The 72,089-nt window shown below is 42.9% G+C and overlaps 1 protein-coding gene across 1 annotated transcript; it reads left to right on the top strand.

The window, feature by feature from the left end:
- The first annotated feature begins 16,601 nt into the window (after positions 1-16,601).
- Positions 16,602-51,177, top strand: LOC142652240 (uncharacterized). Its single transcript, XM_075827872.1, has 4 exons — positions 16,602-16,978; positions 43,758-43,884; positions 49,123-49,224; positions 49,664-51,177. Exons 1-4 carry the CDS (start codon positions 16,955-16,957, stop codon positions 50,875-50,877), a joined length of 1,467 nt encoding a protein of 488 aa, XP_075683987.1. The 5' UTR covers positions 16,602-16,954; the 3' UTR covers positions 50,878-51,177.
- Positions 51,178-72,089: the final 20,912 nt, after the last annotated feature.

Genomic DNA, 72,089 nt, shown 5'->3' with positions numbered 1-72,089 from the left:
ACTTTTCTCTAAAATCGGCTATTTATGTTAGGCTAGCTTTGACATGGAGGTTACCCGCAGGATCAATATAATGACAACAGGCGGGGCCCACAATCTGGCACATTCCTCCTTGAGAGGCAGTTAAGTAACTAAGTACTATGGTGTGTTGGTTAGTTACTACAATAACATATTATCTCAATTGTCCTTGAGTACGTCATTAAGGGTGTCCGCCAGTGGCAACACCATCAAGAGCGGGAGAAGTAGCGTCATTTTTTACTTCCTGATTTACAATCTTTTTGCAGTGGCTGGCGTGGATACAGGTTTCTTTGCCTTTGAGCTTGACTGAAGTTGCAGTGACCAGTTGTACTTGGTACGGTTCGGTATATCTAAAGCCTTCCTAGTGTGTCTTTTCAAGACTACCCAATCACCAGGCAGCAGTTCATGGGTACTTTCTAAGGAATTGGGGTCCCCAGTAGAAGAATACACTTGTTTATGCAAAGTTAAATGCCTGTGTAGTTGGATAACATAGGCTGTTAGTCCATGAAACTGTTGTTCCAACTGTTGTGGGAAGTAGAAACCCGTCTTTGAGACTGACCCAAACAGTACTTCATAGAGGCTGAGTTTTAATGGCCCCCTAGGACTAGTTCTTACAGAGTACAATGCCAAGGGTAGGCATTCAGTCCATGGCAAACCGTGTTCCATTTAGTCTTTCTACCTTACCACTACATTGGGGGTGAAATGGTGTATGGAATGCCTGTGTGATGCCGAGGCTAGTAGGCATATGTACTAGTAGTTCTCCTGTGAAGTGGGTTCCTCTGTCACTTTCAATGACTTCAGGGACCCAATATTGGTATACTACACTGAGTATTTTCTTAGCAGTGTTATTAGCTGTGGCTTTGGTTACTGGCCATGCTTCAGGCCAGTTTCAAAATAAGTCAGTACATACGAGAATATATTCATATACACCTACCTTGGGTAGCTGTATGTAGTCCATCTGCAGTTGCTGGAAGGTGTAATCAAGGAGAGGCGTGTGCTTACTTACTTTTTGTCAATTTACCTGGGCTGTGTCTGGCGCATGTCAGGCAACCCTCTTCATGTCGAGCAGCTGCGTTCTGAAATCCAGGGGCAAACCAGTGTTGTAACACTGTGCTACTCATGGCTCCTTTTGAGTTGTGGACTGGGGAATGCACTAGGGCGCACATCATTGGAAAAAGACTACGTGATAAGCACATTTTACCCTATACACGACAAAGCACTCCTTCGCCTCTGACAGCTCCGGCCTCCTGCACAATTTCTGCTCAGGGGCCGGCGCTTGGGTCTGGAAAGCACACAGCCATTCCTCTGTGACTGGGCCCACTTCTTGGACTGCCAACACAGGGAGGGTTGCAGCTGCTTTTGCTGCTTGGTCAGCCCGTGCATCCCCTTTTGCTTCAGGGGTGTCTAGTCTTGTGAGTGCTTGCACTTTGGTTATGGCTACCTCTGTAGATAATGCTAGAGCCTCAAGTAGTTGTTGTACTGCATCAGCATTTTTAATTGGTTTGCCTGCTGAAGTCAGAAAGACTCTTGCTGGCCATATTGTGCCATAATCATGGGCGACTCCAAAGGCGTACCTTGAGTCTATATAGACATTCACCCTTTTACCTGTGCCAAACATACATGTTTCTGCGAGTGCCATGAGTTTTGCTTCTTAGGCACAGCTACTGGAGGGCAGTGACATTTGCAGCACTGTCTTACCTTCCTGGACTACTGCATACCCGGTGGCGAAATGTCGTGTCTGCTCATTCCAGTACCAAGATTCGTCTACAAAATACTGAACATCATAGTTAGTCAAAGGTACATCAGTGACACCTGGTAACTCCTTGGGCTTTGAGTTGCATTAAACTGTGACAATCAGGCTTATGTTCCATATCAAAAAAGTCATTGTAATTTGCAAGTTCATACATTTAAGGGTCTGGCATCTCCCCTTCCCCTTCTTTTCATATAACCATAGGCATCAGAGTAGCAGGATTGAGCGTAGTACATATTTTCAGAGTGATGGAGGGATTTAGCAAGGCAAGTTCAAGTTTGGTGATATGAAAAATGGTCAATTGCTTGGTCTTAATATTGTGAATTACTTCGGCAACTGCGTGCGGGACATGAAGCACTAAATCACATTGTAAAATGTCTGCATTTTTGTCAAGGAGGAGGGCAGCTGATGTGATAGTTCTGAGGCAAGAGGCAGCACCTTGTGCAATAGGATCAAGGATAGCAGAGTAATATGCGATGGGGCGCATACGACCACCTTGATCTTGTGTGAGTATACCTGAGGCGTTACCACTTTGTTCGTGACAATAGAAGTGGAATGGCTTAAGGTAGCCAGGGATGCCCAGAGCTGGGGCTGAGATCAAAGACCGCTTGAGTGTGTAAAATGCATCTAGAGTGTCAGGCGAGAGTTGAAAGGGGTCAGTTTGTAGGCAATCATACAGGGGCTGCATTGATATGGGCCCATTTTTAATCCATGGTCTACAATAACCCACTAATCCCAGGAAGGCTTTGAGAGAATGATGGTTGTGTCGGCCAAGGTGTTCTTGGATAGCAGTAAGCCTGGAGGGAGTGAGGTGCAATACACCAGCAGAGAGGCAATGACCAAGGAAAACGACAATGGGCTTACAAAGTTGTAATTTGTTCCTGGACACTTTGCAACCTATATGGGACAGATACAACAATAATGAGACTGTTTCCTGAACGCATACGTCAACCGAGACACAACACAAAAGCAAATCATCAACATATTGCAATAGACAAGAGGTGGAGTGTTTGGGGAACCACTTATCCAACAGCTCTTTCATTGTACGGGTGAAAATATCTGGGGAATTTGCTGCACCCTGGGGAAGCACCATCCAGGCATATTGTTTGCCTTTGTGTGTGAAGGCAAAATATTGGTAACAAGCTGGAGACAGAGGGATAGAGAAAAATGCATTAGCCAGGTATATCACTGTGAAAGTATGTTGTTCTATTTCACTTGAGAGAGAGCAGCATTTTACATTTCTTCTAATATTGTCACACACTGCAATCAGCCGCTGCCCCCCCCCCCCACCTTTCACAACCCCCTTCTTTTGTATAACTATGAGCCTTAGCAAGCCAAAATGCTAAAAGGAAACTAAGACTGCTGTATATATAACTCTAAAACCTGACTTTACACAGCTAACTTTAATTATTTAAACCTCATGAATGCGCTTTATTTCGTTTGCACTCGGGAACTTCCGATTTATTCCCGAGTGCTTGGTGTGACTACAAGTCAGCAGCTGCTACTGCGCATGCGCAGCAGTAGCACTGTCAACATCCCCGCCTGCACTCGGAAACTGGCAACTGTTCCCGAGTGCTTCTGCTAAACTTGCATTTCAGCAAGACTGTATGTACCCGGGAACCGGCGACTGTTCCCAAGTGCTTATTCTAAACTTGTATTTCAGAGTGCGCTTTTGCGCATCCGCAGTAGCATCGCTGTAGAAGGCTGTATGCACCCGGGAACCGGCTGTTGTTCCCGAATGATTCTAATTTACTATTTCAGCATCTGCTACAAGCACTAGTACTAGTACTAGAACAGTCGCCGGTTCCCGGGTACATACAGTCTTGCTGAAATGCAAGTTTAGCAGAAGCACTCGGGAACAGTTGCCAGTTCCCGAGTGCAGGCGGGGATTTGGACAGCGCTACTGGTGCACATGCGCAGTAGAAGCTACAGGCTTGTAGTCACACCAAGCACTCGGGAATAATCGGAAGTTCCCGAGTGCAAACTACATAAAGTACGTTCATGAGAACATTGAAAGCGTCCACAAAGCCATACTAAAGTAGGGATGTGTCTTTTCCTGACCATAGCCAGAGGAATGGGTTATGGTTGGATCCAAGGGCAACCAGTAACACAACAAAACTTCTGACAGAGGTATGGTAATAATATATCTTTATAACAGTACATTTTAAAAAATAACATGTAATTGCACAAATGTATATCTGCCATTTACGGACGCAATTAACTGTATTTTAGTTCGTGGGAAAACCCCTTTAAGTTCAGTGTTCTAGGACTTTTTACACACCCTAAAATAATTTAGAGTTCAATTAGTTCAGTTCTCAATATGGATTGAGAAAAACACCTCACATCAAACATTACACATTCTCATTTGCTCCAGTGTGCTTCTCAGACTTGTTTGCAACACACACACACACACACACACAGTATACATGTCTACATCATACTTCTCGTCATAATCCACATAACTCACTGCAATGTGCCTAGCTGTATCAGTCTTCATCATCACGAGTACAGTCACTTTTGTCAAAATCTTTGCCTGTATACACATACTATTCATATCAACATTCATTGACACACTCTTCTATTGTTCTGCTTTTCCTATCAGTTACGCCTCATTCACACGACAGGGTCCGAGTGTTGGCCGATAAAATCGGCCGTTTTGGGCCGTTTTTCCCGGCCGGTTTGCATCCGTTTTGCATCCGTTGCAGAGTTTGTAATATGTTATTGCTGCGAATGAGGAATAATCTTTACAGCTTGCAGTGAGAAATTTCTAAATAAGGAGGAACAAAAAGTTAGGCAGCTTAATTATGCAACTTAGTTTGCAAAATCTTTTACCTTTGTAATGAATAGATTTTTAGACGAGAATAAAATTGATTCTAGTTCATAAGAACAAGATTAGAATGACAAAGCACAGGCTTCCATCTCACAGAGAATAGAAGAAAATAAACCATCCATGACATACCCAACTTTTTCTCATATTAAATTAGAGAGGTGTGGCTACTTCATAAAACACTTTTTGAGTCTACAGCATTTTGGGATATCTACATATATTATGATTAGAAACCTCAAACAATATAAAAAATAGGGCTATCCCCAATCTCAGTATTTCCCGTCAGGGTTTGGGTCCCATCGGTGCATTGACAATTCATCTTCTGTCTTCACTGACTGTCGATCTAAGGGTCAGTTCACACGTTGCGTAAATACTGCGGTTTTTCTGCAACGGATTTAGTTGCAGAAAATCCGCAGCAAATACAGTAGCGGCAAAGTGGATGAGATAAATCAAATCTCATCCACATGCTGCATAAATACTGGGCAGAAAAACCGCTCAGAAATTGACTTGTGGTTCTAGCAGGCCAGCTAAGCGGTGCAGTTTTCTGCAGCGGACATTCTGGATGTAAAACTGCACCACAGTTTGGTGCGCTTTTTCACCCGGAATTTCCTGCAGCACACAGGGCGGACATGCTGCGTGCTATTACGCAGCATATCCGCCCCATGTGAACTCAGCCTTAGGTTAACCCACACAGTTGTGGAGTCGGACTCCACGATAGTGTCAAATTGTACGATGTAAGTAAAGGTTATTACCCACCTCCTGGTCACTTACTTATCTTCTGACTGGTTCACTCAGGTCTTTGGCCTTTACTTCACCTTGACAATTGCTGATGTCAGCAGGACTTGGTTTGGTCCTTCTCATCTTTAAGACACCGTCTCTTGTTTATATACGTCACCGGGCTGTACACATTACCTCATGCTGTTAGCCCGGGGTGAGTTCCCTCATAGGCGGATTAGTGGAGTTTTATTATGCCTGCCACAAACCCTCAAAATACTCTTCCTCCGGCAAGTTGCTTGTCTGCACGGCTGCTTACAATTGTGACACTGCCTTCAGTTCATGACAGCACGTTGTATTCAGGCTAAGGCTGTGACTGCCACATCTCAGGGATGGAGTTCATCATTTTAAAGTCTTTGATTTAAGTTTGTTGGCACATGCTGGGGACCCAACCTTTATCAATTGTTAAAATAAATGCTTATCTGGTGACAACATCATCTGCATACTCTATAAAAGTTGTTCTAAATACATACAATAACAATGACAGGCCCTTAAACTAAGTCAAATAAGTGCCTTCATATAAGAAAAACCTCTCTGTCCCACTGGACAGGGCACCTAGAAAATGTGTAGCTATTGGGTACATTTTATTTCACACTTGGTGTTCCACTTTTCAGTGGGATTTGTACCTTGATCGGAGCGGATTACAGATACTATACGTTTTATCTCACAATTGTCTCAAACCAATTTTTTTCTTACCTACTCTGAGATTTAAATTAAAACCCTTATATATATATACCTAATATGTTAGGAAGCTAAAAACAACTTGTATTACCTGGGAAGGCCTCTCAAGGTCTCTCCGTGGGTGGCAGGCATGCTGATAAGGTTGGTACGGTCTGCCAGGACTGTTCTATAGGCAAATCAAACAGCTCTAACAGAATTTACCAGCAATAGCTGTAAATTAGATCTTACCAAATTTATCCTTGCAATCTTGGAGGCATATGAGAGGCCACATACTGTAAGGTCCGTGTTCACTTACCACAAACTCCTTCCATCCAGTCGACGCCCTTCTGTCAAGAGATGTCTGCACATACGGCCGTCCTGCTCCACAGTGACCACCAGGGTGCGCTCACGAGCTCAGTCCAGACTTGAGAAGCCAGAGTGCATGCATGTTGGTAGTTGAGCTGATTGCTTCAGAGCACCCTGGGCTATAAGAAGGTCCCAGCCCCATCCTCCCACGCCTGAGCTTTGTTGTGTATTCCTAGTCTGTCTATGTGATGGCCTCCTAGTGTGTTACCTGTTCCTAGCATTCCATACCATCCTGGTCGAGCACTGTGCTGTGCCAAAGTCGTGTCGTGCTGTATCCACGTCTGACGTGCTTCACCTCGCCTGACGTCTGCCTGCTGTCTAGTCCCAGCCGAGCCTGCCCTGCTGCTGTCTGAGCTGCCATAGGTACCTATACGAACTATAGACTTTCATCTGTGCCCTGTTAGCCAGCTGCCTTACCGCCAAGGTGGTACGGCCCAGTGGGTCCACAGACCCTTCGTGACACATACCATTAATACAAGTGTCATCAAGAGTGCCCTGGATGCTACCGGTTTACCTTCTTTTATCTGTCCACATTCCATTAGAATCTGGTTTTCCCGCCGTCTGCTCCCAGTTGGACACTTCCTGCGAAAAACAATCTTTTTGCCGAATAATCATTAATTGATCTTAATCAGGTAATTCAATTAAATAAATACATGAACAATTACATTTTTATGTTAAACATTCACATTGAGCAGTGCACCAAACATAATATATGCAAACTAATTTTTCTTCTTTTTATATATATATATATATATATATATATATATATATATATATATATATATATATATATATATATATATATATATATATACACTGCCGTTCAAAAGTTTAGGGTCACTTAGAAATTTCCTTATTTTTGAAAGAAAAGCACAGTTTTTTTTCAATGAAGATAACATTAAATTAATCAGAAATACACTCTATACATTGTTAATGTGCTAAATGACTATTCTAGCTGCAAACGTCTGGTTTTTAATGCAATATCTACATAGGTGTATAGAGGCCCATTTCCAGCAACCATCACTCCAGTGTTCTAATGGTACACTGTGTTTGCTAACTGTGTTAGAAGGCTAATGGATGATTAGAAAACACTTGAAAACCCTTGTGCAATTATGTTAGCACCGCTGTAAACAGTTTTGCTGTTTAGAGGAGATATAAAACTGACCTTCCTTTGAGCTAGTTGAGAATCTGGAGCATTACATTTGTGGGCTCGATTAAACTCTCAAAATGGCTAGAAAAAGAGAGCTTTCATGTGAAACTCGACAGTCTATTCTTGTTCTTAGAAATGAAGGCTATTCAATGCGAGAAATTGCCAAGAAACTGAAGATTTCCTACAGCGGTGTGTACTACTCCCTTCAGAGGACAGCACAAACAGGCCTAACCAGAGTGGAAAGAGAAGTGGGAGGCCCCGCTGCACAACTGAGCAACGAGACAAGTACATTAGAGTCTCTAGTTTGAGAAATAGACGCCTCATAGGTCCTCAACTGGCAGCTTCATTAAATAGTACCCGCAAAACGCCAGTGTCAACGTCTACAGTGAATAGGCGACTCCGGGATGCTGGCCTTCAGGGCAGAGTGGCAAAGAAAAAGCCATATCTGAGACTGGCTAATAAAAGGAAAAGATTAATATGGGCAAAAGCACACAGACATTGGACAGAGGAAGATTGGAAAAAAGTGTTATAGACAGACAAATCGAAGTTTGGATCACACAGAAGAACATTTGTGAGACGCAGAACTGAAAAGATGCTGGAAGAGCGCCTGACGCCATCTGTCAAGCATGGTGGAGGTCATGTGATGGTCTGGGGTTTGCTGTGGTGCTGGTAAAGTGGGAGATTTGTACAAGGTAAAAGGGATTTTGAATAAAGAAGGTTCTCACTCCATTTTGCAACGCCATGCCATACCCTGTGGACAGCGCTTGATTGGAGCCAATTTCATCCTACAACAGGACAATGACCCAAAGCACACCTCCAAATTATGCAAGAACTATTTAGGGAAGAAGCCGGCAGCTGGTATTCTATCTGTAATGGAGTGGCCAGCGCAGTCACCAGATCTCAACCCCATAGAGCTGTTGTGGGAGCAGCTTGACCGTATGGTACGCAGGAAGTGCCCATCAAGCCAATCCAACTTGTGGGAGGGCCTTCTGGAAGCATGTGGTGAAATTTTTCCCGATTACCTCAGCAAATTAACAGCTAGAATGCCAAAGGTCTGCAATGCTGTAATTTCTGCAAATGGAGCATTCTTTGACGAAAGCAAAGTTTAAAGGAGAAAATTATTATTTCTAACCTTGTCAATGTCTTGACTATATTTTCTAGTCATTTTGCAACTCATTTGATAAATATAAGTGTGAGTTTTCATGGAAAACACAAAATTGTCTGGGTGACCCCAAACTTTTGAACGGTAGTGTATATGTGACATGGGTTTTTAATGTAAATCCGTAATGTAGAAATACTTAATCATATACAGTATGTGCAAGACAGGATACGACGCACAAGGTAAATCATGTATAAACTACTCTCACCTTCTCATTCATCTCAAGGAGCAGAGCTGGAGGTGCTCGCTGAGGCTGTAACCTGGCAGAAGGTAAGACGGCCGACATTTACACTGACTCTAGGTACGCTTTTGGCATTGCACACAATTATGGGCCCATTGGTAGTAGTTACTTTATTGGATCATTGGGTAAGCCAATTGAGAGAGCAAGAGATGACAGAACTGACAACAAGAGTATGTGCAGCCAGGTGTCAGTAAATTGGCTTGTCCCTGGATACAATAATGCCACCGCTAGGTTTGTAGCAGCCTGCATGATATGCGGACGGCATGACATAGGTAAAACAGCAAAGGTACCTGTGAAAAGTCCATCCCGGCCAGATTACCCGTCCCAGCGACTGCAGAACATACAACTTCCCTGAGGTAGAAGTGTATGACAATGTGCTCGTGTGTGTAGACCTGTTCTCAGGGTGGCCTGAAGCCCGGCCGGTATCTTCCCCACTGCAGAACTTGTGTAGTGACAAGGGAACAGTGTTATCCCAAGTATTGAACTGGTGTTTGTACAATGAGATGTCAGCAGTTCTCTAGATGTTGTCCCAAAGTTAGTTTGTTTAATAACGATATTCAGAAATATGTTGTGGGAATATTAAATACTGAGGTTAAGTTTTATGTAAAGTTCTGGACCAGCCTCAGCAATGGACTATTGGAGGCATGCGTCAGTATTATGTTTGTGTAGATGATAACTTCTTGGTGCAAGTAGATTCCCATTTGAAAATATTTTTGTTGTGAAAGGAAAATTTTAGAGCAGAGAATTCTGTGCAGTGTATATGTGTATGTATAGCTATATATAAAGAAGAAAAATTATTTTCCATGTATCACTTCTAGTTATTGCTCAATGTGAACGTTTAATGTAAAGATGTTATTTGTTAATGTTTTTCTTCAAATTAATTATCTGATTAATTATGTGATGAAAAAGATTGTTCTCCACAGGAAGAGTCCAACTGGGAGCGGAAGGCGTAAGAACCAGATTCTAACAGAATGTGGAAGGATAAAGGAAGGTAAAGCGGTAGCACCCAAGGCACTCTTGATGGCACTTGCATTGATGGTGTATGATCTCGCATATGCCCCAAGACTGCAAGGATCGATTTGGTAAGATCTAATTGGTATGTCCCAGGCTTTACAGCTGATGCTGGTAAATTCTAATCCTCCAACAGAGCAATCAATTTCTAGAAATTAAAAATATAGTGAATAGATACTTACCTATTCTCATGGAGGATGATAGCCTGCGATCCATTTTGGCAGGAGGATGCAGAATAGTGGCCAGAAAGGCGCCTTCCTTGGGCAGTCTTCTTTCTCCGTCCTTTTTTACATCAAATGAAACAAAAACAACGTGGTTAGAAACCAAGGGCTTCTACAAGTGCGGCCAACATCCCTGCAAGGTATGCTCCTATGCCTACCCCACTAAAACCTTCTGCAACTCCACACAATCAGACACATTTACCATCAACAATTATATCAATTGCAACACCGAATCCGTTATATACGTAATTGAGTGTACAGAATGCCAATTGAAATATGTAGGCTGCACCAACCGGAAATTAAAAACCAGGATTCTAGATCATCTCAGTTATGTGAGAAATCCGAACATCATTAATATTTCGAATGCGTCAAAACACTTCATATATCACCATAACAGAACAACCAAAAGCCTACGATGTTATGCTATAGAAAAAATTCACCCCTCCAAAAGAGGAGGTGATCTAAAACACAAAACTCATCTAAGGGAGGCTTTCTGGATCTACAGATTGAAAACAAGGTCCCCAGATGGCCTCAATCTGAGAAAGGAACTGATGTTCCAATACTAATCAATAGCCATGTAAAGACAACCATCATATCCTCTTATACACTAATGAAGATATACATTTATTTAGTGATCAAAGGTGTTATATCCATCTTCGATGTCCTTCACTATAGCCTCTCCAAGTTTTTAACACTTTATTTTGGTGCATGCATAACATATGCTATTTGACATGCATACAATCCCATACATTACTCATTTAGCCCTTTCTTTCCTTTCCTTTGCACTTCCCTGTATCCAGACTTTCAATCCATAATAGTGTAACTGAATATACAGATATATCTTAAAATAACTGGAATCTGGCATATATTACCTCCGGTGTTGATCAGCTATGATGATTTTATAGCCTCAACAATACTCAATAAATATTGTGCCCGAACTCAAAACCCACTTGACAAGCTATTGAACGACTCTTCACATACTTACGAGTCGGGAAGTTCGGGTGATGCATTTTTCGGAGCAGGACACATCTGGTCTCGGCATTTCCATTGGCTGTCTTGCATTCTGGGTGTCATCCGAGGCCTGGAACGCAAACAAAACATCAAACCGGAACTAACTACGATTATTAAACAATATATTCCTACTGCAAAAAACTTTATGGCCAGTAAGAAACGAATATTCTAAAAAATGATGTCCGATACTTACTTCCAATCAGATGCAATATTCACCAGATACGGCACACAAGTTTTCATCCCTCGAGCATCATTTTCACTTCCAGTTTGCGTTCCAGATGACGCTCCAAGCCCTGGAACGCAATCAAGTCTCAGCTGTCTCACCGGAATTCGTATAAATCTGCCAGCGCGCTCAGTTTAAATTACACTACAGCCATGACTAAGGACGCTAGAGTCGTCCGAAACGCGTAGGCTCTATCCCCGGATTGACATCACCTACCTTGCACACCAGGACTCCATCCTTGTGGATCTTTTTAACCAAAGAACATTAAACTTGGAATTAGCTTCCATTTTACTACAATCCAGCGCTGGATCCAACCTTCCTGTTATCTTTGCTGGTAAATTCTGTTAGAGCTGTTTGATTTGCCTACAGAACAGTCCCGGCAGACCGGTGCCAACCTTATCATACCCGCCTCCCACAAAGAGAACAGACCTTGAGAGGCCTTCCCATGTAAAACGAACCAGAGTAGGGGGAGAAAAATTGGTTTGAGACACTTGTCAGATAAACATGTGAAATCCGTGTATATTTCTGTGAGTAGGAGATGTTCCAGGTAATCAGCTGAAAATAGGATATAAATCCTGCTGAAAAGTGTAACACCAAGTGCAAATACAATGTACCCAGTAATTACACATCTTCTAGGTGCCCTGTCCAGTGGAACAGAGAAGTTTTTCTTATATAAAGGTGTTTGATGTGGTTTAAGGACCTGACATTATTGCATATCCTTAGACAACTTTTATAGTGTATGCAGATGATGTTATCACCAGATTAGTATTTATCTTAACAATTGACAAGGGTTGGGTCCCCGGCAAGTGCCAGTAAATATAAACTAAAAACTTTTAATATGATGAACTCCATCACTGAGATGCGGCAGGCGCAGCCTGAGCCAGTACAACGCGTTTATCATGAACTGACGGCAGTGTCACAATTCTAAGCAGCCGCCCAGACAAGTAACTTGCCAGAGGAAGAGGACAGATGCAGAGGGTTTGTGGTAGTCACAATAAAACTGAGGAAAATAGGGAAAGTTAGGACCATTCCGAAACCTTGGAAGTCCAGATACAAAGGGGGGTTACTCATAAGGAGTAGCTCGTCTCAAGCTGGTGAAGAAATCCAAAACCCCTACCCGCCTGGTTCGAGTGGTCAGTAGTAGGTTGCTAGGCAAGACTCAGGGATAGAGTGATAGGAGTAATAATATTTTTAGGGGGGACTGTCAGGGATCATTAGCCTGTATATTGCTTGCAAAAACATTATTACTTTATATAAACTAAATATCTGTATATTTCACAAAGAACTTGAATGTAACAATATGGAGTCTGCATAAGGAACACGCCTAAGGAAGACACCGCCCCTGGAATGCAAGAGGAGTGTACAGATGAACTCACAGCTGAATGGAGCCAATAGGGCTTAAGCACGTCCCACATTTCTAGGGAAGAAACTTGTAAACTCTTTGTTCAATAAAGTTTAATTGTACTTCCTACTTCACTGATGGAGGATGTCTACCACCATTTCTGTCTGGTATATCTCTTCCATGCATGCCCTCAGTTTCCAACTTACAGAGGTGGTTATTCGGTGTGAAATAACAGGGAAAAGGAAGTAACCCTGTCAGTTGTAACCTGTCATCTACAGCATAATTTTGCGGGATTACGCTTTGCTCTGCTGTAACTACCACAGAAAGAGTAACGAAGTGCAGAGATTGTGAATAGACATCCCGTGGAATGTCTATTCACTGTCTAAACACTTCAGTATCGTTAATGTGTTAGTATAAGACAGCACATAGCGATCTAAAAGGATCCCTATGCGCTGACTAAATGAATGGAGAGGAGTGCAATCTAAAATTGCTCATAACTTGCTAAAAAATGATTGTTTTTCAAAATAAAAACCACTGCTGTTATCTACATTACAGCGCCGATCACATTATGTAGGGGGATAGGGCACTTATAATCTGGTGACAGAGACGCTTTAAAGGGAATGTGTTGCCAGAAAAACATGTTTTTTTTTTTTTAATTAAACATTTAGTGTGTGGGTGATTAAACATTGTTCAAATTTTTTTTATTTTTTTCACGAGTCAGGAAATATTATAAATTTATTCTAATTTATAATATTTCCCATTTCTGGTCACTAGATGGAGCTATTCCCAAAATTGCAGCATTGCAAAATTGGGTAAAAAGCCCTCGCTCTAGTGAGCTCTCAGCATCCCCCCCTCCTTTATCCTGGCTAGTGCCGGGATAAACGAGGGGTTTGAACGGTGTAACCTCCTACACTGTGTGTCGCCATTTTTTGAGCTAACACACAGTGTAGTAGGTTTACATACAGTAGTAAACACACACAAACACGAACATACATTGAAATCTCTTACCTGCTCCTGCCGCCGCAGCTCCCTCCGGCCCGTCCGCTCCGTCTGCTGCCGCTGGTCCAAGTGCACAAGTCCGGAAGCCGCGACCGGAAGTAGTAATATTACTGTCCGGCCGCGACTTCCGGTCCACAGGAAAATGGCGCCGGACAGCGCCAATTTCAAATTGGACTGTGTGGGAGCGGCGCATGCGCAGTTCCCACACAGACGCCGTACACACAAGTGAATGGGACGGGAGCCGTTCGCAGTCCCTATGGGACTGTGACTGCCGTATTCCATGTCTGTATGTGTCGTTAATCGACACATACAGAAATGGAACAAAAAATGGCAGCCCCCATAGGGAAGAAAAAGTGTAAAAATAAGAAAAAGTAAAACACAAACACACAAATAAATATAAACGTTTTTAATAAAGCACTAACATCTTTAACATATAAAAAAATAATTTGTGATGACACTGTTCCTTTAAGTACAGCAGTTTATATAGCTAATATGACTTATGTGTGAAATGTGCACCAGGGGACCGAGAGAATTAGCATACAATAGTATATGTTTGTATTCCACAATGTGGTCAAGATAAGGTTGGCCTATATACAATGGTACATGTTTACATAATGTGGTAAAGATAAGGTTATTTGAACAGATGGAATTCCTGTCTCTCCGTCTGTTAAAGGAACAGTGTCACAACAAATTTTTTTTTCATGTCAGTTTAATGTTAGTGTTTTATTAAAAACGGTTTTATTTATTTGTGTGTTTGTGTGTTACTTTTTTCTATTTTTTCACTTTTTCTTCCCTATGGGGGCTGCCATTTTTTTTTCCATTTCTGTATGTGTCGATTAACGACACATACAGACATGGAATACGGCAGCCACAGTCCCATAGGGACTGCGAACGGGGCCCGTCCCATCCACTTCTGTGTACGCCGTCTGTGTAAGAACTGCGCATGCGCCGCTCCCACACAGTCCAATTTGAAATGCGCGCCGTCCGGCGCCATTTTCCTGTGGACCGGAAGTCGCGGCCGGACAGTAAGATTACTACCTCCGGTCGCGGCTTCCGGACTTGTGCACTTGGACCAGCGGCAGCAGACGGAGTGGACAGGCCGGAGGGAGCCGCGGCGGCAGGAGCAGGTAAGAGATTTCTATGTATGTTCGTGTTTGTGTGTGTTTACTACTGTATGTAAACCTACTACATTGTGTGTTAGCTCAAAAAATGGCGACACACAGTGTAGGAGGTTACACCGTTCAATCCCCTCGTTTCTCCCGGCACTAGCCAGGATAAAGGAGGGGGGGATTCTCAGAGCTCACTAGAGCGAGTGCTTTTTTCCCAATTTTGCAGCAAAAAGCAATGTGGTTGCTTTACCACATGCAATGCTGCAATTTTGGGAATAGCTCCATCTAGTGACCAGCAATGGGAAATATTATAAATTAGAATCTAATTTATAATATTTCCTGACTCGTGAAAAAAATAAAAAAATTTTTTAACAATGTTTAATCACCTACACACTAAATGTTTAATTAAAAAAAACAAAACATGTTTTGCTGGCAACACATTCCCTTTAACTCACACAATAGAATCAATAAATTGTTAGCAGCTATTAACCTAGAAAATATGTTACCCTTATTTCTCCTCTTGTAAGATCTAACTTCACCCCCTTAATGGGGACCCCATTACCCAAGAGTCCCCCGTCTGTCAGGTTTAGCTTTACCCCGTATACTCTGTACGGGAGCCTCATTATTTCTCCAGGGTCCCCAGTACTGGCAGATCCAGCCTCACCCCCTTTTATACTCTGTATGGAAGCCTTATTATTCCTCCAGGATCGGTCCCATGGGTTTTTCCCTCATCCTCTGTAAAGGATCCCCCATTATACTTTCAGGGTCCCCTCTACGGTCATTTCCAGCTTCACCCATCTCATCCTCTTTGACGGTCTCATTATTCTGGGGTCTCCCCCATCAGGTTCCCCTCATCCTCTGTAGCAGTCTCATTATTTTGGGGTCCCCCTCCTGACAAGTTCCCCCTCATCCTCTGGGGTCTCCCTCCTGTCAGGTTCCCCCTCATCCTCTGTAACAGTCTCATTATTCGGGGGTCTCCCCTCCTGTCAGGTCCCCCCCCCATCTGTGGCAGTCTCATATTCACCCTCTGTAGCAGTCTCATTATTCTGGGGTCCCCAACCTGTCATGTTTTCACTCGTCCTCTGTGGCAGTCTCATTATTTTGGGGTCCCCCTCCTGACAAGTTCCCCCTCATCCTCTGGGGTCTCCCCTCCTGTCAGGTCCCCCCCATCTGTGGCAGTCTCATGTTCGCCCTCCGTAGCAGTCTCATTATTATGGGGTCTCCCCTCCTGTCAGGCTCCCCCTCATCCTCTGTAGCAGTCTCATTATTCTGGGGTCTCCCACTCCGGTCAGGTTCCCCTCATCCTTTGTAGCAGTCTCATTATTATGGGGTCTCCCCTCCTGTCAGGTCCCCCTCATCCTCTGTAGCAGTCTCATGTTCCCCCTCTTCCTCTGTAGCAGTTTCATGTCCCCCCCTCATCCCCAGGGGCAGTCTCGTTATTCCGGGGTCCTGTGCTGTCAGGTTTCCCCTCATCTGTGGCAGTTTCATGTCCCCCATCATCCTCTGTAGCAGTCTCATTATTCCGGGGTCCTGTGCTGTCAGGTTTCCCCCTCATCCTCTGTGGCAGTCTCATGATCCCCCACATCCTCTGTAGCAGTTTTAATGTCCCCCCTCATCCTCAGTGGCAGTCTCGTTATTCCGGGGTCCTGTGCTGTCAGGTTTCCCCCTCATCCTCTGTGGCAGTTTCATGTCCCCCCTCATCCTCAGTGGCAGTCTCGTTATTCCGGGGTCCTGTGCTGTCAGGTTTCCCCCTCATCCTCTGTGGCAGTTTCATGTCCCCCCTCATCCTCTGTGGCAGTCTCATTATTTCGGGGTCCTGTGCTGTCAGGTTTCCCCCTCATCCTCTGTGGCAGTTTCATGTCCCCCCTCATCCTTTCTGGCAGTCTCACTACTTCTTCCGTGTCTGGAGCGTCTTCACTCGGTGGGCGGGGCTACACCCAAACAGCTCTCTGGGCCACAAGTTTTCGCTCATGCGCACTAGGGATCGCACTTTACGGTCAGCGTTGTGAGTTTCGGCCACGCGCGGTGTGACTGTGTTTTGTCCGTCATCTTCCGGTGTCTCCAGTTGTCAGGACCCCGAGTGCTCTGTCAGAGCCATGGCCGGGACTCCTCTTATCCAGGTGAGTGAATGACCTGATTCGCAGAGCTCGCACTCTAATGAGCCGCTGTCTGCAATACCACGTGACTCACTAAGCGATACAATCAATGTGGCTGATTCTATGACAGTGCTTATTCTCTGACCACATCCTACATCCGATAAATCCCATATATAATGTGTACAGCACCTGAAGCACCCGGTATGGAATGTATGCAGCACATGTGAACCCCGATATGAGGGTCATCACTAGTTTTACAGTCCGCTGACATGCGTCTGCCATCAGATGAAGCGCCGAGCCGCAAGTAGCGGAAACGCTGCGGAAATTCCAGCCGGATAAGTTAACCTGCTGCGGAATGAGATTCCATACAGAACGTCAATTTGCGCACGTCTTTTCTGCGGGTTATCACCACAGCGTGCGGAAGAGAGGTGTTTATATCTCATCCACTTTACGGCTATGTTCACACAGAGTTTTTAGACAAGTTTTTTACGCAGAAACCGCGCCGCAAAACTCAACAAAAACGGCTCGAAAATGCCTCCCATTGATTTCAATGGGAGGCGGAGGCGTCTTTCTCCCGCAAGCGGTAAAACCGGCTCGCGGGAGGAAGAAGGGACATGCTCTATCTTCGGGCGTTTACGCCTCTGACCTCCTATTGACATCAATAGGAGGCAGAGAAAGAGCGGCCGCGGGCGAAAAACGCAGCGACAATGGACACGCATGGAGAGGAAAATCTGCCAATTCCAAACGGAATTTTAAAGAGACTCTGTCACCACATTATAAGTGCCCTGTCTCCTATATAAGGAGATGGGCGCTATAATATAGGTGACAGTAATGCTTTTTATTTAATAAAACGATCTATTTTCACAACGTTAGGAGCGATTTTGGTTTATGCTAATGAGCTTTCTTAATGCCCAAGTGGGCGTATTTTTACTTTCGACCAAGTGGGCGTTGTACAGAGGAGTGCATGACGCTGACCAATCGGCACCATGCACTCCTCTCCATTCATTTACACTGCACTAGCGATATAGATATATCACTATGTGCAGCCTCATACACAAGCCCTAACATTACTACAGTGTCCTGATAATGAATACACATGAAATCCAGCCTGGACGTCATGTGTACTCACAATCCTGACACTTCTGACTCTTTTTTTTGTGAGATTCCGGCAAGTGAAACCAAATCTCGTTTAGCTCCGTAATCTCGCGAGATTTCATTTCCGTTGCTGGAATCTCACAGAAAAGAGTCAGAAGTGTCAGGATTGTGAGTACACATGACGTCCAGGCTGGATTTCATGTGTATTCATTATCAGGACACTGTAGTAATGTTAGGGCTTGTGTATGAGGCTGCACATAGTGATATATCTATATCGCTAGTGCAGTGTAAATGAATGGAGAGGAGTGCATGATGCTGATTGGTCAGCATCATACACTCCTCTATACCACGCCCACTTGGGCATTAAGAAAGCTCATTAGCATAAACTAAAATCGCTCCTAACGTTGTGAAAATAGATCGTTTTATTAAATAAAAAGCATTACTGTCACCTACATTACAGCGCCGATCTCCTTATATAGGAGACAGGGCACTTATAATGTGGTGACAGAGCCTATTTAAGGCAGAATTTCCGCCTGCAAAAAACTCTGTGTAAACCCGGCATACTGCTAATGTAAACGCTGCGCTAATTAGGGTCGCTATTTCCACCGGATTTACGGTACGTGTGGCCTCAACCTAGAGATGTGTGATTTTGCAACTATTTACATCAAGATATATTAGTTTTTTTAGTGGGAAGATCAGACCCCTGAAATCAATTAGACCCCAGACCCGTAGACTAATTCAGACCCCAGACCGGAACACTAAGCTAATACAGACTCCAGACCGGAACACTAAACTAATACAGACCCCAGGCCAGACCCCTAATCTAATACAGACCCCTAAACTAATACAGACCCCAGGCCAGACCCCTAAACTAATACAGACCCCAGGCCAGACCCCTAAACTAATACAGACCCCAGGCCAGACCCCTAAACTAATACAGACCCCAGGCCAGACCCCTAAACTAATACAGACCCCAGGCCAGACCCCTAAACTAATACAGACCCCAGGCCAGACCCCTAAACTAATACAGACCCCAGGCCAGACCCCTAAACTAATACAGACCCCAGGCCAGACCCCTAAACTAATACAGACCCCAGGCCAGACCCCTAAACTAATACAGACCCCAGGCCAGACCCCTAAACTAATACAGACCCCAGGCCAGTCCCCTAAACTAATACAGACACCAGACCCCTAAACTAATACAGACCCCAGACCAGACCCCTGAACTAATACAGACCCCAGACCAGACCCCTAAACTAATACAGACCTCAGACCAAACCCTTAAACTAATACAGACCTCAGACCAGACCCTTAAACTAATACAGACCTCAGACCAGACCCCTAAACTAATAGACCCCAGACCAGACCCCTACACTAATACAGACCCCAGACCAGACCCCTACACTAATACAGACCCCAGACCAGACCCCTACACTAATACAGACCCCAGGCCAGACCCCTAAACTAATACAGACCCCAGGCCAGTCCCCTAAACTAATACAGACCCCAGGCCAGTCCCCTAAACTAATACAGACCCCAGGCCAGTCCCCTAAACTAATACAGACACCAGACCCCTAAACTAATACAGACCCCAGACCAGACCCCTGAACTAATACAGACCCCAGACCCCTAAACTAATACAGACCTCAGACCAGACCCTTAAACTAATACAGACCCCTAAACTAATGCAGACCCCAGACCAGACCCCTAAACTAATACAGACCCCAGACCAGACCCCTAAACTAATGCAGACCCCAGACCAGACCCCTAAACTAATGCAGACCCCAGACCAGACCCCTAAACTAATGCAGACCCCAGACCAGACCCCTAAACTAATGCAGACCCAGGACCCCTAAACTAATGCAGACCCCAGACCAGACCCCTAAACTAATGCAGACCCCTGACCCCTAAACTAATCCAGACCCCTAAACTAATACAGACCTCAGACCAGACCCTTAACCCCTTCCCGCCGGATCACGTATATATACGTCATTAAAATCGGTGGCTTACCGCATTTTCACGTAAATATACGTCATGGAGATGAAGCTGGCTCAGGAGCTGAGCCAGCGACATCACCACCGGGTGACAGCTGTATGTTACAGCTGGCACCCTAAGGTATCGGCCAGGACCGGAGCTAGCCTCCGATCGGACCGATTAACCCCTCACATGCTGCGTTCAATAGAGATCGCAGCATGTGAGGAGTTTATAGCCACCGGCACCCCAGCAACGTGATCGCTGGGTTGCCGGTGGCTGCAAAGGCGATCGGAGGGCTAATGCTTACCTCCCGATCAGCCTGTAACGGAATCCTCTTATGCCCCGTCGTCGGCGGGGCCCAGGAGGCTTCCGGTAACATCGGCAAGATGGCGCCGGCTCAGCTTCCGGCTCAGAAGCTGAGCCGGCGTCATCAGCAGTGGGTGTCCGCTGTATGTTACAGCGGACACCCCGATCTATCGCCAGGAACCGGAGCTAGCTCCGATTCCTGGCATTAACCCCTTCGATGCAGCGATCCATTGTGATCGCTGCATCCTAGAGGTTTGTAGAAAATCGGCAGCCTTGCCATGCGATGGCAAGGCTGGCGACTGCTACCATGGCAACAGGAGCCCTAACAATGGACTCCTGTCTGCCATTACGTAAGCTGATTAGGCCCCGCCCAGAGGCGGAGCCTGATCGGCTTGCTGTCAGTGAACAACTGACAGTTCCAATACATTGCACTACATAGGTAGTGCAATGTATTAGAACATCAAACAAATAGTTGGACATTCAAGTCCCCTAGTGGGACTAAAGAAAAGTGTAAAAAAAAGTGTAAAAAAAGTAAAAATAAAAGTTGGAAAACATACAATAAAAGTTTCAAATAATAACACAAAACACAATCGCCCTTTTTCCCTTATAAGTCATTTATTATTGAAAAAAATAATAAAGCCATACATATTTGGTATCGCTGCGACCGTAACGACCTGAACTATAAAATTATTATGTTATTTATCCAGCGCAGTGAACGCCGTAAAAAAAAACCTCAAAAACACTGCCATAATTACTGTTTTTTTGGTCACTGTCTTCCAAAAATTGAAATAAAAAGTGATCAAAAAGTCGCATGTATCCAAAAATGGTACCGATAAAATCTATACCTCACCTCGCAAAAAAAAACAAGCCCTCACACAGCTCCATCGATGAGAAAATGTAAAAGTTATGGCTCTCACAACTTGGCGACAGAAAAAATACATTCTCTTTCCAAAAGTAATTTTATTGTGCAAAAAGTTATAAAAAAGTTCTATAAATTTGGTATCGCCGGAATCGTACTGACCCGCAGAATAAAGGTAACATGTAGTTTATAACGTACGGTGAACGGTGTATATAAAAAAAAAAGTGGCACAAGCTAGGCATGACATTTGACACTGAATTGGCATATCTAGGGAAACTATTTAATTTGTACCTTCCGCAGCGCAATCATTTATGGAAAAGATACGTGGGGTGAAAATGTTCACTACACCTCTTAATAAATGCCTTGAGGGGTGCAGTTTCCAAAATGGGGTCACTTCTCAGGGGTTTCTTTTATTATTTCACATCAAAGCCTCTGCAATTGTGAACCAATACTTTATAAGTCGCCAAATTAGGCCTCAATTTTACATGGTACTCTTTCACTCCTGAGCCCTGTCGAATGTCCAGGCAAAAGATTAGGGCCACATGTAGGGTGATTCTAAAACAGGGAAACACCGCATAATAATTGAGAGCTGTCTTGTTATGGTGGCACAAGCTGGGCACCACATATTGGCGTATCTAAGGAAAAATTCCCATTTTCATTCTCCCACATCGTGTGCACACGAATTTCTGCAAAACACCTGTGGGGTTAACATGCTCACTACACCCCTAGGTGAATACCTTGAGGGTGTTGTTTCCAAAATGGGGTCACTTCTGGGGGGGATCCACTGTTTTGGTCCCACATGGACTTTGCAAATGCAACATAGCGACCAGAAACCAAATGCAGCAAAATCTGTACACCAAAAGCAAATGGCGCTCCTTCCCTTCTGAGCCCTGCCGTGTGCCCAAACAGCATTTTACGACCACGTGTGGGGTATTGCCGTACTCCAGAGAAGTTGCTTTACAAGCGTTGGGGTTCTTTTTTTCCTTTATTTGTTGAGAAAATTAAAAATTTGGAGCTAAAGCTACGTCTTATTGAAGAAAAAGGATTTTTTTTATTTTCACTGCCCAATTCTAATAAAATCTATGAAACACCTGTGGGGGCAAAATGCTCACTACACCCCTAGATGGATTCCTCAAGGGGTGTAGTTTTCTCAATGGAGTCACTTTTTTGGTGTTTTCACTGTTTTGGTCCCTCAGGGGCTTTGCAAATGCGACATGGCCGCCGCAAACCATTCCTGCTAAATTTGAGCTCCAAAAGCCAAATGGCGCTCTTTCCCTTCTAAGCTCCGCCGTGTGTCCAAACATCCGTTTATTACCACATGTGAGGTATTGTTTTACTCGGGAGAAATTGCTTTACAAATGTTGTGGTGCTTTTTCTCCTTTAGTCCTCGTGGAAATTAGAAAAAATTAGCTAAACCTACATAATCTTTGAAAGAATGACGATTTTTATTTTCACGGCCTACTTCCAATAATTTCTGCAAAAAACCTGCGGGGTCAAAATGCTCACTATACCCCTAGATAATTTCCTCAAGGGGTGTAGTTTCCAAAATGGGGTCACTTTTGGTGGATTTCCACTGTTTTGGCACCGAAAGAGCCCTTGAAACCTGACATGGAGCCTAAAATATTTTCTAATAAAAAGGAGGCCCAAAATCCACTGGGTGCTCCTTTGCTTCTGAGGCCGGTGCTTCAGTCCATTACCACACTAGGGCCACATGTGGGATATTTCTAAAAACTGCAGAATCTGGGCAATAAATATTGAGTTGCATTTCTCTGGTAAAAACTTCTGTGTTACAAAAAAAATAGAATAAAAATGAATTTCTGCAAAAAAAAATGAAATTTGAAAATTTCACCTCTACGTTGCTTTAATTCCTGTGAAACGTTTAAAGGGTTAAGAAACTTTCTAAATGCTGTTTTGAATACTTTGAGGGGTGAAGATTTTAAAATGGGGTGACTTTTTGGCGGTTTCTAATATATAAGGCCCTAAAAGCCGCTTCACAACTGAACTGGCCCCTGTAAAAATAGCCTTTTGAAATTTTCTTGAAAATGTGAGAAATTGCTGCTAAAGTTCTAAGCCTTGTGATGTCATAGAACAATAAAAGGATGTTCAAAAAACGATGCCAATCTAAAGTAGACATATGGGGGATGTTAATTAGCAACAATTTTGTGTGGTATAACTGCCTGTCTTACAAGCAGATACATTTACATTTAGAAAAATGCAAATTTTTGCAATTTTTCACCAAATTTTGGTGTTTTTCACTGGTAAATATTGAATTTATCGACCACATTTTTCCACTATCATAAAGTCCAATGTGTCACGAGAAAACAATCTCAGAATCACTTTGATAGGTAAAAGCGTTCCGGAGTTATTACCACATAAAGTGAAATATGTCAGATTTGAAAAAATGGGTCTGGTCCTGAAGGCCAAAATGAGCTTGGTCCTGAAGGGGTTAAACTAAGGGCAGATTCAGACGAACGTTGCGTTTTTGCGCGCGCAAACAACGCAGCATTTTGCGCGCGCAAAAACCATTTGACAGCTGCGTGTGTCATCCGTGTATGATGCGCGGCTGCGTGATTTTCGCGCAGCCGCCATCATAGAGATGAGGCTAGTCGACGCCCGTCACTGTCCAAGGTGCTGGAAGAGCTAACTGATCGGCAGTAACTCTTTCAGCACCCTCGACAGTGAATGCCGATCACAATATACAGCAACCTGTTAAAAAAAAAAAGAAAAAGTTCGTACTTACCGAGAACTTCTCTCCCGGCCATTGCCTTGGTGACGCGTCCTTGGTGACGCGCCTCTCGACATCTGGCCCCACCTCCCTGGATGATGCGGCAGTCCATGTGACCGCTGCAGCCTGTGCTTGGCCTGTGATTGGCTGGAGCTGTCACTTGGACTGAATTGTCATCCCGGGAGGTCAGACTGGAGGAAGAAGCCGGGAGTTATCGGTAAGTCAGAACTTCGTTTTTTTTACAGGTTCGTGTTTATTGGGATCGGTAGTCACTGTCCATGGTGCTGAAACAGTTTAACTCTTTCAGCACCCTGGACAGTGACTATCTCCTGACGTCGCGTACCGGAATTTTTTTTGCCGGGTTCGGCCAAAACGAGTTCGGCCGAACCCGGTGAAGTTCGGTTCGGTTGTCCGGGTTCACTCATCTCAAAGACACTCCATTTGGATGTTTGGAAACAGAAAAGCACGTGGTGCTTTTCTGTTTACATTCATCCTTTTGACAGCTGGTGCGCTGTTTCAGTCGGTTCGCACGGAAGTGCTTCCGTGCGACCTGCGTGGTTTTCACGCACCCATTGACTTCAATGGGTGCGTGATGCGCAAAATACGCGGAGATATTGAGCATGTCGCGCTTTTTGCGCAGCTGACAAACGCTGCGCAAAAAGCACAGACTGTCTGTACTGCCCCATAGACTTGTATTGGTCCTTGCGTGGCGCGTGAAAACCACACGGCCCGCACGGACCGAATACACGTTCGTGTGAATCCCCCCTAATACAGACCCCAGACCAGACCCCTAAACTAATACAGACCCCAGACCAGACCCCTAAACTAATGCAGACCCCAGACCAGACCCCTAAACTAATGTAGACCCCTAAACTAATGCAGACTCCAGACCCCTAAACTAATCCAGACCCCTAAACTAATGCAGACCCCAGACCAGACCCCTAAACTAATACAGACCTCAGACCAGACCCTTAAACTAATACAGACCCCAGACCAGACCCCTAAACTAATACAGACCCCATCGTCCTGACACTGGCCGGCATCACAACCTTGTGTGTTGGGCCCTGGTGGTGGTTTCTTTCCTGATGGCAGCGCTGCATTACTCTAATTCATCTATGACGGCAGGTCTACGGGGTCCGGACAGCTGGTGTCCTCTACCCTATAGTTTTATTTTAATCCAATATATAATATACACAGCACCTCTGGAATCCAGTAAAGACTATGGGTGAAATTTATTAAAACTGGTGTTTCATATGCCAGTCTTAAGGGTGTGTTCACACGGCTTATTTTCGGCCGTTTTTCGGGCAGAAAAATTGGAAGCAAAAAAGCCTCCAAACATCTGCCCATTGATTTCAATGGGAAATACAGCATTCTGTTCCAACGGGCCGTTTCTTTTACGCGGCCGTTTTTAAAAACGTCCGCGCAAAAAAACGCCTGTGAGAGAGAAGTGCATGTCACTTCTTGTGCCGTTTTTCACTGACTGAAAACGGCCATACAAGGCGCCGCTAAAAAAACAGCTGAAAATCAGGAGCTGGTTTCCCTGAAAACGGCTCCATATATTCAGACTTTTTTTTATTAAGCGTGAACATAGCCTATGAGAAGTTGGAGTGAACTACGACACCTGTATTACTTGTGTTGCAATGACCGTGGCCATTGGACATAAAATAAAAATGAACACATACCTCAGCACTCCTCTTCTCCCCCCCCCTCACGCTGTTCATATAAGGTCCTGATGCCGAGCAGTGTCAGTCCCTTATATGCGACGCAGCATTTCAATGTCATCAGTTCTGCATCACATACAGCGTCCTGACGCTTCACCGCGTCGTGCCGAGGGGAGAAGTGAGTATAATTATTATTTTTTTTTATGTCCAATGGGGGCGGGGGGTAGTCTAATCGGGAAGGGGCGAAGTTGGGGCCCAGCCGGGCCTCTACCGTTCTATGCCCTATAGAGTGAAATCTACGCTAGTTAGGAGCTGGCATAGATTTTTACTATAATTTACGATAGATTTTTGGCGTAAATTTTAATAAATTTGTTGAGCCTCACTGATCAAGCCCCCTTTTCCTGAGGCCACATCCCCTTCCCACAAAAGTGGTGAGGGTGGAGGAAAAGACCAAACGTTGCAATTTGCACCTCCCATTTGCATCTTTTTTGTACACCTGAAAACTGCCGTAGAAATCCTGATAAGTTACCGCCTATATATACTATATACATAGATTACAATATTACATACTGATAGTTGCGCTCATAGGTATATCAATTATCAAGTATATGTATACGTAATTCAATATACGGCCGAAGAATAACCCAGACTGGCAGTACTTAGTGTATCGTGCAGATTCTGCAAAACCATGGGCTACAATTTTATAGCTTCATCATTTCAGTTAAAAAATACATCAGATAATAACAGTAGGATACATGCTTCACTTTTACATAAAGTAAGGCTTTACTGCTTAATTATGTCTAGAATGTCACATGATGTTATCTGTCGGAGTAGTCTGGGTTTGGGGGAGCTAAAGGTACTCTGAGAATCCAGCCGCAGAGTCCAAATCATGATAATGATGCATCGGAGAGAAGACACAAACAAATACAGAAGTTCATCAGTATCACACATGTGGCATTCTCTGGTGCTTGGGGCCTTGTGAGGTTGAAAACCAATAGAAATCATGTATGATTCAGTTCTAGCCCAGTTATAGAGGTAGATTGTAACTAGGGCGGACGCGCATCTGATAGGATAAAGACTTTATTTGCTGAATCGACATCTCTAAAGGGCCTTTTACACCTGCCGATATTGGGCCGGTGCAGCGAGCGCCTTTCAAGGAGACATTGTTGATCGGCTTGCTCCTGTCGCACGGAGTCATGTATGGGGACAAGCTGTTGTTACTCCGATCGCTCGTCCGCATACATTATTGTGTCGGCAGCGCGTCTTCATGTTTACACCAAGATGTGCTGCCGACAACCAGAATATTTCACTTTTTTAAAACGATACGACCGGCAGATGATCCAGCGTTTGCGTGTTCATCTGCTGATCGCTGCCCTTTTTACACAGGGCAATTATCGGCAAAGAGCGTCATGTGAACGCTTCTCTGCAGGATAATCGCCCAGTGTAAGGCTCTATTCACACGACCGGGTCCGAGTGTCGGCTGTTTTGCATCCGTTCAGTTTCCATTCTGGGCAGTGTTTCTGTTTTGAATGTCCTGTGTAAACAGGGAGGCTCGCTGCCGACACGATGATAATGTACAGGAACGAGCGATCGGATTAACGACCGCTCGTCCCCATCCATAGCTCCGTGTGACAGGAGCAAATGAGCGCCGATCAACCATGTCCCTATTGTTGGCTGGTGTAAAAGGCCCTTTAGTTAATTTTTCTCCTGAAATGTTGCAAAGAAAAGATAAGGATTTCAGTCTCATTAAAAATAACAAAACCTCATCATCTTTGGGTCGGAAAAACTTCAATCTGTGATTAAATGTTCCAAGAACACAAATTGAGACTTTCAAGGTCTAACAGGTTTTCACAAAATCATTGACTCTCAATACTACAGAATTTTCTACTGAATGGTAAATGATTAAAAAATATTTATCATTCAATCATCACAGGCATTGGGGCTTGACAGGGGTACTTCTACACAAGCTGGGGTTTGGTGCCTGTTGACGTAATCATGGCCAAAATATACTGAAGTTTACAGGAAACTTATCTAAATCCAAATAATAGGTTATATTGATGTATCGGAGAGAAGGAAGAGACACAAGACACTGCTGGTATGCTCAAATATTCTTCTCTGGTTTATTGCCAAAATCTCATCACAATAATATCTTTCAAAAGGGGAATAGGCTTGAGGTTATCCAATCCCAGACAAGAAAGACTTTTTAAATGTAAACCTATGATTCTCATGAAACTCTTCTTCTTCAGGTCCAAATTAATTCTTATCTTTGTTTCACTTGCGATGAAAGAGCCTTCTCATACTGTTTATAGTTACAAGGCCGTTACACATTTCTTGTAATCAGACTCCGATAAGAAACAGAGACATAACTGAAAAACATACGAGGTCCACATAAATATACTGTCTTAAAGCAACAGATGACTAAGGGCGGGTTCACACATGGCGGAATTGCACTTAAATTCCGCTGCGGACACTCCGCAGCGTTAATCCGCAGCGGAGCCGTTTCTACATTGACTTTCACTTTAATTTAGCAGTGTTCGTTTACACGATGCGTACAATTCCGCTGCGGAGCATAGGCTGCGGAGCGGAATTTGGTGTCCGCAGCATGCTCTGTCTGTTGCGGAGCAGTGGCGGACTCATGGCGGAATTTCTCCATTGACTTCAATGGAGATTCAAAGTTCCGCAATGAAGTCCGCAGCTGTCATGCACATGTCATGTGTGCTGCGGATGCGTCTTGCTTTTTTTACTTGACATTTCTTCATTCTGGCTGGACCTATGTATTTCTAGGTCTACAGCCAGACTGAGGAAGTCAATGGGGCTCCCGTAATGACGGGAGCGTTGCTAGGAGACGTCAGTAAATAGTCACTGTCCAGGGTGCTGAAAGAGTTAAGCGATCGGCAGTAACTGTTTCTGCACCCGGGACAGTGACTACCGATCCCAATATACATGTATCTGTAAAAAAAAATGAAGTTCGTACTTACCGAGAACTCCCTGTTTCTGTCTCCAGTCCGGCCTCCCAGGATGACGTTTCAGTGTAAGTGACGGCTGCAGCCAATCACAGGCCAAGCACAGGCTGCAGCGGTCACATGGACTGGCGCGTCATCCAGGGAGGTCGGGCTGGATGCCGAAGGAGGGACGCGTCATAAAGACAACGGGCGGTAAGTATGAATTTCTTTTACTTTCACTAGGGAAAGTGCTGTCCCTTCTCTCTATCCTGCACTGATAGGGAGAAGGGAAGCACTTTTCCCGCAGTCCGCAGCAGCTAGTCCGCATCAATTTTCTGCACATTTTGTGCAGATCCGCAGCCGTAATCCGCAACCCGGATTAGGTGCGGCATCGATGCGGACAGTTGCGGAGGAATTCCGCCATGTGTGGTCATGCCCTAATAATCATTAACCCCTTAAGGACCGAGCCATTTTTCTACTTTCGTTTTTCACTTCCCGCCTTCCAATAGGCATAACTTTTTTTTTTTTTTTTCTGTCAATAGAGTGGTGTGAGGGCTTATTTTTGGCGGGAGGCGTTGTCGTTTCTACTGGCACCATTTAAAGTACCATATAACGTACTGGCAAACTGAAAAAAAAATCTTTGCGGGCTGAAATTGGAAAAAACAGCGATTTCCACATAGTTCTGTTTTTAGTTTTTACGGCTTTCACGTGTGGTAAAAATGACAACTTAACTTTATTCTGCGGCTCAATACGATTACAGCAAATTTGTATGGTCTTTTTTTATATTTTGTTACTTTAAAAAAAAAAAAAAACCTTGTTAAAAAAATGTGTTTTGTTTCATCACATCCTGAGAGCCAGAATTTTGTATTTTTCTGTGGATTGAGCGATGTGATGGCTTATTTTTTGCGGGATGAGCTGCAGTTTTTATTGGCAGCATTTTTTTGGTACATATGATTTTTGATCACTTTTTTTATTTAAAATTTTTTTACCGCTAAAGTGACCAAAATACAAAGATTTTGATATTTTTTATTTCAGTGTTCAACGTGCGACTCAAATAATGGTATATTGTAATAGTTCAGACTTTTACGAATGCAGCGATACCAATTTTGTTTATTTTTTACATTACTTTAGAGAAAATGGGAAAAGTTTTTTTTTAACTTTTTTTCTTATTTTTTTCACTACTAATAACTTTGTTAAACTTGTTTTTTACACATTTCATAAGTCCTCCTAGGGGGCTTGAACCAGCGATCGTTAGATCCTTATTGATGTATTGCAGTATATTGTCATTTTCACAGGCTTCTGTTAAGTCGTGCTAGAGACTTAACAGAGGCAGACAAAAGATAGACATGGGGGCCTTCATTAGGCCCCTGGGCTGCCATGACAACTAATGGCACCCCCCGATCACAGTATGGGGGTGCTGATGAGCTGTCAGAGGGGGCCGCCCCCTCTTTTCAACGCTTCAGATGCTGCGGTTTGTGATTGACCACAGAATTTGAGAGGTTAAACAGCCAGGAACAGCGCGATCGCTGTTCCCGGCCGTTAGTCCCGGGTGTCAGCTGTAAAGCACAGCTGACACCCGCAGGGTATCAGCTGTAAAGCACAGCTGACACCCGCAGGGTATGGAGTTCGCTATCAGCCCGTGAGCGCCCTCCATACTTCCCTATGACACCTATCATGTATATGTACGTGATAATGCGTCAGGGGGTTGAATATATTCTTTCCACAAGATGGATATAAGATATACATGATGGAGTTTACACAAAATGGAATTTCTTAAATACATTTTGGTCACTTTCACATTTCCCACTTTTACCTGCTCTGCGTTTGGTACCTCGTACACTCCTGGTTTGACTCTGCTCGTTCACTACTCTTGTTGCTCACAGTGTTGCCCCATTTCCCTTAGCTTCTGTGTACCTTTGTCTGTCGTGCACTTATTGAGCGTAGGGACCGTCGCCCAGTTGTACGCCGTCGCCTAGGACGGGCCGTGCAAGTAGGCAGGGACTGAGTGGCGGGTAGATTAGGGCTCACCTGAGTGTCTCCCTACCCCGTCATTACAGTAATTTAATACAGAGAATGTAAGCAAATAGACCATCCTTCACAACCCACCCTTTTTCTCATATTAAATTACAGAAATTATATATTATGATTATAAATCTCAAACAATGTATCAATAGAGCTACAACTAATATAATGCCATCACCAATCTCCGGTTTGGCTTTGGGTCCCACCAGTGCTTTAACAAATCCTGTACATTTTCATCCTCTTCTGTCTTTTGTTCTTCACTGACTATCGCCCTTAGGGTAACCCACACAATTGTGGAGTCAGACGGTATGGTGGTGTCCAGTGTAGGGATGTCACGATACCAGAATTTGGACTTCGATACCGATACTTCGTTTAGTATTGCGATTTCGATACCAATTTCGATACTTTGCCAACAGTAATAAAAAAAAATAATTCTTCCGTTTTCTGATGTGAGGCGCGTGGTGTGATGAATTTTGAACGCGCCTCACATTAATAGTAATTAATCCCATCCTGTTTCTCAGTCATAATGGGTTAATGTGCGAGGTACATGATGGGGTTAATTACTATTAATGTGAGGAACATGGAGGTTAAATTCATCGCACCTCGCGCCTCACATTAATAAGTGATAGCCGTGTTTATTTCATTTTTTTACAGCGTACACATCATAAATGATGCAAAAAAATTGTTGTGCGCGCCAATACTGAATGTGTGAATATTTTATGTATTGAGACTTATTTTAATGTTTATTGTAAAAAAGGTGAAGGTGTATTTTTTTTTTAAATTTAACAATACTTTGTTTTTACTTTATTTTTAAACTTTGATGTACTGACATATATCAGATATGTGCCAGTACATTAGCCTGTGGACAGATAGCACACAGGCAGTTGTTAGGACATACTTGGGTATGTCCTAACAACCTGAAATATGGTAAGACAGCCCTGGGGTCCGTCAATAGACCCTGGGCTGTCTGCCCATATATGGTATGGCCCTTGATCGCGTCACAGGAATCCCCTGTGACGCGATCCAGGGGCATCCCCCCTTCTCATTTTCTCCTGAATTCTGCAGTCAGCTTTGATCGCAGCATTCAGGGGAATAACGGCGGAGATGAGAGGTTTCTCTGATCTCCGCCGTTATAGAGTGGGGCTGCGGCTGTGTAATACAACCATTGCCCCCCTCCTGACAGGAAGTGCGCGAGCGGTCAGCATAAGGAGGTGCGGCCGGCGCTGCACTAATGAGCGGCAGTTCAGGCACTGGCGACAGAACATGGAGGTGTTTTGCAGTGCGCCCACCATGTTCTGTCTTCAGTGCCGCCGCTCATTAGTGCAGCGCTGGCCGCATCGCATCATCCTGACCCCGCGAACTTATCATGACTCAGGAGCGGGGCTGTGGCTTAATTACACAGCCGCAGCCGCGCTCCCATACATTCATGTATTACTATACTGAGCTGTGCGGCTGCGCAGCTCAGTATCGAAATACAGGAAATAGCGGTATCGAACCGTTTAGGGATGCACAGTATCCAAACAGTATCGAAGTTTCGATGCCCTGTGCATCCCTAGTCCAGTGGGGGTTTTATGATTACCCTCCTCTTGGTCATTTACTTATTAAAACACTTGGATTCTGCTGACGGGTTCACTCAGGTTTTTGGTCTTTGCTTTACTTCGACCTTTGCTTATGTCATCAGGACTTGGTTTGGTCCTTCTCATCTGTCAGACACTGTCTCTTTTAGTATACATCACCGGGCTGTGCACAGCACCTCATTCTGTGAGCCTGGGGTGAGTTCCCACGTAGACGGAGTAGTGGAGTTTTATTGAACGTACCACAAACCCTCTGCATCTGTCCTCTTCCTCCGGCAAGTTGCTTGTCTGCACGGCTGCTTAGAATTGTGACACTGCTGTCAGTTCATGACAAACGCGTTGTATTGGCTCAGGCTGCGCCTGCCGTATCTCAGTGATAGAGTTCATGTTAAAAGTGTTTTAGGCCCAACTCTTGTCAATTAAAATAAATGCTAATCTGGTGATAACATCTACATAATATAAAAATTGTTCTAAGTACATACAATAACAATGTCAGGCCCTTAAACTAAATCAAACAGACACCTTTATATAAGAAAAACTTCTCTGTCCCAATGGACAGGGCACCGAGAAAATGTGCAGTTACTGGGTACATTTTATTTGCACTTGGTGTTACACTTTTCAGCAGGATTTGTACCTTATTTTGAGCTGATTACCTGTAACAGCTCCTACCCACAGAAATATTCAGATACCATATGTTTATCTGACAAGTGTATCAAACCAATTTTTTTCTTACTCTGATTTGTATTGCCTGTCAAGGTCTCTTCGCTCCGTGGGAGGCGGGTATGATAAGGTTGGCACCGGTCTGCTGGGACTGTTCTGTAGGCAAATCAAACCGCTCTAACAAAATTTAGCAGCATCAGCTGTAAAGCCTGGGACATACCAATTAGATCTTACCAAATCAATCCTTGCAGTCTTGGGGGCATATGTGAGGTCACATACCATCAATGCAAGTCCCATCAATAGTGCCTTAGGTGCTACCGGTTTACCCTCCTTATCCATCCACATTCTTTTAGAATCTGGTTTTCACGCCTTTCACTCCTAGTTGGAGACTACCTGTGGAAAACAATCTTTTTCATCGCATAATCATTAATTGATCTTAGGCCGGATTTACACGAGCGTGTGCGTTTTGCGTGCGCAAAAGGCACTTAACAGCTCCGTGTGTCATCACCATATGATACGCGGCTGCGTGGTTTTCGCTCAGCCGCCGTCATTATGACACTGTTTGTATGTTTGTAAACAGGAAAGCACGTGGTGCTTTTCTGTTTTCAATCATACTTTTTACTGCTGTTGCGCGAATCACTTCCGTGCTTCCGTGTGGTGCGCGTGATTTTCACGCACCCATTGACTTCAATGGGTGCGTGATGCGCGAGAAACGCAGAAATATAGGACATGTCGTGAGTTTTACGCAGCGGGTGTCTGCACGGCTCCATAGACTAATATAGGTCCGTGCGAGGCGCGTGAAAGGCGCGTTGCACGGACGTATTACACGTTCGTCTGAATAAGCCCTTAATCAGATAATTCAGCCGAAGAAATACATTAACAAATAACATCTTTATATTAAACGTTCACATTGAGCAGTAACTAGAAGTGATACGTACAGACTGATTCTTTATATATATATATATATATATATATATATGTATATGTATATGTTTCACAGAATTTTCTGCTCTAAAATTTTCCTTTCACAACAAAAAAATGTTTTCAAATGGAAATATTCCGCTGCTGTATCTTTTATCTGGGGTGTGCCTCCAATAGTCGCTGGTCTAGAAATTTACATAAAACTTAACATTGTACAAACACCGGTTCAATACTTGGGATAAAAACTATTCCTGTCACTACACACAACATCTGCAGTGGGGAAGATACAGGCCGGGTTTCAGGCCACCCTGAGAACAGGTCTACACATACGAGCACATTGTCATACACACCTACTTTGGGTAGTTGTATGTTCTGCAGTCGCTGTAACGGGTAATCTGCACTTTTCATAGGTACCTTTGCTTTTTTACCTATGTCATGCCGTGCGCACATCATGCAGGCTGCTACAAACCTAGCGGTGGCATTATTGTATCCAGGGACAAGCCAATTTACTGACACCTGGCTGCACATATCCTTGTTGTCAGGTCTTTCAGCTCTTCTCTCAATTGGCTTACCCAATGATCCAACAAAGCTCCTACTACCAATGGGCCCATAATTGTGGGTGATGCCAAAAGCGTACCTAGATTCCGTGTGAATGTCGACCGTCTTAACTTTTGCCAGGTTACAGCCTCAGCGAGCACCTCCAGCTCCGCTCCTTGAGATGAACAAGAAGGTGAGAGTTGTTTCTGGATAATTTAGCTGGCGCATCGTATCCTGTCTTGTACATACTGTATATGTGTCACGTACTCTCTGCCTGCGGCCCCCTCGGTCTCCAGGACATCGAGAGTTACTCGCTCGGGCGTCGCCTGGCCTGGCAGACTGAGGCAGTCTGCAGCCAATAGGAGCTCAGGAGCGTCAGGCCAGTCAAAGCCTGGCTGATGTTCCTGGGCTGCCACCCTCTCCTTATTTAGTTCAGCCTGGGGTGTTAGGCCTTTGTCTGTAATTAGTTTCCTTGCCTGGTGCTTTCCCTTGTTCCAGACTCCCCTGAGCGACTTGCTTTTTGACTTCTTGTGACCTGACCTCGGCTGGACTCCTGACTTTCCTTTGCCTTCTGACTTTTTTGTTTTTTCCGCACTCTGCCGGTTTGACCCTGCCTGCTGATTCCGCCTTTTGCGCCCGGACTTGTCCGTGGCGCAATTGCCCTGCCTCTCCCTCAGTGTACTTCCCAGGTTACCCTTTGTTATTTCGTACTGTCTCGGTCGTATCTATTTGTCGGTTTAACTTGTACCAGTATAGGGAATGCCGCCAAGTTGTGCGCCGTTGTTTAGGTCGGGTCGTACAAGTAGGTAGGGACAGAGGTTTGGGAAGAATGGGGAGCTCACTGTTTATGGTGTATTTGTTCATGACAATATGATGAAATATCTCTACATTACAAATTTACATTGGAAACCCATATCGCATATAGATAAACTATTTCAAAAGGGTGGAGTTTTATTTTTCCACATACATCTGATAATCCAGAACACTTATAAATCCCACCCCCACCAGGTCCTGTAAATACCTGGTTAATACAAAAACAAACAAATTATTTTACTAAAATCTGGCATAAAATGAACAATGTTTAGACAATTTTAATTTTTTTTTGCCTCCTCCCCATCTAAATCTGTAAAGACTCATCTGTGCGTGATGTCACCTCGGCCTCCTGTGCAGATTTTCTGGAGGGGGATGGTCTCTTACAAAATACCTCATATTGGGTGGAGACTACAGCACAGCTTACCCAGTGCCATATTTACCGTTCTAGAAGAATCTGGAACCATCTATACAGAAAAACTCAAAATCTGGGTTACACTCTTACACATTTAATCTGGATTACTCATTGGCGTCTCATAAACATTTTGTAGATCTCCCTAGAACCAAATTCATTAATTCAAAATAAAATTGTACCTGATCAGTCTCATCACTACTCCCTCCTTTTTGGACTTTGTGCAAGTAATGTAGCAGGGTTCAAAACTACATATCTCAACGTAGTAAGGTCCGGCACTCTATCTGGGGGGCACTAGTTCGGCCCCCTATAATACACAACAGCATGGAACAAAAAATGACTTTCTCCTAACAACTACATTTTATCTTTTAAATAACTTGCAACCATTTACCTGTAAAACATCTCACATTTTCAAAAATAACATTTAGGCAGCACCATAGCACGTGCCTCATGTGTGAAAACAAAAAAACAATTGTAATTATTTATCCAATAAAACGGAAAATAACATATCTGCTAATATTAATTACTGCAAACCAATAAACTATACACTACCGTTCAAAAGTTTGGGGTCACCCAGACAATTTTGTGTTTTCCATGAAAACTCACACTTATATTTATCAAATGAGTTGCAAAATGACGAGAAAATATAGTCAAGACATTGACAAGGTTAGAAATAATGATTTTTATTTGAAATAATAATTTTCTCCTTCAGACTTTGCTTTGGTCTTGGAATGCTCCATTTGCAGCAATTCCAGCATTGCAGACCTTTGGCATTCGAGCTGTTAATTTGCTGAGGTAATCGGGAGAAATTTCACCCCATGCTTCCAGAAGCCCCTCCCACAAGTTGGATTGGCTTGATGGGCACTTCTTGCGTACCATACGGTCAAGCTGCTCCCACAACAGCTCTATGGGGTTGAGATCTGGTGACTGCGCTGGCCACTCCATTACAGATAGAATACCAGCTGCCGGCTTCTTCCCTAAATAGTTCTTGCATCATTTGGAGGTGCTTTGGGTCATTGTCCTGTTGTAGGATGAAATTGGCTCCAATCAAGCGCTGTCCACAGGGTATGGCATGGCGTTGCAAAATGGAGTGATAGCCTTCCTTATTCAAAATCCCTTTTACCTTGTACAAATCTCCCACTTTACCAGCACCAAAGCAACCCCAGACCATCACATGACCTCCACCATGCTTGACAGATGGCGTCAGGCACTCTTCCAGCATCTTTTCAGTTGTTCTGCGTCTCACAAATGTTCTTCTGTGTGATCCAAACACCTCAAACTTCCATTCGTCTGTCCATAACACTTTTTTCCAATCTTCCTCTGTCCAATGTCTGTGCTTTTGCCCATATTAATCTTTTCCTTTTATTAGCCAGTCTCAGATATGGCTTTTTCTTTGCCACTCTGCCCTGAAGGCCAGCATCCCGGAGTCGCCTCTTCACTGTAGACGTGGACACTGGCGTTTTACGGGTGCTATTTAATGAAGCTGCCAGTTGAGGACCTGTGAGGCGTCTATTTCTCAAACCAGAGACTCTAATGTACTTGTCTTGTTGCTCAGTTGTGCAGCGGGGCCTCCCACTTCTCTTTCTACTCTAGTTAGAGCCTGTTTGTGCTGTCCTCTGAAGGGAGTAGTACACACCGTTGTAGGAAATCTTCAGTTTCTTGGCAATTTCTCGCATGGAATAGCCTTCATTTCTAAGAACAAGAATACACTGTTGAGTTTCCCATGAAAGCTCTCTTTTTCTAGCCATTTTGAGAGTTTAATCGAACCCACAAATGTAATGCTCCAGATTCTCAACTAGCTCAAAGGAAGGTCAGTTTTATAGCTCCTCTAAACAGCAAAACTGTTTACAGCGGTGCTAACATAATTGCACAACAGTTTTCAAGTGTTTTCTAATCATCCATTAGCCTTCTAACACGGTTAGTAAACACAATGTACCATTAGAACACTGGAGTGATGGTTGCTGGAAATGGGCCTCTATACACCTATGTAGATATTGCATTAAAAACCAGACGTTTGCAGCTAAAATAGTCATTTAGCACATTAACAATGTATAGAGTGTATTTCTGATTAATTTAATGTTATCTTCATTGAAAAAAACTGCTTTTCTTTAAAAAATAAGGACATTTTTAGGTGACCCCAAACTTTTGAACGGTAGTGTATGTAAGAATAGGGAACAGTGGGGGTACATACATTTTCAAGACCCCGTGTCTTACAATATCTGTATTTTAATTCATTTGAATTAACTTCAAAACATTTCAACATTAAATCTTATCACATATATAACACACGAATATGTAACGTGACTTATCTTTTTGCAGACAAATTCAGCCGGCTGTAATATTTACGGACAACAGCGCAATCGCAGAGATAAGCAACATTCCTTTGTACAGAGAACAATTCTAACCCCATACACAAGATACAAACATTTTTAGACAGTACTTTTGTTAAAAATAAGAGCATAAAATATAGATCTGCTATATTGTGGCCACTAGTTTGAAACTTCACACGTTACGTTACATTACACACGTCTCATACATCACAGATACAGATATGTCACATCAGACCCGTTCACATTACACCCCCCCCCCCCCTCATTCTGACCCATATTAGTCACTGCAATGTACTCGGCTGCTCCGTTTTTTTTCTTCACTCTTCCTATCAAAATTTACACCTGTATTCAAATTGTTCTTTCTCACATCAACTTACTTTGTCTTTAACTCCTGGTCATCCACCATCACTTATTTAAAGAGGCTCTGTCACCAGATTTTGCAACCCCTACCTGCTATTGCATCAGATAGGCGCTGCAATGTAGATTACAGTAACGTTTTTATTTTTAAAAAACGAGCATTTTTGGCCAAGTTATGACCATTTTTGTATTTATGCAAATGAGGCTTGCAAAAGTACAACTGGGCGTGTTGAAAAGTAAAAAGTACAACTGGGCGTGTATTATGTGCGTACATCGGGGCGTTTTTACTACTTTTACTAGCTGGGCGTTTTGACGAGAAGTATCATCCACTTCTCTTCAGAACGCCCAGCTTCTGGCAGTGCAGACACACAGCGTGTTCTCGAGAGATCACGCTGTGATGTCACTCACTTCCTGCCCCAGGTCCTGCATCGTGTCAGACGAGCGAGGACACATCGGCACCAGAGGCTACAGTTGATTCTGCAGCAGCATCAGCGTTTTCAGGTAAGTAGCTACATCAAACGCTGATGCTGCTGCAGAATCAACTGTAGCCTCTGGTGCCGATGTGTCCTCGCTCGTCTAACACGATGCAGGACCTGTGAGTGACGTCACAGCGTGATCTCTCGAGAACACGCTGTGTCTGCACTGCCAGAAGCTGGGCGTTATGAAGAGAAGTGGATGATACTTCTCGTCAGAGCGCCCAGCTAGTAAAAGTAGTAAAAATGCCCCGATGTACGCACATAATACACGCCCCGATGTAACACACATAATACACGCCCCGATGTACACACATAATACACGCCCAGTTGTACTTTTACTTTTCAACACGCCCAGTTGTACTTTTGCAAGCCTCATTTGCATAAATACAAAAATGGTCATAACTTGGCCAAAAATGCTCGTTTTTTAAAAATAAAAACGTTGCTGTAATCTACATTGCAGCGCCGATCTGCTGCAATAGCAGATAGGGGTTGCAAAATCTGGTGACAGAGCCTCTTTAACTTTCCACAAACCATTCTATTTATCACATGCAACCAACCATCTTACGGCTACCAGCCTTTTCAAACAAATTTTTTACAGTGTTGGTTTGCCTTCACATTTTTCCAATGTCACAAGATCCAACTCCCATCACTCTTTAACATTCTTTACAATTACAGCCTCAGCTCCTTTTGCTCATTCTACTATTATGATGGCTGGGACCCATGCCCCAAAGCTGTCCCACAATTTTGTGTAACTTTCTCCTGACCCCATGGTCGGAGAGCGGTAGGGTGATCTCTGGTAAATCCCCCACCTCCAGGCAAACTGGCCACTGACCTCCAGGCAATCTGCCGACCAGTCTATCTCGTAGACTGTCTTTCCAATACGATATCAAAAGTCGTTTCTCCATACATTCTAGTAGTAGGGTATCCTTTCCTCCGATCCCTCACTGTTTTGTACATCAAGAACAGACAAAATGCTACCACTCAACAATTGCAAGAGCAAATTCTTCAACACAATCGATATTTGTTAACCTCCATAGAATCAAGCAGGAGTTGGTCACATTCATTTCTAACATCTAAAAACCCCAGCCAGTGATGGATTTTGGTCATAATTTCTTTAGGGGTCCTGGGTGTGAGCCAATACCAATGTCTTTCACTGTAATTTGTGTAGGTAGTTATATTACTATGACACAGATGGCAATTGCGGTAAGTGTCAGGGTCATTCATTGAATACAGGATGTTATTTTACAACGGTATTCAAGCCGGCGGTCTGATGTTATATTAATACAGACTCGATTACTTTGCATGTTATACAACATCAAAAGTCCATGGCGGATTATCAAATGTGTGCTAGAAATCGGTCTGTACCGATTTCCATGTTATGCCAGTCTGACAATGCATACAACTGGTGGTTTTTAAGTCCCCATACACACAATATTACAAGCTGGCAGTGTGTGCTAAAAGTGTATCAATGATTATTTAAAGCAACATTCAACGTTTTCCCCATTGCACTGTATTCTCCGTTATCAGGACTTAACCATTGAAGCCCTTGTGGTACTGCAGGATATTACTCACAAATATCCAACTTTTCTGTCCCCTACAGACAGTCGGTACCTCCCACCTATTATCTCAGAGCATACGGGTAACAGGATAACTATTAATCCTTAATGAGTTTACACAACTAAATAACAAATTACACACCACAACAGAGCAGCAGAAGTTGTTTTTTTCCTCACTGTCCGAAATACAATCCTTTAATTTAAAAAAACTTCACATGTGAGTTACAACTTCTCTCAACCATGCGCTACGTCACCGCATTCCAAAGGCGGAGGTCATCCCTTCTCTCAACTTTTTCTGGTTAACAATGTAATTCATATCAGCAACTCAAGATCACGTACATATCTTTCATCACACAAAAAGTTTCAACATGCCTTTTTGGATCCATCCTTGCATTCCATTACTGGATAAAGTGCCCCGTCCAGAAGATGTGATGTCCTTTTGCTAAATTCCAAGGCTTACGCAATACATGTGTGAATGGTGGTGTAAGAATAAGCTCTTTACCTACTGCGGTTTTATAATTCAAAGATACAAAAGCCAGACCTCTTCAGCGACCGCTATCAGGCGTGCAATCTCCTGGGTTTTTTTCGGCACCATTACGGTCTTGGAAGTCAATGGCTCAAAATATATTAGACTGAAATTTAGACAAGTGTTCCAACAGACACTCACGCCAGGAACTTTATCCAGCATCCTAATCAGGAGATTTCATAACGATATATAAAGAGAGAGGAGAAATAACACACAGACACTGCTGATCTGCTCAAAAATACTCCTCTGGGGGTTTATTGCCAAACTCCATTACAATAATATCATTCAAAAGGGGTGTAGGCTTGAGGTTAACCAATCTGAGGCAATGTGACAATAATTATTTTTTAGCCAATAGCAGACCATAAAAATATTTAAAATACATAATTCTAATTCTTCAGATAACACCTGGAAACCAGCGTACAATTGAGTGGTGTTAACTGTTCTTTCCCATGAGGGAGTTTGTTGCGATAATGACAAATAGTCGCACTTTGTCTGGGCGTTCAGCCAATCCGCTAGCCATGGATGCATGAAGGCCACACGATGAACATATAGAGAACACATTTCTTTGAGACTCGAGCAGAACTATGTAGAGGAAAGGTCATTAAAATAATGGAAAACAAATATCTTAGTAATTCGGCATCCTGCTTGATAATTCATAATGTAATTTAATACAGAGATTATAAGCAAATAGACCATCCTTCACAGCTCCCGGTTGGACACTTCTATGCGAAAAACAATCTTTTGCCGCATAATCATTGATTGATCTTAATCGGGTAATTCAATTAAATGGAATGTGTCGCAAATTAAACCTTTTTTTAGTGTCGTTACTTATTTCTGTTTTAAGTTTTTTTGCTGTATTTATTTTTTTTCTTCCATATGGTGGAAAGTATTAAAAATCAAATAATCATTTGACATGTTTTCCTATGTTGGCCACCAGGGGGAGCACTACCCAGAATTACAGCAAGGTGAATAAGGCAAAGCAACCTGACTCACAGCTGCCGTAAATGTGGGAGGGAATTTCACCCCCTCCTACAAGCCAGGAAAAGGTGTCTTCAAATTGCTAAGCAGGTTCCGGCAGCCATTTTGGGTATGATTCTGCAGCTGGCAGAAGTTATAGGACACACCAAAAGGCTAAGGGTATGTTCACACGCTTACAAAACAAAGGGAAACCATCTTCTGATTTTCAGCCATTTTTTAATCAAACTCGCGTTTTTTACGGCCGTTTTTGGAGCTGTTTTTCTATAAAGTCAATGAAAAACAGCTCCAAAAACGTCCCAAGAAGTGATGTGCACTTCATTTTGGCGGGCGTCTTTTTACGTGCTGTTTTTGGAAAACGACCACGAAAATACGCCCTATTGGAACAGAACGCTGTATTTCCCATTGAAACCAATAGGCAGATGTTTGTAGTTCTGCTTCCGATTTTCCGGCTGAAAAAATTGTGTGTGAACATACTCCTTAGGCTGGGTTTACACGACCTATTTTCAGGCGTAAACGAGGCGTATAATGCCTCAATTTACGCCTGAAAATAGGGCTACAATACGTCGGCAAACATCTGCCCATTCATTTGAATGGGTTTGCCGACGTACTGTGCAGACGACCTGTAATTTACGCGTCGTCGTTTGACCGCTGTCAAACGACTACACGTAAATTGACTGCCTCGGCAAAGAAGTGCAGGACACTTCTTTGCAACGTAATTTGAGCCGTTCTTCATTGAAGTCAATGAAGAGCAGCTCAAGATTTACGAGCGTCAGACTCCTCGCATAATACAAGGATGAGCTTTTACGTCTGAAACGAGGCAGCTGTTTTCTCCTGAAAACAGTCTGTCTTTTCAGACGTAAAAGACTCATCGTGTGCACATACCCTTAGAATGATGAAAGTGAAGTGAATGAATTTTCAGTTGACCGGTTCACCCGGCGTGTATTTGTGAGTATGACGCTGATTGGTCACTGTTGTTATCTACATTACAGCGCCGATCACATTATGTAGGAGACCGGGCACTTATAATCTGGTGACAGCCTCTTTAAAGGGAATGTGTTGCCAGCAAAACATGATTTTTTTTGTTAAACAATTAGTGTATAGGTGATTAAACATTGTTCTAATTTTTTTTTTTATTTTTTTCACGAGTCAGGAAATATTATAAATTGGATTCAATTGGATTCTAATTTATAATATTTCCCATTGCTGGTCACTAGATGGAGCCATTCCCAAAATTGCAGCATTGCATGTGGTAAAGCAACCACATTGCTTTATGCTGCAAAATTGGGTAAAAAGCCGTCGCTCTAGTGAGCTCTCAGCATCCCCCCCTCCTTTATCCTGGCTAGTGCCGGGATAAACGAGGGGATTGAACGGTCTAACCTCCTACACTGTGTGTCGCCATTTTTTGAGCTAACACACAGTGTAGTAGGTTTACATACAGTAGTAAACAAACACGAACATACATAGAAATCTCTTACCTGCTCCTGCCGCCGCGGCTCCCTCCGGCCCGTCCGCTCCGTCTGCTGCCGCTGGTCCAAGTGCACAAGTCCGGAAGCCGCGACCGGAAGTAATAATCTTACTGTCCGGCCGCGACTTCCGGTCCACAGGAAAATGGCGCCGGACGGCGCGCATTTCAAATTGGACTGTGTGGGAGCGGCGCATGCGCCGTTCCCACACAGACAGCGTACATTGAAGTGGATGGAACGGGCCCCGTTCGCAGTCCCTATGGGACTGGAGCTGCCGTATTCCATGTCTGTATGTGTCGTTAATCGACACATACAGAAATGGAAAAAAAAATGGCAGCCCCCATAGGGAAGAAAAAGTGTAAAAATAAGAAAAAGTAACACACAAATTAATCCAAACGTTTTTAATAAAGCACTAACATCTTTAACATATAAAAAAAATAATTGTGGTGACACTGTTCCTTTAAGCAAATATGTGACGGGCCACTGAAACCAGCATCTGTCACTACATTATGATGGGGCCAGATTTGTTTTGTGTTTTCTGTTCATGGGAGATTTCTCGGGGACCTTTTATTTTCAGGTATTTTTTTTTTGTAAACTTCTCATCTCAACTTTTCCGCAGTATCCTCTCACATTCGATGATGTTGCCGTCATTTTCTCCAGTGAAGAATGGGAGATGCTGAACACCCAGCAGAGGGTGCTCTATATGGAGGTGATGAGAGAAAATTATGAACATTTTATCTTTTTGGGTAAGTTCTCATTCCCTGGACCTGACATCAATTTTTTTTTCCCTCTAAAATTGCCACATTCTAAATCTCAGAACATGGCCCCAGGGTCAGAGGACGCCAGCAACAAAATGTTGAATGTCTCATTGATACTATGGGTTCTTCCAGTGTACGATGACCTCAGGGGTTTACTATTTATTTATAGATGCCAGGAAGCACCCATAAATTATAGGCTAGGAATACGTATCTGCAGGGCCGCCATCAGGGCAGTACTGGGCGTACAGCCGTCAGGAGCTCAAGCTAAACGGGCCTGCCGCACCCGCTGGAGTCGTATCTATAGTAACTGGGGCCTATGTAATTAACTGCAAAACCAACAAAGAAATGGATATGTATATGGCAACTAAATAATGAAAACTTGAAGAGTAGCACAAAAATCTTATTTCAACAGAAGTACCACATTTACAGAATTAACATAGCAAACACATGCTAAAAATGACTTCTAAAGGGGGAGTTGTCACCCTAAGTAACCAAACAAAAGCCCCCACAGTCCGCCAGGACCCCACAACATATGTAGCTAACCATAAACCAATCAAACAGGCAGGTAATAAATACCAGAATGTGTGAAAATATGCAGCGTAGAATCCTAGGAGGGGAAAGTAGGACTGAAAGCCCCACGAATATCCGCACAATGTGGCTTCCTCGGGTATTTTTTTAGTATTAGGTAACTATCCTTGTTAGCGTATGTTCACACGGTCTATTTTCAGCCGTTTTTAGGGCCGTAAACGTCCTGAAAAACGACTGAGAAATCGGAATCAGAACACCTACAAACATCTGGCCATTGATTTTCAATGGGAAATACAGCATTCTGTTCTGACAGGGTGGTGTTTTATGCCTCATTTTCAAATAATGGCATGTGAAAAACGCCTTGTAAAAACAAGTGCATGTCACTTCTTGATCCGTTTTTCATTGACTCAATAGAAAAACCGCTCCAAAAACGGCCGTAAAGAACACAAGTTACTTAAAAAAAACCAGCTAAAAATCATAGGCTGTTTTCACTTGAAAACCGCTCCGTATTTTACGTGCGTTTTTGGTTTGCCGTGTGAACTTACCCTTATATCTGCTTCCTGTGTCATGCAATCATTGTGTGCATAATGTTAGTCATATTACCTTTCTTGCTGTCTTCTATCCAGCCAAGCGTCAATGTTTAATGCCGGTCAGCGTCTGCACGCGCGAATGCCTCTGCCAAGGTATGGGAAGATGGCCCCCGCTAGCTTACTGCTGCTCTGTTGTATCTGGCTGGTTATAAAAAATAGGGGGGACCCCCCACGTCATTTAAAAAGAAAAAAATTGGGGGGGAAAAAACGATGCTGGGACCACCCATTTTTCATAACCAGACAGATACAACGTAGCAGCAGGCTAGCATTTCCAGGGTGGGAAGGTTTCTCTCATTTCCCAGCCTAATAATACCAGCCTGCAGCCGACCCCATGCCCGGCCATCAATACAGATGGTCGGGTACTGGATCGTACCCGGCTCTTCCCGTAGCCCTGGTGGCGGTGGGTACAGGGGTAATAATGGGGGAATTAGTGTTAACCTTTTCATCGGCTAACATTAAGCCACGCCTTAGTAAATGGACGCTGTGAATCAGCCAGCGGACATTAATAAGGCGGTAGTAATAAAGTTTAGGAAAATACAAGGACATAGAAAAAATATTTTAAAATAAAAAAACCTACACAAACCTCGTTAACCATTTTATTGAAAATAAAAAAAAGTATTCGAAGTCGTCCTCGAATACAAAGTAGTCCGACAACTGAACCTGTAAAAAAACAAACGCACACAAAAAAGCAAAGTAAGGGTATGTGCACACACACTAATTACGTCCGTAATTGACGGACGTATTTCGGCCGCAAGTACCGGACCGAACACAGTGCAGGGAGCCGGGCTCCTAGCATCATACTTATGTACGATGCTAGGAGTCCCTGCCTCGCTGCAGGACAACTGTCTCGTACTGCAATCATGTTTTCAGTACGGGACAGTTGTCCTGCAGCGAGGCAGGGACTCCTAGCGTCGTACAGAAGTATGATGCTAGGAGCCCGGCTCCCTGCACTGTGTTCGGTCCGGTACTTGCGGCCGAAATACGTCCGTCAATTACGGACGTAATTAGTGTGTGTGCACATACCCTAATTCTTATACTTACCTTTCCTGGGTCCAGCGCTGGGCCCTATATCTAATTCTATCATGTGTGATACTGTCTGCTTAGCCACTGTATCTAATCCCATCCATAGCTATAGGGTCTTAGTGCTATAGATATTCTCTGTCTCCTGACTTTTTAAGACCTTAGTGACGCCCCCGGCTGCTAGTGCTGCATCGTTGGGCCACTTAGGAGACCCAGCGATGCAGCTAAAAGCTGTGGGCCGTAGGCCATGAGAAGAAGGTGCGGGGGCCCTAGAAGAACTTTTGCACCGGCTTCCTTAAGCCATTATCTATGCCCCTGCAACCAGGCACCAGCCGCTATCTCCATGGTGACTTCGTAATGTGATGCCAACGTTGCATCACTACGAAATACAATTTTTTTTAAAAGCTAGGTGGGAGTCTTCAGGGCCCACCACACTTGAAATATGTGCTGCGCTTGTATGGAAGAAGAGCAAGCCGGCAAGGGGAGCAAAATAAATATAAATTGTAAATAAGAAGGGGTAGGGGAGAGATGGTTGATGTTGATCTTTATGATTAAAGGGAATCGGTCACCAGATTTATGCCGCCATATCTTAGGACAGCATAAATGGACAGACTTTTATGTCGTTTTGATAAAATTACTGTTTACCCATTGCATCGCAGGCTGATCGCAGCGTGCTCCCCCCACTGCTGATTGGCTACTTTCTTCCTATTACTGTGCATAGAGAAGAAAGCCGTCAATCAGCGGCGGTGGGTGGGATTATCTTGCATATAATGAATATGGAGGACGCCAGAATTAGCGCGTGCACATCATTCGGAAGACTCCAGAATTAGCGCGTGCACATCATTAGGAAGACTCCAGAATTAGCTCATGCACATCATTAGGAAGACTCCAGAATTAGCGCGTGCACATCATTAGGAGGACTCCAGAATTAGCGCGTGCACATCATTAGGAGGACTCCAGAATTAGCGCGTGCACATCATTAGGACGACTCCAGAATTAGCGCGTGCACAACATTAGGAGGACTCCAGAATTATGGCAGTGGTCGCTGCTTTGCGCTGATCATTCTGCTCACTTCCCTCCCTTTACAGGCTCAAACGGTAAACCCCCAGGAGCACTGACCAATCTTACTGTATGGGGCCCAGAAATTTCTGAAGGTGGCCCAGCATACCTAGATTCATATGTTCTCATGTTTTCTGATGCATTCACTGGGTAGCACAGACAGCGAGAGTGGCCGCTGAGATGCTGGAAAGCAGGTCAACGGGGGGCCGACAGGCATGCGCTGAGAAGCAGCAGGCGATACGGTACCAGATTTACATTGGCTGACTCTGGGTGCGGAGTCTAAGGAGCCCCTCTAGTCTTCACCATAGACCTCCGCTGTAGGGAGACTACCAGGTCACGGCCTCTTGTAGGCGGTGGCTGAGCGAGATTAAGGTCAGGCAAGTTGAGTCCGTAACGTGCAGACAAACTCGTAATTCAAAATCGTATCCTGCCCTAAAATGGTATGAGCGAATTAGAATGAGAAAGGCAAATAGTGGAATCAAGGCAACCAAATGGGTCTAAAAACAAATGAGAACAAACCTCGAGCAGAGGAGACACCAGGGAATCTGTGATCGTGCCAAAATAAGCAATTACCTGCAGCAGGCCTTTTGACACCTTGGTGACATCCAACATGCTGTTTCTTTGGGTGTACGCCGTCACAATAGGCCGCGGGCTCAGGAGCTGAGCCTGCACCTTAACCATTTCAGGACCAGACTAATTTTCCTTTTCATGCTTTTGTTTTTTCCTCCCCGCCTTCATAAAGTCATAACTCTTATTTCTTTTTTTGTTGACACAGCCATTTGAGGGTTTAATTTTTAGAGAATTTTTAGAGAATTGTGGCCCCATTCATTCCTATGGGGCCATGCACACGACCGTGGTTTTCACAGTCCGTGCATGGCCCCGGAGCGGGGACCGCAGAAAGAATGGGAATGTCTTATTACGGCCGTGTTCTGCGGTCCAGGCTCATAGAAAATAATGGCTGCGGCCATGTGCACAGCCCGCGGCTCACGGCTGACACTCCGTGGCCGGCCGACCTGAAAATCATGGCCGTGCACATGGCTACAGTCGTGTGCATGAGGCCTTATTCCGCGGGTCAGTACGCTCACGATAATACCAAATTGATATAGTTTTTGTTATATTTTAGTACCTTTAAAAAAAATTGAATAGTTTGAAAAAAACAACGTTGTTTTGCATCGGCATTTCGTGACCCCCATAACTTTTTTTGTATTTCTGTGTGCAGAGCTATGTAAGGAGTCTTTTTGTACGGGGAAAGATGTTTTTTTTATTGATACCATTTTGGGGGATTTTGGGCATTTCAATCACTTTTTATTAAATTTTGGGGAGTTGAAGTGGCAAGAAAACTGCGACTTGGCCATTTTTATATATTTTATTTTTCCCGCTACGACGTTCACCATATAGAATAAATATTTTTATAGTTTGGCCATATAGGACGCACTGGACCATAAGACGCACCCGTAATTTGTAGCAAAAAGGGAAAAAAAAAAGTTTTGCACATTTCCAGGGTAATAATCAGACAATAGGGTACCACGGTGCCCCAATACAATATCAGCCACAGAAATACAAGATATTGACAGCTATAGTGCTCTCACCGTCCCCTGAACTCACCAGACAGAGGTGTGGAGAGGCAGGGGTTGCACTCAAGCACAGCACAAGATTAGAACACATTTTATAGGGAAAAAGCGGCGTCCTATAGTCCGAAAAATACGGTACATGAGCATATGTGTATATATATTTACTGAACTGCCACTCCACCCTGTGTGAGTGCTCGACTGCAGTGAGGAGGACATGAAATAGAGCGTAACTCGAAGAACAGGGATCATTGTTCTCGAGATTGGCGGGGCCCCCAGATATCGGACAATTATTATTGATCTGTCGATTTTGGGACTACCCCCTTTAAATAATAAAATTCTGTCTTCGTTTAGCCACCACCAGGGGGAGCTCAATGCACAGTAGTGGTGAATTTCATCAGTCAGGCAGCGAAAGGTATAATTTTAGAGCAAGCAATAACTTCTGATTGGTTGTTTTTCAGAATTGAAGGCCCCTATTATATTATCCTGGCAGCAGAACAAACACCCAGCAGTCAAAGCGACATCACATCGGACAGAATCGCCCCCCTCCGCTGGTACACAAGGTCTGAATCATTTTCAAGATAACGTTTTTCTTCATTCTGCTTTTTGGCCTATAGTTTTTTTTTTCTACCTTTCTGCTTTTAATATGTATGTGGGCCTTTAAATATCCTCTGAATGGTCCGAGGGAAGTTCAGGATCCGAGACCCCCTACCTATAATGCATGACGCCCACCCAGCTTTCCTTAGAGATTGCAGTTTGATCTTTTGCTAGGAAAGCTGGGTGGTGATCAAGAAGTCTACTATTACTGCTCCTACTGAGGTTGTCACCCAGCTTTCCTATGTTCTGATAGGGGGGCACGTTTTATTGTACATTCCCCTTGTAACTGTATGGCAGGCATACTTTCCTAGAAAAGGACTTGTATTTAGGGTGTGTATATTAGGGGGCCGTCACATTGTTTTACCGTGGAGCTTGACTTTTTATTACTCATTGTGTTTGTCATAGGGCCAAAAATCAACGACAAGGAGTCACGGGAGGCTCATACCGAGTTACCCACACAGCCTGAAAATCCATCAAAGTTGCCCGCCAAAATGCCCCAACAGGAGAACCATGAAGATGAGCAGAACGGGGAAAACTGCAGCCAGAAAAAGAACATAAACAAGCCCATCTCTTCTTCTAGAAACTCCAAAAGGCGTAAAAAACTGTGTTGCCCGCAGTGCAATAAATCTTTCAAATACAGCTCGGCCCTGGAAGCTCACCTGAGGGTCCACAGCGGAGACCAACCCCATAAGTGCAACATCTGTAACGAGACCTTCAGCTACAAGTCTGGGTTGATCGTACACCGGCGGAAACATTCGCAAACTGTGGCGAAAGTACCTCAGGATGCAGAAAATGAGACTCCGCTGGAGACCACCATCAAATCTTCATCTCCAATCATCACTCGAAAATCTGGCAGAATTACGGAAAAGCACACAGGCGACAAGACGACGGCCACAAAGCCGGAGAGTGAGGCAGCCTCCAAAACGAGCTCGATGGATAACGAGACTTCGAAAGTGGCGGCTCCTCCAACGACCGACTCTAGTGGAACAAACAAGCAAACTGAGAAGGAGAAGCCCCTTAAATGTAATTACTGTGAGAAAAGGTTTAACGACCAGAAGATCCTGAAAGCCCATCATCGCATCCACTCCGGCAAACTGGCCTTCCCTTGCCAGTATTGCGAGGAGAGTTTCTCGAAGGCATCGTTGCTCGCTCTTCACAGCAGCAATCACAAGGTTTGCAAACCTTACCAGTGTGACCAGTGCGACAAAAACTTCAATGACCAGTCACTTCTCTTAGCTCACAAGCGGACGCACAGCGGAGAGAAACCTTACTGGTGCAATCAATGCCAAACCTGGTTCCCCAACCACAAAAGCCTATTGCAACACGAGCAAATCCACCTGAAGCCCAAGCCCTACAAGTGCCAGCACTGTGAGAAGAGCTTCAACGACAAGTCCCTGTTCCTCACTCACGAGGGGGTGCACACGAACACTAAGCCCTTCCAGTGCACCAAGTGCAACAAGAGCTTCTACTTAAAAAAACAGTTGGAGAACCACCAGTCCGACCATGACCCCGACAAACCCTTCCCATGCAACCAATGCGAGAGGAGCTTCAATAAAAAAGAGACTCTCGTGGCGCATACTCGAGTTCACAAACACAGTGCGCAGGCACAGAAAGCTTAATAGACCGCCAGGTGGTCGGTGATTAAACTACTGTTTTAGTGGCCCTAGAGGCACGTGACCACAAGTTCTGCTGAGTCTGCGAGTTGGCAGAGGGGCAGCTCAGGGCTATTGTAACTCACATTTGTACTGTAGTGCTATGATAGAGGCTCCAACGAGGTAGTCTATGTCTGAACGCTTCTGTGTTTTCTGTAATGAATGGAGATTGTACGCAGTAGACTTGACCCATAGCTTTACGAGGCACAACATGGTCTACAAAAAAGGGATCTACACCTACATTTATAATAAAATCTGATCGCTAGATGACCGAATTGTTTGTTTTAAGCACCGTCTAGCCTTTATGCCTGTTTTCTACCCTTAGCTCAGTGCCAGTTCCCTTTTAAAGGGGCAGGTTTTAAAACCCCATTTTCCATAGCCGATTAGGGAATTTGAAGATAATAGCAGGGAGTTCCCTTCAGGACCTACATTAATTAGTCAGAGTAGAGAGTGGCTATAAAGAGTAGCTCTCTGGAGGACCTGCACTACTTCGGTGCATTGCATGGACAGCCCATTGATTTTAGTGAGAATGGCGTAATACTTTAGTTCTCCTGTAGGGGCGCTGCAAGGGAATTGAATGCTTCCAGGTTCTTTAACAAATGACAGCTGATCGATAGGATCTCAGCAGCAGGACGTACTGTGATTAACATATGATCTTACAAAAGTGGATTGTCCAAAGTAGAAAATCCCTTAAAACTCACGTAAACTGAAACAGACTGGCTGCTAGCCGCTCCGGTGGTTGTCCGTGGTGACGTTCTGTTCATGCACGTGATCGTTGCAACCAATCATTGGCTTCGGGGTTCTCGGGCCTTTCTTGCTAGCATATCGCTGAAGCCAGTGATTGGCTGCAGGGAAGTCAACCACCGGAGCTGCGGTGCTGGAGCGGCAGGGGATTGAACAGGCGAGTATACCTATAAGTCCTGGACAACCCCTTTAAGAAAAACTCCTCATCACAGCAGACTAAATTATTATATATTGGACTGGCTGGGCAATAAATTACTTCATTAGCTGCTCGATGCCTTTAGTTTTGTATTCCACAATCCCACCTACCCCAAACCCTTCCGGCAGCCCCCTCCTTCTTGTGATCTGCACAGGGGATTTTACCTTTTGCATAAAAAAAGTTTTTTTGTTTTGTTTTGCATAACTAAAACAATAATAAATGAATTGCAGGCAAGGAATCCGTTCTTCATGGTGGACCCTCCTCTCAGTATTCATGTTTAACCCTTAGGCTATGTTCACACGGAGTATTTTGGGGGAGGAATATCTGCCTCAAAATTCCGTTTGGAACTTTGAGGCAGATATTCCTCTCCCTGCACGCCGATTTTCGCGGCAATTATAGCGCCGTTTTTCGCCCGCGGCCATTGAGCGCCGCGGGCATAAAACAGCGAGATATACGCTTTCTCCTGCCTCCCATTGAAGTCAATGGGAGGTCGGAGGCGGAAGCGCCCGAAGATAGGGCATGTCGCTTCTTTTTCCCGCGAGGCAGTTTTACTGCTCGCGGGAAAAAGACGCCGACGCCTCCCATTGAAATCAATGGGAGGCGTTCTCGGGCCGTTTCTGCCGAGTTTTGCGACGCGGTTTCCGCGGCAAAAAACTCGGCAAAATACCCCGTGTGAACATAGCCTTAGTGACCAGCCTATTTTCGCCTTAAAGAGGCTCGGTCACCAGTTTATAACTGCCCGATCTTCTACCTAATCTAATATGCGCTTTTAATGTATAAAACATTTATTTATTTTTTTTTAAATGTTCATTTTTGACCAAGTTATGATAATTTTTAGTTTTATGCTAATCTGTTCTAAATGCCAAACTGGGCGTTTTTGTTTTTTTTTTAACTTTTCACCAAGTGGGCGTTGTATAGAAAAGTGCATGACGCTGACCAATCAGCGTCATACACTTCTTTTCATTCATGACCAGCTTGTCTCACTGCACAGCGTGATTTCGCGAGATTACGCTGTGACATGACTTCCTCCCGCAGGACCTTCACCGGAGCCATGGAAGACTGAACCGATATCGCTGCAGATTCAGATAAACTTCCTGGCACGGCTGGAGGCGATGTCTGTTGACTTTTTCGTCGCTCCGGTGAAGGCTGGGGAGGAAGGCGCGTCTCAGCACGATCTCGCGAGATCACGCTGTGCAGTGAAACAAGCTGGGTATGTATGATGCTGATTGGTCACCATCATACACTTTTCTTTATAATGCCCACTTGGTGAAAAGTAAAAAAAACGCCCAGTTGGGCATGTAGAACAAATTAGCATAAAACAAAAAATTATCAAAACTTGGTAAAAAAAACAGTTATCTACGTTAAAGCGCCTATTCGATTAGGTAGAAGATAGGGCAGTTTGTTTGTCAGACTGGTGACCGAGCCTCTTTAAGCACCAAGCGTTCGTTTTATTTTTTCATTGTTGCAATCAGAGTTATAACTTTTTATTACTGTATCAGGTCTTGTTTTTTGCGGGATGAGTTGTGTTTTTTAACTCCATTGCGCGGGGGAATGGGACAAAAAAGCAACTCCGCCATTGTCTTTTATGGTTTAAATTTACGCTGTTCACCGCGTGGCGTAAATACTGTGATCCCTTTATTCTATGGGCCGGTATGATTATTGTTTTACTACTTTAGCATAATAAAAATACTTACCGTATTTTTCGGACTATAAGACGCACCCAGGGTTTAGACAACACAAAATAGGAAAAAATGTAATATTTTACTTTGGTTAAAAAAAATAATTTGTTTGGTTTCACCACATTCTGAGCGCCATAACTTATATTTTTCCATCGTTTGAGCGCTGCGAGGGCTTATTTTTTTGCGGGACGAGCTGTATCTATTATTAGCACCATTTTTTCTGGTTCATACGATTTTTTTATCACTTTTTATTTCATTATTTTTAGCGCTATGGTGACCAAAAGATAACGATTCTGGTGTTTTAAATGTATGTATTTTTTACACCGTTCACTGTGTGAGTCAAGTAATGCTATATTGTAATCGTTTTACGGATGCAGCGATACCAATTTTTTTTATTTTTGCATTGTGAAAATTTATCTAACTTTTTTTTACGCATTTTTCTTAGTTCCCCTAGGGGACTTGAACCAGCGATCATTAGATCGCTGGTACAATACACTGCAATACATGGATGAGTTACGGAAACAGCGTAACTCACTGAGCTACTCTGTTTCCGTAACTCCCATAGTAGTGAATGTAGCGTGCTAAGCTGTTTCCGTAACTAGTTTCCGTAACTAATATTCACTTGTATGGGAGTTACGTAAACTGCGTAGCTCTGCGCTGTTTGTGTAACTCGACCATGTAAGCAGGAAGTGGCCGGAAGACAGCGGAGCCGGGTAAGATAGAACATGGCTTAGGGGGGCCCCGTTCTAGAGATCGATGCGGGTCCCAGAGGTGGGACCCGCATCTATTTGACGTATCCTGTGGAGTACATGCTCCAAACATAATCCCCTCCCCGCTCCATGATGTGACGGCACATCACGGGTTGGGAAGGGGTTAAGGAAGGAGCGGTCAGGGGGCCAGGCACTGCCGACTATAAGACGCAGGGACTTTTTAGCAAGATTTATTGTTGCTAAAAACTGCGTCTAAGGCCTTATTTACACGAGCGTGGCGAATCTCGGACGTGAAAAACTGCAGTTTTTCACGTCCGAGGTGCATCCGTGCTCAGTGCTGCGGGAAGCGATGTCTCGCATCCCCCATAGATGAGTCTATGGAGTGATGCGTGAGAAGATAGGACATAGGTCCGTGGGACGGCCGCTGTTTCAACGGCCGTCCCACTGATGTTTAACACGCTCGTGTGAATTAGGCCTTATAGTCCGAAAAATACGGTAAGTATTCCAGTAGTATATTCAGGAAAAATACTTTTTTTTGCCTTGCCAAAAGTGTAGACCAAAGGGGAAGGGTAATGTATGGGAGAAAGTTAAAGGGAAGGTGTCATGAAAAAAAATAAATTATATTTTTTTGCTTTTAGTGTGTTATCAAAATAAATTTTATTTGTGTTTTTGTGTTTTTCTTTCTTTTTCTTCTCTATGGGGGCTGCCATTTTTTTTTCATCTCTGTATGTCTCGATTAACGACACATACAGAGATGGAATACGGCACACACAGCCCCATAGAGAATGCGAACGGGAGCCGTTCCATTCACTATAGCGTACGTTGTCTGTGTGGGAACGGGGCATGCGCCGCTCCCACACAGTCAAAAGGAAGGTCTTCGGCTGAGCGACATGTGGACCGGAAGCCGCGGCCGGACAGGAAGATGACTACCGGTCGCGGCTTCCGTCCATATGTTCAGATGCAAGGACTAGGAGCGGAGGCGGCGGCAGGAGCAGGTAAGTTATGTTTGTGTATGTATGTTCGTGTGATACTGTCTGCTGAGCACTGTATCTAATCCTCCTACACTGTGCATTCGCCCAAAAAATGGCGGCACACAGTGTAGGAGGTTTGAACATTCAACCCCCTCCTTTCTCCTGGCACTTGCACTTGTTTGAGCACACTAGAGCGAGTGTATCTTCTCCAATTTTGCATCATAAAGCAATGAGGTTGCTTTACCACACGCCAATGCTGCAATTTTGGGAATCGCTCCCTCTAGTGACCAGCACATGGAAATGTTATAAATTAGAATCTAATTTATATTTCCTGACTTGTGAAACAATGTGTAATTATTTATATACTAACAGCTTAACTAAAAAAAATATATATATTTTTCTAGCGACACATTCCCTTTAAGCAAGGCTAACCAGGCACACACCCGTAAAAAATTACGGACCCGCCCGGTTCTATTGGCCGCGGACACCTTTTCGTATCGCTACGGAAGGGTGTCGGTGCCGTAGAACCGTGCCAGGAATTATGTAGCATGTCCTACTTTTAGTTTTTTACTTTGTATGGGAGCACGGCACGAAAATGTGGCCGGCGAGATTAACAGCCGATCCCACCATGCTATTGCGGAGTACCGATGGTTGTCATGGTAGCCTAAGGGCCTAATGCAGGCTCCCAGGTTTGTCATCTTGGTGCTACTATGAAACCCTTAAAGAGCTTATCCAGTCCTTAAAAACTGATGGCCTATCCTCAGGATAGCCCACCAATAGCTGATGGGTCGGGGTCCGGCTCCCGGGACCCCCGTCGATCAGCTGTTTTGAAGGGGGTGCAGCACTCATACGAGTGCTGATTCACCTTCATTTTTACTTGCAGCTACATCTGTGTTGATGATTTACAGCGAGCGATTCACAGGTATTTCAGCCTTCTCTCCCATTCACTTCAATGGGAGAAGGCGGCTGCAATACCTGTGAATCGCCGCTACATCTGTGTCAACGATTCACAGCGAGCAAGTAAAAATGAAGAGCACTGCACCCCCTTCAAAGCAGGTGATCGGCGAGTCGGACCCCGACCCATCAGCTATTGATGGCCTGTCCTGAGGATAGGCCATCAATTTTTAGGGACTGTACAACCCCTTCAATAGGAGTCCGTAAAAATACAATATCCTGCAGTACATAAGTATTGCAGTATATTGTGCGAGTGATCTAACGATCGCTACAAGTCCCATAATAGAAAAAAGTTAAAAAAAAGTTGGTTTTTTTTCGTGTTAAAAATAATTACGTTAACAAAAAACTTTTCCCATTTTCCCCTAAAGTAATGTCAAATAATTAACGCATTTTGTATTGCTGCGTCCGTAAAAGTCTGATCTATTCTATCGTTATTTAAGCCACACGGTGAACACAAAAAAATTGAAATAAGATGCCAGAATTGCTGTTATTTGGTCACCTTAGCTGATCAGAAAGTTGCATGTACCCTAAATTAGAAGCAATAAAACTAGTGCTCGCCCCGCAAAAAATACGTTTTCACGCCGCTCAATCGCAGTAAAAATAAAGTTTTGGCTCTCAGAGTGTGGCAACGCAAAAGTTTTTTTTCTTTGTAAAAGTAGTAAAACATAAACTATATAAATTTGGTATCGCCGTAATCCTATCGACCTGTAGATTACACGTTAACACGTTGTTTTTACAACCGGCCGAACGCCGTGTAAACGAAACTCAAAAAACAATGGAGGAATCGCTGTTTAATTCCCATTTCACCTTAAAGAATTTTTTTTTCAGTTTGCCAGTATATTATATTATACATTAAGTGAAGAACTACAACTCGTCCGGCAAAAAACAAGCCCCTGCGGCTATGTCGACGGAAAAATGAAAACTTTATGGCTCTTGGAGGAAAAAATAAATAAAATTTGAAAAAAACAGAAATTTGCTACGTCTCCAAAAATAGTTTTAATTTGTGTGACCGTATTCCAGGAGCCATGGTTTTTAGTCAATTTAGCCGTATGTGGGCTTATTTTTTGTGGGATGAGACGTAGGTTTTCATTGGTCCGATTTTGGTTTACATGAAACTTTAAAAGAAAGAAAAAGCATTTTTTTTAATGCTTTTAAATGAACTTTAACATATTTACAAAATCAAATATTATTTTTGTAAATTTACAATTTAACTGCGCCAGTTTTTTTTTTTCGGTATTTTACTTTATTTACTTCTACCAGGGGACCACACAAAGCAATAGTTTTGAGCGTGGATATAATGTTTGGTGGTCTCCGCTTATGGGTGACGGAGGGAGCCCTCTGTATCTGTCAAATCATTTAAATTCGGAGGTCGCTATCTGGGATCTCGGCCGTTGCAGCGGAGGAAGTGAAGTCAGATAAGGATGTCGTTCTGCAGTAGTTATTCCCTTTAGTGTTTAGCCCCCCCCTAGTCTACCCAGCACGTGGAAACTAACATTTCAGGGACCAGAGTGAAAGAAGTTCCGGCCTTCATATGTCACATGGCCCGAGTGGCTCCATTAAACTAATTATAGTTTGGCCGAAGTTTGACTTTAATGCACTTTATTTCTTTTTTGGTTCGAGAACTTTATAGGCTATAATTATTTGTTGCCTTCATAACAAGTTCACTGTGTGCCAAGTTGGCAGAATGTGAGAGAAATGTCTGCGTCTCACTAATTTTTAAAAAAAAAACCATAATAAAGCCGATATTTATTATACTTTTATGATCAGCCTTTTGGAACTTTATATAACTGTGTAAGACGTATGATTTCTCCAAAGGAACGTGGGCACAGTAAGGCTATGTTCACACGGGGTATTTTGCCGAGTTTTTTGACGCGGAAACCGCGTCGCAAAACTCGGCAAAAACGGCCCGAGAACGCCTCCCATTGATTTCAATGGGAGGCGTCGACGTCTTTTTCCCGGGAGCAGTAAAACTGCCTCGCGGGAAAAAGAAGCGACATGCCCTATCTTCGGGCGCTTCCGCCTCTGACCTCCCATTGACTTCAATGGGAGGCAGGAGAAAGGGTATTTCTCGCTGTTTTATGCCCGCGGCGCTCAATGGCCGCGGGCGAAAAACGGCGCGAAAATCGTCGTGCAGGGAGAGGAATATCTGCCTCAAAGTTCCAAACGGAATTTTGAGGCAGATATTCCTCCCCCAAAATACTCCGTGTGAACATAGCCTAAGGGGGCATATGCTGCAGAAGTCTAAGGCACACAAATATATTTTGGCGGCCTCAACTCTCCTGCAAATCTGCTGGTGAATTGCGGCCCCTTTCATTTCAAGGGCCCGTGGCACACCGCTCTACAGCCGTCCAAGCCGCATATCACGGCCCGTGCACACCACTCTGCAGCCATCCGAGCCGCAAATCATGGCCCGTGCACACCACTCTGCAGCCGTCCGAGCCGCAAATCATGGCCCGTGCACACCGCTACGGCCGTGTGCATGACACCTAAGGGTGCAGTCACACGTGGCGTATTTGCTATGGGAAAAATATTCAGCATCTTGGATGTCTCAATCACTTGCGTTGCTAAATATTTTTCCTATAGAATTGCACTGTAAAGTTTTTTGCAGCGTATTTTTACACCGCGGAAATACAAGGCAAATACGCCACGTGTAACTGCACCCTAACTGTTTAAAGGGTGTGTACGTTTTTGCAACCAATTTTTCAATACACTAATGCATCAACTTTGCAAATACTCTTGATTAAAATTTCCTCCCGTTTTGTGTATAGAGCTCCTATGCAGATCTAAGTGAATGTGGTTACAGACTAGAAACAAACCCTTTAGTCTGATCCTGCAGCCGTGTTGGGGTTCATTCAGACGAACATGGTATACATCTGCGTGACGTACTTTTTTTTTACGGCCACAACACGGATACATGCATTTCGATGGGGCCGCTCTCACAGCTGTTGTTTTAACGGACCGTGTGAAGGGCCTGTTCAAAAATAACACCTCCTGTTTTCATGGATCCCTCAATAGACTCCAGTCTGAGTGATCAGTGAAAACGGGTCCCGCACGGGTGCAACTTGGACGTGAAAACCAGCCGTTTTTTACGTCCGAATTTGCACTTGTTCGTGTGAATCTGGCCTTACCCCACTCCCTTTGCCCCCCTTCTTATAACTACATGATCAGACCACGCAGGGTTTGTTTGCAGTCTGTAACCAAGGAGCTGGATACTCAAAACGGTAGGACATTTTTAATCAACACTTTTTGCCTATTTATTTTACATGCTTTGAAGCAATAAAAAAATTGGTTGCAAAATTGTATATTCCCCTAAATCTACTGAAATGTAGCGGGAGTCCAGCTGAATAAAAACCTGTAATCTGCAGACACTGTAATAGGGTTGCATCGAAACTTTGATACTGTTTCGATACCGTGCACCCTCAAACGGTTCGATACTGTTATTTCATGTATTTCTAAACTAAGCTGCGCGGCCGCAGTACTGTAACACATGAATGTATGAGAGCGGGGCTGCGGCGGTGTAACACAGCCGTTGTCCCCCTCCTGAGAAGTGCGCGTGTGGTCCACATGATGTGATGCACTAATGAGCGGCGGCACTGAAGACAACATGGCGGGCGTACTGCAAAACACCCCCATGTTCTGTCTTCAGTGCCTGTACTGCCGCTCATTAGTTCAGTGCCGGCCGCATCACCTCATGCCGACAGCGCGCGCACTTATTGTTAGGAGCGGGGTAATGGCTGCAGCCCCGCTCTAACGGCGGAGATCAGAGAAACCTCTCATCTCTGCCGCTATTCCCCTGAATGCTGCGATCAAAGCTGACCGCCACCGCCGCATTCAGGGGAAAATGAGAAGGGGGGGGGGTGCCCTTTGGATCACGTCAGGGAATTCCTGTGACGTGATCGAGGGCCATACCATATATGGGCAGACAGCCCAGGGTCCATTGAAGGACCCCAGGGCTGTCCTACCATATTTCCTGTAAGGGCATACTTAGTACACAGGCGGTTGTTAGGACAGACCTATCAGTATATAGATATATGCCGGTAAACTAAAGTCTAAAAATAAAAATTTTAAAAAATAAATAATGTTAAATAAAAAAAAGACATACGCACATTACAATAAAAATTAAAATAAGTCTCGATACATAAAATACACGTATTCTGTATCATCGTCAACCATAATAACACATTTATAGCGTCATTCATGTTTACGCTGTTATAAAATAAAAAAAACTGCTTTCTTTGACTTCTTAATATGAGGCGCGAGGTGTGATGAATTTTGAACCTCCACGTGCCTCACATTAATAGTAATTAACCCCATCATGTACCTCACACATTAACCCAATGCTGTCCATTATGACTGAAGAACATGATGGGGTTAATTACTATTAACGTGAGGCACGTGGAGGTTCAAAATTCATCACACCTCACATCTGAAAATGGAAGAACTTTTTTTTTTGTTATTATTATTGTTGGTAAAGTATTGTTGTGGTATCGATATCCAAGTCCAAATTCTGGTACTGTAACATCCCTGTAACCAGAAGCTTCACTACAGCCCTTCTGGGGCCTTTCACACGGTTCATTGGTTTTGGGTAAAGATGATTTAGATGCAATTCACATGGAAGGCTAATGAAGAGCTGGAGGGTGTAAAGCAAGGTTGAGACCTGGAAAAAAAGGAAACCAAGCGCCCCCTCCATCACGGTCTTCATGCTTCTGAATTAGGAGTAAGGCTGGGTTCACACCACCATGTTACGTCCGTAAAGGACGGAACGTATTTAGGCCGCAAGTCCCGGACTGAACACAGTGCAGGGAGCCGGGCTCCTAGCATCATAGTTATGTACGACGCTAGGAGTCCCTGCCTCTGCGTGGAACTACTGTCCCGTACTAAAAACATGATTACAGTACGGGACAGTTGTCCGGCAGCGAGGCAGGGACTCCAAGCGTCGCACGTTCGGCCCGGGACTTGCGGCCGAAATACGTTCCGTCCTTTACGGACCGAACATGCTCGTGTGAACACAGCCTTAAAAGTCCATATAAATGTTGAGCTTTGAACAGAAACAAAAATCTAATAAAATAAAAATCCAAACTCTTCCTTCTTTTTAAGGGGTTCTCCCAAGATTAAAATATATCACCTATCTACAGGATAGGTGATAAAGGTCTGCTCACTGGGGCCCCCACCGACCACTAGAACGGGGATCCTGAGCCCTCCGTTCCTGCTCACTTCATGATCGCAGTGGGGAGAACATTGAAAGGAGCTGCGGTCCAGCATGTGCGGTGCGGCTCCATTTAAAGTCCATGGGACAGACGGACGAGTACAGCGGTGGGGTGTTTCTGGCCGCCCCTTAGACGTTAAATGGAGCAGCAGGGCACATGCTCAACCGCCGCCCCATTCACACTCCTCACTAAGTGGGGTTCCGGTCCATACGTCATAAATATCAATCTTGGTATAATCCCTTCAATATCGTTCTTTCCTCTTGATTTTATTCTCATATTCCTCCATAAATATTTGAAGAATTTGATATGTGTCCCAGGAGATCAGCCACCATCCCCCCACAAACTTCAGATCTTACCTGTCTCTGGGGACTGTAAGGCAACTAGCAGCGACAGGAGCGCTCCCCCACCACTCTGTTTACAATAGGATATTAAAGTTAATCTGTCAGCAGTTTGGAGGCCTCAAAACTGCTGACAGAGTGATATAGGTGCGGGCATTGGACCTTTTAGTCTTGGCCGTATAACCTGCATGGCCGAGAAACGGACGCTTGATTGGCCTGGTGTGGTAGTCGCAAGTTCCACACGCTGAGTGACCGCTCTAGCGGCCAATCAGAAGACAGCTAGAGCCATCACTCAGAGGGGCGGGGCTTGCGGCATGCTGGGAAATAAAAAAAAATTCTCTTGGTGGTGCAACTTGCATAACCGAAACAAAAGGTATACTTAGAATGCCCTCCCCCACCCCTATATCGCTCTGTCAACTGTGATCAATGCTCTACGTTAGGCTGAAGCCGGCTCACGAAAAACATCTATGAACCAGACTCCAGCCTTAGGGTATCTTCACACGGCTTATTTTCAGACGTTTTTCGGTCTGGAAATGCCACGAAAAACGGCTGAAACGCCTGAACGCCTCAAAACATTTGCCCAATGATTTCAATGTGAAAAACAGCGTTTCGTTCTGACGTCCCGTAAAAAGTGCATGTCACTTCTTGAGCTGTTTTTAGAGCAGTTTTTCATTGACTAGAAAAACGTCTCTAAAAACGTTCGTAGAAAACCGGTCCGTATTTTACAGCTGTTTTTACTTTAGTGTGTGAACATCGCCTTAGGAAAAGCGCCGATCACAGACGAAGGTACAGAGAGCTCAGCTGAGCGCTTTTGCAGCTTCGTTTCAACAATGGTGGGGGCTAAACATCCAGACCCCCACCGAATAAAAACTTCTGATATGTCTCTCTGACACTTTAAGTTTTGCAGTTACTCTTTCAGAAAACTAAACTTCACCCCCAAACAGGTTTGTAAGAAAGTTTATCTTCTCTTTTATTTTATTATTCAATTTTAGGGTTACTGTTTCTTTAAATGTATCTTTAAAAAAAAAAACTAAAAACAACCTGCTAGTGAAAGGCCTCGTTCACAATTTCTGGATTTGGAAGGTAAGAAATCTATGGATATTATGTTTTGTAAATTCACTGGAGATTTATCAAAACTGGTGCAAAGAAAAAGTGGTGCGGTCGTCTGTGGCAACCAATCAGAAGTCAGAGCTCGTGTTTCCGATGCCCTTTTGCAAATTCAAAGCAACATGATAACTGGAGCAGTTGCCCATAGTACGTTTTCGATAAATCTCTTGGAGGAATGTATTACAGCATTAGTCCTCTCGTAGAAGTCAATGGAACCTGTAGCTGTCATTTCATCTAAATGTATATCTGAAATACCGGGGATAATAAGATTTATAAAAACGCGGGACAACACAAATCTCCATGGTAAACGTTCAAAATTTGGGATTGGAAATTGTAGAATTGCTTGTCTCCCAAGAGCATCATTGCTTACACTTAGGTTTTTTTCGTCATGGGCGTCACATAGCAACCTATGTACGTGAAGACAATAAAAATTTTTATTATTTAGTAGCGTTTCATATTTGCAGCCATGTGTTACCACAATGTAGAAACCATACTGTAACTGACTAATGCTGTATTATTATACTATTATAGTGATATAACAGGTGACTTAAGGGTTATTACACTATTATAGGGATATAACGAATGACTGCTGTGTTATTATACTATTATAGTGATATAACTGGTGACTGCTGGGTTATTATACTATTATAGTGATATAACAGGTGACTGCTGTGTTATTATACTATTATAGTGATATAACTGGTGACTGCTGGGTTATTATACTATTATAGTGATATAACAGGTGACTGCTGGGGTATTATAGTATTATAGTGATATAACTGGTGACTGCTGTGTTATACTATTATAGGGATATAACAGGTGACTGCTGGGTTATTATAGTGATATAACCGGTGACTGCTGGGTTATGATACTATTATAGTGATATAACTGGTGACTGCTGTGTTATACGATTATAGGGATATAACAGGTGACTGCTGGGTTATTATACTATTATAGTGATCTAACCGGTGACTGCTGGGTTATTATACTATTAGGGTATGTTCACACGCACTAATTACGGACGTAATTCGGGCGTTTTTGCCCCGAATTACGTCCGAAAATAGCGCCTCAATAGCGTTGACAAACATCTGCCCATTGAAAGCAATGGGCAGACGTTTGTCTGTTCACACGAGGCGTATATTTACGTGCCGCTGTCAAATGGCGGCGCGTAAATAGACGCCCGCGTCAAAGAAGTGACCTGTCACTTCTTTTGGGCGTAATTGGAGCCGTTATTCATTGAGTCCAATGAATAGCAGCGCCAATTACGTCCGTAATGGACGCGGCGTTCAAGCGCCTGCATATGCCGTTAAGGCTGAAATTACGGGGATGTTTTCAGGCGGAAACATCCCCATAATTTCAGCCATTACAGACGCTGTCGTGTGAACATACCCTTATAGTGATATAACCGGTGACTGCTGGGTTATTATACTATTATAGGGATATAACGAATGACTGCTGGGTTATTATACTATTCTAGGGATATAACAGGTGACTGCTGGGGTATTATAGTATTATAGTGATATAACAGGTGACTGCTGGGTTATTATAGCATTATAGTGATATAACCGGTGACTGCTGTGTTATTATACTATTATAGGGATATAACAGGTGACTGCTGTGTTATTATACTATTATAGTGATATAACCAGTGACTGCTGTGTTATTATACTATTATAGGGATATAACAGGTGACTTCTGTATTATTATAGTGATAACTGGTGACTGCTGTGTTATTATACTATTATAGTGATATATCTGGTGACTGCTGGGTTATTATACTATTATAACTGGTGACTGCTGTGTTGTTATTATACAGATATAACAGGTGACTGCTGTGTTATTCTACTATTATAGTGATATAACTGGTGACTGCTGTGTTATTCTACTATAAGGGCTTATTCAGACGAACGGGATATACGTCCGTCGCACGGACCTATATTAGTCTATGGGGCCGTGCAGACAGTTGCGTGATTTTTACGCAGCGTGAGTCCGCTGCGAAAAAGTCACGACATGTCCGTGCTTTGGGCGTATTTCGCGCATCACGCACCCATTGAAGTCAATGGGTGCGTGAAAATCATACATGCCACACGGAAGTTCTTCCATGGGACGAGCGTGATTCGCGCAACAGCTGTCAAACTATGAATGAAAACAGAAAAGCACCACGTGCTTTTCTGTTTACAAACATCCAAACGGAGTGTCATAATGATGGCGGCTGCGCGAAAATCACGTAGCCGCGCATCATATGCTGAGGCCACACGGAGCTGTTAAGTGCCTTTTGAGCATGCAAAACGCCACTATTATATGGATATAAATGGTGACCGCTGTATTATTATACTATTATATGGATATAACTGGTGACTGCTGTGTTTTTACACTACTATATCGATATAACTGGTGACTTCTGTATTATACAATTATAGTGATATAACTGACTGCTGTGTTATACTATAAGGGTATGTGCACACGACCATTTTTCAGGCGTAATGGAGGCGCTTTACGCCTCGAATTACGCCTGAAAAGACGGCTCCAATACGTCGGCAAACATCTGCCCATTGCTTGCAATGGGTCTTACGATGTTCTGTGCAGACGAGTTGTCATTTTATGCGTCGCTGTCAAAAGACTGCGAGTAAAATTACGGCCGAGTCAAAGAAGTGCAGGACACTTCTTGGGACGTAATTGGAGCCGTTTTTCATTGACTCCAATGAAAAACAGCTCCAATTACATCCGTAAAAGCCGCAGCGAAAAACCCGAGTACATGAAAAAACGTCTGAAATTCAGGCGCTGAAAACAGCTCCGTAATTTCAGACGTAATTGACGTCGTGTGCACATACCCTAAAACGTCTGACTGCTGTGTTATTATACTATTATAGGGATATAACAGGTGACTGCTGGGTTATTATACTATTATAGGGATATAACAGGTGACTGCTGTGTTATTATACTATTATAGTGATATAACTGGTGACTGCTGTATTATTATACTATTATATGGATATAACTGGTGACTGCTGTGTTATTATAGTATTATAGTGATATAACAGGTGACTGCTGGGTTATTATACTATTATAGTGATAACTGGTGTCTGCTGGGTTATTATACTATTATAGGGATATAACTGGTGACTGCTGGGTTATTATACTATTATAGTGATATAACAGGTGACTGCTGGGTTATTATACTATTATAGGGATATATCTGGTGACTGCCGGGTTATTATACTATTATAGGGATATAACAGGTGACTGCTGTGTTATTATACTATTATAGTGATATAACGGGTGTCTGCTGGGTTATTATACTATTATAGGAATATAACTAGTGACTAGTGTGTTATACTATTATAGGGATACATCTGGTGACTGCTGGGTTATTATACTATTATAGGGATATATCTGGTGACTGCTGGGTTATTATACTATTATAGTGATATAACGGGTGACTGCTGGGTTATTATACTATTATAGTGATAACTGGTGTCTGCTGGGTTATTATACTATTATAGGAATATAACTAGTGACTAGTGTGTTATACTATTATAGGGATATATCTGGTGACTGCTGGGTTATTATACTATTATAGGGATATATCTGGTGACTGCTGGGTTATTATACTATTATAGTTATATAACTGGTGACTGCTGGGTTATTATACTATTATAGTGATAACTGGTGTCTGCTGGGTTATTATACTATTATAGTGATATAACTGGTGACTGCTGTGTTATATTATTATAGGGATATAACGGATGACTGCTGTGTTATACTATTATAGGGATATATCTGGTGACTGCTGGGTTATTATACTATTATAGGGATATAACTGGTGACTGCTGGGTTATTATACTATTATAGGGATATATCTGGTGACTGCTGGGTTATTATACTATTATAGGGATATAACAGGTGACTGCTGTGTTATTATACTATTATAGTGATATAACTGGTGACTGGTGTGTTATTATACTATTATAGGGATATAACCGGTGACTGCTGTGTTTTACTATTATAGGGATATATCTGGTGACTGCTGGGTTATTATACTATTATAGTGATATAACTGGTGACTGGTGTGTTATACAATTATAGTGATATAACAGGTGACTGCTGGGTTATTATACTATTATAGGGCTATAACTGGTGACTGCTGGGTTATTATACTATTATAGGGATATATCTGGTGACTGCTGGGTTATTATACTATTATAGGGATATATCTGGTGACTGCTGAGTTATTATACTATTATAGGGATATAACTGGTGACTGCTGGGTTATTATACTATTATAGGGATATATCTGGTGACTGCTGGGTTATTATAATATTATAGGGATATATCTGGTGACTGCTGGGTTATTATACTATTATAGGGATATATCTGGTGACTGCTGGGTTATTATACTATTTTAGGGATATATCTGGTGACTGCTGGGTTATTATACTATTATAGGGATATAACAGGTGACTGCTGTGTTATTATACTATTATAGGGATATACCTGGTGACTGCTGTGTTATTATACTATTATAGTGATATAACGGGTGACTGCTGGGTTATTATACTATTATAGTGATAACTGGTGACTGCTGCGTTATTATACTATTATAGTGATATAACTGGTGACTAGTGTGTTATACTATTATAGGGATATATCTGGTGACTGCTGGGTTATTATACTATTATAGGGATATAACTGGTGACTGCTGGGTTATTATACTATTATAGGGATATATTTGGTGACTGCTGGGTTATTATACTATTATAGGGATATAACAGGTGACTGCTGTGTTATTATACTATTATAGTGATATAACGGGTGATTGCTGGGTTATTATACTATTATAGTGATAACTGGTGTCTGCTGGGTTATTATACTATTATAGGGATATAACTGGTGACTGCTGCGTTATTATACTATTATAGTGATATAACTGGTGACTAGTGTGTTATACTATTATAGGGATATATCTGGTGACTGCTGGGTTATTATACTATTATAGGGATATATCTGGTGACTGCTGGGTTATTATACTATTATAGTGATATAACTGGTGACTGCTGGGTTATTATACTATTATAGTGATAACTGGTGTCTGCTGGGTTATTATACTATTATAGTGATTTAACTGGTGACTGCTGTGTTATACTATTATAGGGATATAACGGATGACTGCTGTGTTATACTATTATAGGGATATATCTGGTGACTGCTGGGTTATTATACTATTATAGGGATATAACTGGTGACTGCTGGGTTATTATACTATTATAGGGATATATCTGGTGACTGCTGGGTTATTATACTATTATAGGGATATAACAGGTGACTGCTGTGTTATACTATTATAGGGATATACCTGGTGACTGCTGGGTTATTATACTATTATAGTGATATAACTGGTGACTGGTGTGTTATACTATTATAGTGATATAACAGGTGACTGCTGGGTTATTATAGTGATATAACAGGTGACTGCTGTGTTATTATACTATTATAGGGATATAACTGGTGATTGCTGTGTTATTATACTATTATAGGGATATAACTGGTGACTGCTGTGTTATTATACTATTATAGGGATATAACCGGTGACTGCTGTGTTATTATACTATTATAGGGATATATCTGGTGACTGCTGGGTTATTATACTATTATAGGGATATATCTGGTGACTGCTGGGTTATTATACTATTATAGGGATATATCTGGTGATTGCTGGGTTATTATACTATTATAGTGATATAACTGGTGTCTGCTGGGTTATTATACTATTATAGTGATATAACTGGTGACTGCTGTGTTATACTATTATAGGGATATAACGGATGACTGCTGTGTTATACTATTATAGGGATATATCTGGTGACTGCTGGGTTATTATACTATTATAGGGATATAACTGGTGACTGCTGGGTTATTATACTATTATAGGGATATATCTGGTGACTGCTGGGTTATTATACTATTATAGTGATATAACTGGTGACTGGTGTGTTATTCTACTATTATAGGGATATAACCGGTGACTGCTGTGTTATTATACTATTTTAGTGATATAACAGGTGACTGCTGGGTTATTATACTATTATAGGGATATAACAGGTGACTGCTGTGTTATTATACTATTATAGTGATATAACTGGTGACTGGTGTGTTATTATACTATTATAGGGATATAACCGGTGACTGCTGTGTTTTACTATTATAGGGATATATCTGGTGACTGCTGGGTTATTATACTATTATAGTGATATAACTGGTGACTGGTGTGTTATACAATTATAGTGATATAACAGGTGACTGCTGGGTTATTATACTATTATAGGGCTATAACTGGTAACTGCTGTGTTATTATACTATTATAGGGATATAACTGGTGACTTCTGGGTTATTATACTATTATAGTGATAACTTGTGTCTGCTGGGTTATTATACTATTATAGGGATATAACAGGTGACTGCTGTGTTATTATACTATTATAGGGATATAACCGGTGACTGCTGTGTTATTATACTATTATAGGGATATATCTGGTGACTGCTGGGTTATTATACTATTATAGGGATATATCTGGTGACTGCTGGGTTATTATACTATTATAGGGATATAACTGGTGACTGCTGGGTTATTATACTATTATAGGGATATATCTGGTGACTGCTGGGTTATTATACTATTATAGGGATATAACAGGTGACTGCTGTGTTATTATACTATTATAGGGATATAACCGGTGACTGCTGTGTTATTATACTATTATAGGGATATATCTGGTGACTGCTGGGTTATTATACTATTATAGGGATATATCTGGTGACTGCTGGGTTATTATACTATTATAGGGATATAACTGGTGACTGCTGGGTTATTATACTATTATAGGAATATATCTGGTGACTGCTGGGTTATTATACTATTATAGGGATATAACAGGTGACTGCTGTGTTATACTATTATAGGGATATACCTGGTGACTGCTGGGTTATTATACTATTATAGTGATATAACTGGTAACTGGTGACTGGTGTGTTATACTATTATAGTGATATAACAGGTGACTGCCTGGTTATTATAGTGATATAGCAGGTGACTGCTGTGTTATTATACTATTATAGGGATATAACTGGTGACTGCTGGGTTATTATACTATTATAGGGATATATCTGGTGACTGCTGGGTTATTATACTATTATAGGGATATACCTGGTGACTGCTGGGTTATTATACTATTATAGTGATATAACTGGTGACTGCTGGGTTATTATACTATTATAGTGATATAACTGGTGACTGGTGTGTTATACTATTATAGTGCTATAACAGGTGACTGCTGGGTTATTATACTATTATTGGGATATATCTGGTGATTGCTGTTTTATTATACTATTATAGTGATATAACTGGTGACTGCTGGGTTATTATACTATTATAGGGATATAACAGGTGACTGCTGGGTTATTATACTATTATAGTGATATAAGAGGTGACTGCTGTGTTATTATACGATTATAGTGATATAACAGGTGACTGCTGGGTTATTATACTATTATAGGGATAACTGGTGACTGCTGGGTTATTATACTATTATAGGGATATAACAGGTAACTGCTGGGTTATTATACTATTATAGTGATATAAGAGGTGACTGCTGTGTTATTATACGATTATAGTGATAGAACAGGTGACTGCTGGGTTATTATACTATTATAGGGATATAACAGGTGACTGCTGGGTTATTATACTATTATAGTGATATAACAGGTGACTGCTGGGTTATTATAGTATTATAGGGATATACCTGGTGACTGCTGTGTTATTATACTATTATAGTGATATAACTGGTGACTGCTGTGTTATTATACTATTATATGGATATAACAGGTGACTGCTGGGTTATTATACTAGTATAGGGATATACCTGGTGACTGCTGGGTTATTATACTATTATAGTGATATAACAGGTGACTGCTGGGTTATTATACTATTATAGGGATATAACCGGTGACTGCTGTGTTATTATACTATTTTAGTGATATAACAGGTGACTGCTGGGTTATTATACTATTATAGGGATATAACAGGTGACTGCTGGGTTATTATACTATTATAGTGATATAACAGGTGACTGCTGGGTTATTATACTATTATAGGGATATATTTGGTGACTGCTGGGTTATTATACTATTATAGGGATATAACAGGTGACTGCTGTGTTATTATACTATTATAGTGATATAACGGGTGACTGCTGGGTTATTATACTATTATAGTGATAACTGGTGTCTGCTGGGTTATTATACTATTATAGGGATATAACTGGTGACTGCTGCCTTATTATACTATTATAGTGATATAACTGGTGACTAGTGTGTTATACTATTATAGGGATATATCTGATGACTGCTGGGTTATTATACTATTATAGGGATATTACTGGTGACTGCTGGGTTATTATACTATTATAGGGATATATCTGGTGACTGCTGGGTTATTATACTATTATAGTGATATAACTGGTGACTGCTGGGTTATTATACTATTATAGTGATAACTGGTGTCTGCTGGGTTATTATACTATTATAGTGATATAACTGGTGACTGCTGTGTTATACTATTATAGGGATATAACGGATGACTGCTGTGTTATACTATTATAGGGATATATCTGGTGACTGCTGGGTTATTATACTATTATAGGGATATAACTGGTGACTGCTGGGTTATTATACTATTATAGGGATATAACTGGTGACTGCTGGGTTATTATACTATTATAGGGATATAACAGGTGACTGCTGTGTTATACTATTATAGGGATATACCTGGTGACTGCTGGGTTATTATACTATTATAGTGATATAACTGGTGACTGGTGTGTTATACTATTATAGTGATATAACAGGTGACTGCTGGGTTATTATAGTGATATAACAGGTGACTGCTGTGTTATTATACTATTATAGGGATATAACTGGTGATTGCTGTGTTATTATACTATTATAGGGATATAACTGGTGACTGCTGGGTTATTATACTATTATAGGGATATATCTGGTGACTGCTGGGTTATTATACGATTATAGGGATATAACCGGTGACTGCTGGGTTATTATACTATTATAGGGATATATCTGGTGACTGCTGGGTTATTATACTATTATAGGGATATAACAGGTGACTGCTGTGTTATTATACTATTATAGGGATATAACCGATGACTGCTGTGTTATTATACTATTATAGGGATATATCTGGTGACTGCTGGGTTATTATAC

The sequence above is a fragment of the Rhinoderma darwinii genome, chromosome 5 (assembly GCF_050947455.1).
Source record: "Rhinoderma darwinii isolate aRhiDar2 chromosome 5, aRhiDar2.hap1, whole genome shotgun sequence".
NCBI lineage: Eukaryota > Metazoa > Chordata > Amphibia > Anura > Rhinodermatidae > Rhinoderma > Rhinoderma darwinii.
Note: the sequence above shows the minus strand (reverse complement) of the source record. Positions and strands in the feature narration are given on the sequence as shown.

Bases quoted from the DNA above. Each gene is read 5' to 3' on its own strand.
- LOC142652240 (XM_075827872.1), top strand. From the start codon at position 16,955: ATGGCCGGGACTCCTCTTATCCAG. The intron at 43,885-49,122 runs GTAAGTTCTCAT...GTTGTTTTTCAG, and splicing joins TGAACATTTTATCTTTTTGG to AATTGAAGGCCCCTATTATA. The intron at 49,225-49,663 runs GTCTGAATCATT...TGTTTGTCATAG, and splicing joins CCCCTCCGCTGGTACACAAG to GGCCAAAAATCAACGACAAG.